The 55,397-nt window shown below is 37.6% G+C and overlaps 2 protein-coding genes, 1 non-coding gene and 1 pseudogene across 5 annotated transcripts in view; all 4 read right to left on the bottom strand.

The window, feature by feature from the left end:
- The window catches only part of LOC149835718 (TSL-kinase interacting protein 1-like), a 48,917-nt gene extending 37,373 nt beyond the window's left edge, over positions 1-11,544 (bottom strand). Inside the window, exons 1-4 of one of the 3 annotated variants that reach the window (XM_090008703.1) lie at positions 11,282-11,544; positions 10,177-10,415; positions 9,284-9,366; positions 9,158-9,205 (exon numbers count right to left, since the gene is read on the bottom strand). In XM_090008703.1, coding sequence (XP_089864829.1) covers positions 9,158-9,205; positions 9,284-9,366; positions 10,177-10,324 — 279 coding nt within the window. In that variant the 5' untranslated portion in view covers positions 10,325-10,415; positions 11,282-11,544. The remainder of the gene's footprint in view (positions 1-9,157; positions 9,206-9,283; positions 9,367-10,176; positions 10,416-11,281) is intronic. The other 2 variants (XM_090008702.1, XM_090008704.1) reach the window with 2 other exon arrangements.
- Positions 11,545-21,950: 10,406 nt separating this feature from the next.
- TRNAL-AAG (transfer RNA leucine (anticodon AAG)) lies at positions 21,951-22,031 on the bottom strand. Its single transcript has one exon. It is a non-coding gene; the product is annotated as a tRNA-Leu (tRNA).
- Positions 22,032-27,488: 5,457 nt separating this feature from the next.
- On the bottom strand, positions 27,489-44,055 carry LOC149835716 (Cwf18 pre-mRNA splicing factor). Its single transcript, XM_090010636.1, has 5 exons — positions 43,946-44,055; positions 28,799-28,973; positions 28,112-28,244; positions 27,885-27,999; positions 27,489-27,804 (listed from the first exon to the last, which is right to left on the bottom strand). Exons 2-5 carry the CDS (start codon positions 28,951-28,953, stop codon positions 27,734-27,736), a joined length of 474 nt encoding a protein of 157 aa, XP_089866762.1. The 5' UTR covers positions 28,954-28,973; positions 43,946-44,055; the 3' UTR covers positions 27,489-27,733.
- Positions 44,056-51,805: 7,750 nt separating this feature from the next.
- On the bottom strand, positions 51,806-52,849 carry LOC149835715 (NDR1/HIN1-like protein 6 pseudogene; annotated as a pseudogene).
- Between the last annotated feature and the right edge of the window lie 2,548 nt (positions 52,850-55,397).

Raw genomic sequence — 55,397 nt, 5'->3', positions numbered from 1 at the left:
ACTGGGCATATCAAACCTATATGCCCTAAATGGAAGAGACTTCTAGCCTTGGCCACCACCGGTATACCCCAAAAGGAGGAGGCAACTTCAAGTGGATATCTTTCACTAAATCAAATAGTGGAAGCTCTTCAACGGTTCAACCTCTCCTCAAGGAAGCTACCTCCGGTGCCGCCGTATCTACCTCTTTCCCTCTAGGTAAAGTTTTTTGGCTTTTGGATTTCGGTGCATCTTTTCATATGTCCCCAAACATATATTCTCTTTCCGATTATTCAAAAAATATTTCACCATCTTTTGTTTCCACTGCGGATGGAACCTCTCTTGAAATTAAAGGCATAGGAAATTTTGAAACTCAAGATTTTTTTATTCCAAGAATCAAATTTATACCTAAGCTAAACTTAAACCTTCTCTCTGTTTCTCAACTCTCGGACCATGGTTGCGATATTAAATTTTCTTTTGATAAATGTTCAATACAGGATCGTCGGTCCGGGAAATTGATTGGGGAAGGCTTTAAGAAGGGAGACTTATACTATATGGACTCTCTTCAAATTCCAAAAACTTTTTGTAATGTTGTCTGATACAAAGATGTAAATGTGTGGCACAAAAGACTTGGCCATCCTAACATCACCAAGTTGTCTTATTTACATTTTGCAAAAGATCTCTGTAAAAGTTCTTTTTCTTGTAATGATTGTATTCTTGGAAAAATGTGAAGTTTACCTTTTGAGCAAAGAACTATGTTCTCTTCTAAACCTTTCGAAATTGTTCATTCAGATGTTTGGGGACCTGCACCAGTTGTTTCAAAAGGAGATTTTTCTTACTATGTAATCTTTGTGGATGACTTTTCTAGATATTCATGGATTCATTTTCTCAAGTATAAGCATGACGTTTTTTCGTGCTTCAAATCCTTTCATGTAATGATCATGAATCAATTCAACAGCAACATAAAGACATTTAGAAGTGATTCCGGAGGAGAATATCTCTCCAATGAATTCAAAAATTATCTTGAGGATAGTGGCATTGTTCACCAAAGGCCTTGTCCCAAGACCCCTCAACAAAATGGGTTGGCCGAAAGGAAACATAGACACATCATTAAGACCACTAGAACCCTTCTTATATCCCAAAATATTCCTAAATCTTTTGGGCCGAGGCAGCCCTTGCTTCAGTATATCTCATAAATCGCTTACCTTCTAGTAATTTGAGAAAGATCTCTCCTTTTACCTGATTATAATAGGTTATGAGTCTTTGGGTGTAAGTGTTTTATACTTACTGATAAAAATGATAAACTCTCTCCCAAGGCCATTCCCTACGTCTTTCTTGGATATTCCGAAACTCAAAAAGGGTTTCGATGTTATGACTCTAGAAATGATAAGTTATATGTCTCAAGAAATGTGACTTTCTTAGAAAATGAGAGCGGATTTGAAAGAAATGTTTCCCCCCTAGAAAAATACTGATTATTCTTTCTTATTTGACTTATTGTCTAGTAATGATGATATGGTTAGTGATGATGAAGTATCATCAAATCATGATAGGAAAAATGGAATAGATATTGATGAACTTAACTCACCCAACATCCCTTCACTGGATCCAAATGGAGTAGGCAATAGGGTACAAACTATATGGGTTGGGTTGAATCCCCCGTGGACCCAAATGGATCCATTTAAGGATTTGCCCAAGTGGTGTCATTGTGAACCCACATCATCGAGGATCCAATGGGTCGAATGGGTTAATAATTTGTTATAGATCCGGATCCACGGTAAAATGGATCCGGCACTGTAGGTTATCGGGTTCGGACCTGGACCCGTTTTGATTTTTATTAAAACTCGAGTTTCAGAACCGTGCTTAGGGCAAGATTCTTACTCAAGAAGTGGAAATGGCAAATCGAGGGAGGGGAGGGGTTACAGGAGGTAACCGACTCTCCCAGTCCATCGGAGATGGGGGGGATCGCCACGATAAAAGGGGGGGAACGTAGAGGAGGTTGTGCCCTCGCGTTTCTCTCTTCTCAAATTCCTTCTCTCGCCTTTCATCCCTCTTCTCTTGACGATTTCAGAGTCGGCAGCAAGAAGCACAGTGTTGGGGGGGGGGGGGGGTACCTGAGCTCGGTCGCCAGCCTCGTCCTTCTTCGTCCGTCGCCGGAAAAGAAAAGGTGGGATTCTGCTCTGATATTGTAGGGTATCGATTGATTCGAGGTGAGGTCGGGTCGGCAAAGGGACACCTGATGGCTGTCCATATTTTAGGGTTTATTTTTACCCTGCTTGCCGGAAAAACCATCCCAAGGGCTGGAGATTTCCAGCAAGAGTCGTGATGGTCATGAGGAAAAAGGGGTTGGGATTCTGAGCGGATGATTTCTAAAATGATCCAACCCGGGGTCGGGCTGGCCAAGCCTTAAATCTTCAAATCTGAACGGTTTGGGGGTCATTTCTTTTCCTGATTTGATTCATTCTTTGGAACACATTGATTTTCTTGATCGTATATGCTTTTAATTAGATGGGTTTTCGGATTTGTTTCCTTCTCTTAAGCGTAATGGTTTTTTGATCATATATGTTGTTGTTCAGATTGATTATTCTTGGTTAGATTGATTTCTTTTAACCTATTGCGTTGGATTCTAAATAATATGTGAAGCAGGGTGTCTTGAATCTGTCGGGTGATGATTTTCATTCAATAAGGACAGCCTAACATAGATTCCTTTAATTTCTTTAACTTCTTGAATAAACCCGGGTTCTTAATGCCTGCGTCGGATTCCAGATTAACTAAAATCTGTATATGTTGTATCAGATTCCATTTTGTTTTATAAGCCCAGAATTTCGTGAGTTGTTGTAGATTGTGATTTTTCTTTTGAAAAAAATTGTATTATGAAAGGGAAACAGTAGTAAACATACTTTCATTGAGGGACCATATCTTGCTTGAACAGTCTTACGTATCTTATACTGGGTGATCCATACAGCATATCTCACATTATAAAGAACACGTTAAAACTGTATATCATTTCACACTACATACAAGGTTTAGGAGTAGTGGTTTTTGTTCATGTTTGATTTCCACTAGCGTTGTCAATGGTATATTGACTCTTTGTGCATCAATTGTCTTGTTTCTTTTAAACCATATTGATGCATTTTTCTGACTAACTGCAATCTATATTGGACGATTGTCTGCTAAAAATGGTTTAACACAAATTTCAGGATAGCTGATTTGTTATTTTTTTTTAAAAGATATCTAGTTGGGACAATTTGGTTAGAACAATATGTGAGAGTATGTGATACTTTTATTAACAGAGCAGCTGAGTTATATTTAACAGATAGATACCTATGATGGGTATTCATGTTTAGTATATGGTGAACAATGAACATAACATGTGACAAAGAAAAGTTTGGGACTCAATGTTTGAGTGTGTGTGTATTACTAAGAATGGGGTTTAATGTTATGGCAGTGATTAGAAGTTGTAGAAATGTTCTAAACTTCGGAAAAATAACTAAATTAATGAAACCCAATTACTCAGTTGAGACCTACCTTGGAGAGGGTGGGTGGTACAAGACTTCGAGGACTTGTGTTTGGTGTCGAGCGTGAAGCGGCTCGTGGTCCCCGTCCTCGAAGTTAGGGACCAGGACTACCTATGTGCCCTAGGTGGTAGTTTCACGTCTTCTGCAGAAGTTAGGGATGTATCATGTTTTGAGTTGAGCCCTTGGGAGATTCTTAAGCTATTAGTTGCTTCCTTGGGGATTCAGTCTCCGTTAGAATGTTCGGGTTAATAAAATACCTGGAATAATATACCCCTGAACGTTCTCTTCTGAGATGGTCACCTGTGCCCGTGTGTACCTACAGGATAAGATAATTAAACATCATTTACAAGAGTTAGGTGTTACAACCAGTGGAGACACTAGAGAGATATATGTAAGTTTTATTTTAGATGCTTTATATTATCAACTTGTAAATTAGTAAAATTCTTTAACTTTGTGGATACGAGGTAATTAAATTATTATCTGAAAGTGTACATGTTATTGCATTGACTGTGGCATACCTCACCTGCTTATTAATGTTGCATATTTTTTTATTGTTCAATAACTGCTCGCATGCGTATTAATGTGGCATAATTGTTATTGTTATATAATTGCTCACCTGCTCGTGTACATGAATTTAGATCTTTGTTACATAGTGTTTACCTGTCTTGATATACACTAAAGTTCAACCATGACACGCATACCACACACTCGATTCACGATATACTTGCACTATCATTACAGAATTTCTGCTTAGACATGATAGTCTAATTCCTATCCTTTTTAACATTCTTAGGTCATGAGTAGTCACCACAAGCCCCTGGCCGACTTGTAACTGATATGTCATCATGGATTCGTTCTTTGTAAATGTACTTTTGTAAAGTTTCATGAACCAAAGTGGAATAAAGGATGTGTGGATTGTTGAAGATCTTTTTACCTGTATCGCTCCATTCACTTAACCATGAGTTATAAAATGATTCTGTTGTATGTAAAAAAAAAAAAAAAATCCTTGTGTTTCCGGGTTAAGTTTGTGGGGCGTTACAAAAGCTGAGACATGGGAATTACAAACTTTACCTATTGGAAAGAAAACTATAGGTTGTCGTTGGGTATTTAAGGTTAAGACTAAGAGCGATGGATCTATGGAGAGATACAAAGCTCGCTTAGTCGCAAAAGGGTATGGCCAAGAATATGATATTGATTATGAAGAAACTTTCGCTCATGTAGCCCGAATGGTTACAGTTAGATGTCTTATTACTATTGTGTCTATCAAAAACTGGAACATTTTTCAAATGGATGTAAAAAAATACTTTTCTAAATGGCGACCTTAACGAAGAAGTTTATATGGATGTCGCACCAGGCATGAAGATTCCTAAAGATAAAGTTCTTCGCCTTCGAAAAACCCTCTATGGTTTGAAACAAGTTCCTAAAGCCTGGTATGATAGATTTAACAGTGTAATGCTAAAAAATGGATTTTCTTCTTGTTATACTGATACTGCATTATTTACTAGAAAATCTGATGTAGGGATTGTGATATTATTGCTCTATGTTGATGATATGTTAATTACAGGTGATGATGTTCAAGGAGTCAAGGGTATTAAGTTCATCTTGACTTCGAAGTTTGAGATGTCAGATTTAGGTTTTCTGACATACTTTTTTGGAATTGAGGTTGCTTATTATCAACGTGGTTATTTTTTATCTCAATCTAAACATGCCTGTGAGATTATTGACAGGTCAGGAATTTCCGATGACAAAGTTTGTGAAACTCCTGAAACTGTTGGCTCAAAAATGAAGATCGATGACGGGATCCCTCTAACTGATCCTACTCCTTACCGGCAACTGGTAGGCTCGTTGATGTGCCTTAGCATCACTCGACCTGATTTGTCTCATGCAATTGACATTGTCAGTCAGTTTCAGCATGCTCCCACAACCGTTCACATGAGTGTTGTACTTCGCATCATCAGATATTTAAAGGGAACTGTAAATAAGGGAGTATTCTTGTCTTCTTCTTCTGAATTAAAGCTAATTGCTTATACTGACTCAGATTGTGGAGGTGACCCTAATAATCATCACTCCACCACTGGTTTTTGTGTCTTCTTAGGTGAGTCTCTGATTTCTTGGCGATGTAAAAAGCAACATAAGGTCTCTCTGTCCTCCACCGAAGCAGAATATAGAGTCATGGCGTCAACCACCATGAAAATTGTATGGATTCGACGTCTTCTAGAAGATATGGGGGTTTTCATTAGAGAACCAACAAAGATATACTGCGACAACAAGAGTGAAATTTATATTGCCAAGAATCACACTTTTCATGAGCGAACAAAGCATATAGAAATGGAGTATCATTATGTCAGGGAAGAATACTTGAAGAACGTCATTGATCTCCCGTATGTGACGTCTGAGTATCAACTGGCGGACTTCTTCACTAAGGCTCTTTGCTCGCCCAGATTTCACTTCCTTCTTTGCAAACTTGCGTTTATCATACCGTAAGCTTGAGGGGGGGGGTTAAAATGTAATTGCAAAACAACATTGTAAGTATATATATTTATATATAGAGAGAGAGAGATACATATACATATATACTATGTATGTATGTATTCGTATCTCTATATATATATAGAGAGAGAGAGATTTATTTGTCCATAATACCCAGAAGGGTATTTCTGTAATTTCATCTTTTACGTATATTCCACTTGGAATAATGCTTGTAATTTCTTCATTTTTATTTTCTATTTCTTTTATTTTTTTCCTTTTTTTTATTCAAGTGTCATATCACATTGGGGGCCTCCCAATAGAGTCGTTGGGGGTCCCCAACGGTCACAATGCTTGATTTTAAAGGAATGGACTCTTGGATTGTTCGATTCTGACACAGGGGTAAGTTTTTATAAGGTTTGAAAATTAACAGTCTACAATTTCCATAAATATTCAAGCTTAAAATTTCATGTTTTTTCATTGAGAAAACATGAGCCAAATGTTGTTTTCTAGCAAGTCAACCATGTTGAATGCATCTGCAGAGTCAGATTTGTGAAAAACACCTCGAAAACCTCCACTCACTAGCAGTAGGCTCCTAGGTTTGGAGAGAGAGAGAGAGATGCATTTGGTATACTCTCTAGTACCATGCTATCTGGTAGAAAAGCATATATTCCAGCTCCATCTACTCAGTCAGACCCAAAAGATTGTGTTTAGCATAGTTCATACTTTAGATAGAGATTTTTCAATGTAAAAAGCAGTTTTTGAAGTCATGGAATTTTGGTGCCTGGGGCCATGGATTTTCTCGGTTCTTGAAAAACTTGTTTACATGTACGATCACAAGATCCAAAATATGTTCTTTTGCCAAACAAACCATGTAGATCATATAGGGTCAAATCCATGAGATATCTAATGGATCACAAGCAAGTCCTGTATGTATATCATGTCATCAATATCACAAATATCTTGAAAATATTGTAAAATTCATACCCTATTTAAAGGTAAAATATCATGATGTTATAAAAAATTTGATTTAAAACTATCATTATATTTTGGATAATTTTTTAATTTCTTATGTGATGTTTTTCTTAACCCTTATTTTTCAAATTCTTAAGTTGTTCTTTTCTTTACACTTTTGGAAAAATAATATTGCTAAAATCTAGTATTTGTCAAGACTAACATGTACATACGTATGTACATAGGTGCATGTACAGACGGATACACAGACACAAACACAAACAAGCACACGCATACACATACATAAATAAATACAAGTGTGTGTATGCCCAAGAAACATACAACTAGGGCTGGACAACGGGCCGGGCGGCCCGTGGCCCGTCCCGAACAGGCCAGGCCTGGGCCCAGTTTTGGAAGAAGGCTCGACCAGAGCCAGGCTTAAATCCGACCCGACAAGATATCAAGCCGGACCGGGGCTAGCCCATGGGCTTCTTATATATATAGCGCCAAGTATGTGTTTTGAAATTTGGACTTATCTTGAGTTTCATTTATTTTTTTGTATTTTTCAATTTTTTACTAAGAAAACCTATGCATTTAAGTAAATGAATGTGGAATATATGAATTTAAGATAACTTGTAACCCAACCTGAATTAAGCCCATGGGTCAAACGGGCGGGCCGTGGGCTTTGTATTAGACCCGGGCCCAACCCAAACCAGGCCTAGGCCTGACCTGGTTGGTTAATGGGTTGGGCTTGACCAGGCCCAGCCCGTCAAAAGCTCAGACAAGCCCATCCACTAACCAGGTCGAGCCAGCCTCCAGCCCTACATACAACAAACTTCATTAAGGTATGTCACCATTAATATGCAATTATGCACCTATCTTCACTAGGATATCTAATCATATGTTACCATAAAGAGACAAAACAATCTTTAATAAACACCATTTAAACCACCATTAAGATTTTAAATGAAATTCCAAATAAGGAAATAGTTTTTTCTTAATTGCCATGCACATCTTCATGTCCAAAACTTAATCCCACCCTATGTACTTAAAATCCTGATGGAGGCTACCTAGGCAAAAACCTAGCACCTAGGAGACAACCTCAATTTTCCTTCTCCTGTATGTAGCATCACATAATTTAATATGCATTAAAACTGTGAAATAAGGAAAAAGTCGTCTCTTAAATGGGGCTAAGCAGGAGTCGACTGTAGTAATAACAAGACAGAGAGAGTCCTCGCATTGACTGGCTCGACCCCTTCTTCCTTAAGTAGCAACAACGAGTGAGAGAGAGAGAGAGAGAGATCAGTAGGTCAAGCCCCTTCTACGTAAGAAAGGGCCTACCCACCAGTTCTCGTGGGGCTGGGAAAAAGAGGGTGAGGTTTTGTAAGTTCGACTTTTCCATATCTCCAGGTATGAAATCACAGAAGATAGAGTTTAAATAGAATAGACATGAAGTACCCATTGAAAATAAGATGAGAGAGAATCGTTTACGGTGGTTTGGACATATTCGGCGAAGGCCTAATGATGCTCCAGTTAGAAGGATGGAGAAATGGAAAAATATATTAGTTAAAAGAGGTCGAGGTAGGCCTAGGAAGACTTGGATGGAGATGATAGGAAAGGATATGAATGCTTTGAACCTCACCGAGGACATGGCATTGAATATAAATGATTGGAGGAGAAGGATTCATGTGGAAGACCCAGAATGATTTTCTTTGTTGGTTCATATCGCCGACCCCAATTGTTTTGGGATGAAGGCGTAGTAGTTGTTGTTGTTGTTGTAGACATGAAGTACCCAATACTGGACACTTCATGCCTAAGACACTCAAAAATGTCGAACACATGACACAAGGTGTTTTTTTTCTTTGGACACTTCTATGTTAAAAATAAAGCATCCATTTGGCCCTCTAGAAGTGTCAAGGTAACATTTTGTTATCACACTCCAACAATGCATTCTCTAAGAACAGATAAGGATAACACCACGGACTATCATGCTCTTATTACATATTTAAATTGGGCAAAATCATGGACTATCATGGCCCTCGTCTCATGCATAAAGTATGACCGTGCCATAGAGATGGTAGTTGGTAATAAATCCTATTGAGCATAAAATAATTGATAATTCCAAGCAGATAAAATTACTCGCATTTATCATGTCTGCATTGGAAAACAAATTCCCAGTGAAAATCCATTAGAGATGCCAATATGTTACGACAAAATGAAAAACAAAAGGTAACCAACTTAATTACTTGATCCTTATTTTTACTTTGGACGCGGCTAGTGATCTTCTCAAAATTCTGCAAAGCCATGCATCAAGAAGACAGTCAAAAGGTGAATTTATTGACAAGAAAAAAGTAAGCAATCAAGATTAATACCTTGCCGACTTGTCGCAAGGCATTGAAGAAACTCTCCTCCTCTTGGCGAGTCCATGCAGCCCACTGACGTGTTGGTTTTTTCACTGCCCAGAATAGCTACTAATTAGTATTGCATTTTAGCAGTAGCATGCACCAAATCACAACACCTTATGAGGAATATTAACATTCCATAAAATGTAGGATGGAACCTAGCATGCTGCAAACGGAAAGACATGAAAAGTAGAGAAGTTCTGAAAAATAGCAATTTTGTCTGCTAGACTTCCTATCAGGAATTGGGAGTTTTTCTGTGTCGATTATTAGGTTATGAAAGTCCATAGTATCATTATGCATATGCAGAAACAGCAAGGAGTCTCAATGTTGACAACTAGTAAATAGGGAACATGGAGAAAATCCATTCCAGCTTATCCTAATTGGTCTTCCTAATGATGTATAGAAGCATAGAGAACAAGTGGAAGCGACATTATGGATGCTAAACTTGGCAACATTAAATAGGGAGCACCTACGTGATTGCATGTGCAAGGATATAGCCGTTCCCTAGATAACAATTTGGCAGATTAAGCACCAATTTGTGCGATGCAATCTGTACAAAAGTTGTCAATGAGCCTTAGAAACTCAACAACAAAAAAGGAATCACTACTAATTATGAGTTATGCCCATAGATGTACAAACTTATGAATGGATCAAGCTTCAGCGAATACAAAAAAATAACAAACAATCAATGGGTTCAAATGTCATTCAAATCCAAAAGACATCATTCAAGAATACAACTCAAGCATAATGGGCATTTGGATAGATCCAATCCTTCTCTTATGAGGGATGATGATATCCAAATCAGTGTATTATGGAAGCAAGCGTAACCATAATGATAGAAATCAAAGAACATCGTTCACTACCAGGTATTTGAGAAGAAGGGGCGTCATTGGTAGCAGGCGGTGAACAAGGAGGATTTCCATTTGCCTCTCTGCGGGTCATCACATTCTCGTTTAGAGCGATAGATGAAGATGCTGCCGTCAACGAAGTCGTCTGCAACTCTGGATGCATGATGACGACATAACAAGCTCTAAATCCCTCTCTCCATGCCCGAGTTCAGTTTCCTATTCTGAACTCTGTCCTAGATGGCAAAATCCAAGACCTGCAGAAGCAAAAAGCAGGCATAGTTCTAGCAAAATTCTAAAGTGAAGAAAATGCAAATATTAGGAGTAGGAGAAGAAGAAAAGGAGGAAGCAGTAGAAGAAACAAGTATCGACATTAGAAGAAATCGATCGGTCAACAGATCAAAGAAAAAAAAGCATAATAGGAATCGGATAGAGCATAAGAGATCAGACTCGATGTCCGTTCTGCAATTAAAACAACACAAAAGAAGAAAAGAAGCCGATTGATAAAAAGGCAAAACATGCAACCAAACGGATTCTTCTGGCCTAGATGAGCTTCAAAAGTCTCCAGCGAGGGGGTTCCTACCGGAAGATTTTCCAAAAGAGAATAGAAAAAGGCCTCTTTTTTGCGGAACATTACAAATCAATAACAAAAATTTCTCGTAAAAATAAGCAAGAAGAAGAAACAGAAGTAGAAATCTGCTTCCGAAAATAACGACCAATAGATCATACAGAAAGTAACCAAAATCAATCAGGTCTCGTCAAAAAAACAAAAAAGTTACGAACCGCTGCTGTCTTCCACAGCTCGTAGAAGACAAATTTATCAAAAAAAAAAAGGAATTGCGATCCGAAAGAGAGCATAATTACACGCAACCAAACAGAAATTGTGCCCTAGACGAATTTCAAGAGCCTCCGGAAATTTAATGATAGATTTCCAATTAAAAAGAAAAAGAAAATCAAGTCAAGTTTTTCAGGAACCTACTTTGGAACTAATAAAAAAAACAAATCTAACCCCAAAAATAGAAAAAAAAATTCTTTTCTTCTAGATTTTGGTTTCGTAAAAAGAACGACAACCCAAAAAAAAGAAATGAAAGAGGGAAAGAAAAGGAAGTCAGGAAATACTGACCTAGACTTGTTCTCTCTTTTTTTCCCCGATTTCCTTCGAGAAGCACTGAAACGAAAACCCGACGAAGACGATGATTGGTGATCAGTGACGAATAATGGAAGAAAAGTCGGGTTTGAGGAAGGGGATGAATTTAATTTTCCGACGAACGGAAAAGTAAATCCAGGGAGTGGGGGGCAGCAGTTTTTATTTTCTTTTTCTTTTTCTTTTCCTTTTTTTTATTTTTTTTATTTTTAACAGGTGGAAGGAAATACGGAAATAGTTCAATGCATGCAGCACACCGGATACTGCCCAAGTAGGAAAATCATTTACTTTATTTTGTTTGTTTATTATTTATTTTGTTCGTTTACTAGGGCAGGACCCAAAGAAAAAAAAATGCGGGAAAAAGGGATGAAATTTGATAGCGAAAAAAAAGGAAGAAAAGGTTTCTGGTTTTCGGTTGACAGAAAACCGCCTGCCGAATGGGATCAGGCTGCCGGCGGAAATTCGGATACGTGTCAAGTACGCCCGATTTTTCAGTTTTTTCTGGACCCCACTCCTTGGGTCACGTTTTTTATGAAGGGTGGTTTCGTGAGCACTTAGCTCACGTAGTTTGTGTGAGCCCTCGGGACAGCCACTGGATTTTGAGGAACCGGCTGATTAGGAGATGTGGATAGGGGGTGTCAACGGGTAGGGTTTGGTTCGGACCCAGGTGGTAGGTTTTTGGGTATGATATCAGGTCTGGACCCGGGTCTAATTGAATCTACTATAAGAAAAATCGTACTCAAACCCGATAAGAACTACACGAATCAGACCTGGACCATACCCGGTAAAACCATATTTTTTATCATTTTTACATTGAAAATTAGTGGGTCTTAATCGGGCACTCAGGTCAGGATCGGGTCAGGGTCTGGATCCAGATCTGGTACAAAATTTCACATACTATACCTGGGTCCATGTATTAGTCGGACCTTCGGATCCGAACCCAGATCGTATTATTTATCACCATACCCGGACCTATAGGGTTTGGTTCAGGTCGAGTCCAGGTCAACCCAACCCGTTGATACCCCTAGATGTGGAGCGGCCCACTTTAGATTTTGAAGTAGGTGACCAATCAAACCTTTCTAAATATTGATCAAGGCTACCTGATGCCTACATCAGCCATATGTGGGCATAACATTCAAATAGATTTGGACTTTGTTTGGAAGAAGAAAGTGGAGGGAAGCATAACTGTGGTTGAGAGTTAACCAACTCCAAATACTAAAAAAAAATAAATTTCAACTCTAACAAAGATGAGTATTTACAATTCCTTAGTGATTCAAAATTTTTACCCCATTTACCTCAGTAAATCCAATCCTGTATTCACCTATTTTAACCCATTATTGGCTGCAATAATGGTGCAGTTAAGAGGCTTATAACTAGGGATGGGCAACGGGTCAGCCTAGGTTCGCTAATGGACCAGGCCAACCGGGCTATTGACCGGACCGGCTCGTCAATTGAGACCGGCTCACTGAAAAAACCTTGGCCCACTACCTGTCTGTTAGGCTCGTAGGCCTAATCGACCTAGGTTGGGTTTATTATATTATATATAATATATTTATTATATTATATATAATATATATTTTGTTATATATATGTGACCCATCCTGTGTCATCCCGTTTATAGCCAGGTGGAGCCAAAAGTCTGGTTCAAGCAGAGTTTGGGTTTGGCACTAATTTATAGGCCCAAGCCCGACGCATGGCGGGCTGGGCCGGGCCGGGCCGGCTCATTGCCCACCTCTACTTACAACTAAATTCACCTACAATCAAACATGGTGAGGAATCAATAGGAGTTGAAAGCCCAAATCCTTATGATTTGCTTATGCTTTCAAACAATAAAGAGAATCCACAACTCCTTTAAAATCAAATTTTTTTGAAGTCTGGTTTTTGTATTTCTTTGGATTCCTTGCAAATCTCTCCAACAATGGTTCCCAAACAAAACCTAAGTGATCTACCCAAATGTCACCACAATAGAATGGAATCAGGCCCAATGACGATTTAGCCCTATAGAGGTTGAAACGGGTTTTTTAATTTTTTTAAGGCTCTGTTTAAAGACCCGCGTTAGAGGGATTTGCAAGGAGTCAAGAGAAGTACAACTACTAAGGGAAATGGATTTCAAATGAGTTGTGAACTTCCTCTATTGTTTGGAAGCATAAATAACTCACTCCTTCAGATTCAAGCTTTCAACTGCTGATTCCTCACCATGTTTGGAATATGTAGCATGGCATTTGAGTAAGAAAGAATGTAGAGAAAAGTTAAATCATATTTAATTGCATCATTGACATTTAATTTTTTTTTTTACAAACAAGTAACATTTTAATTAAACTCACTCCAATCAATAAACAAGTCTATCAAGAAACAGTCTGCTCCCAATTTGTGGTATTTAGAATCATGAAACATGACCATCACCCCACTAAGGTCCTTGTGGGATGTTCAACTGATTATGAAATCTATAATATTGTTCTAGTTGGATGTATTATTTCTAGGGATGCCATCCAAAGTTACTACAAAAATGAATCAACATCAAGGTCATGTTTCAACCATGGAAAAGAATATAGGCCGCCAACACTGTTGCATTCCAGCAATATATAGTGGTGTGGTCATAATCAGTTGCAAGAAGCAAACAACTGGAGGATCTCCTTTAACTGAAATATAAATAGATTTATTACCAATAAACTTATATAAATCAACCTATATCTTTTTCTTCAAAAAATAGAAAAGCAACAAAAACAAAATAACAATGTTAACTCTTTCATGTTAAGATTGAGAATTCTAATGGAAGACAACGTTGAAGGGACTTTGTATGAGCAGCATAGAGGAGAGTCAAAATATATAGACCAAGGAGGTAGGAGGCATGATAAATAGGGCATTTACTCTAGTAAATGCTGTAGAAAAATTGAAACATCAAATTTTCAGGGGCATCGAAATCCTTGTGAATCAAGGAATCGTAAATACTTCCTCTTTCTAAGGGGAGTTGTGTAGTTTTCATGAGTTAGAGTTGGCTGATTCCAAGTCTAAATTATCGCCTCCCTCCACTCCCTTCTCCCAAACATAGGCCGAATCCTCATCCCTCTTGCCATGTCATATAACTGTCTCTGGTGCCCACCCAACTCCTCTGGTGCCCTGCTCCCAAATAGAGCCTAAAAGCTAGTCCCTGGGAATTTAACGGTGCATGACACATTTGTTTCATCATTAATTTTAAAAAATAAAAACATAAGACTAAAATTTTCAGTTATGAGGAACATTTGTTTCATTAATACTTAAAAAAAATAAAAAATGAGGCAGAATTTTCTGTCACAATCCTCATGGAACAAATATGTTCACATCTCTCTCTCTCTCTCTCTCTCTCTCTCTCTCTCTCTCTCTCTATATATATATATATATATATATATATATAGGGAAGGGCATATTGTTGAACGCCCTTCCCGTCCGATAATAGTAGACACAAGCGCAAAAAAAAATTGCTCAAAAAGGAGCTTTAGTGGTGGTAAAGAACGCTGCTAAAGCCATTTTAAGCACCAAAAACAACATGCACCCTTAATCGCATGTATGTGTCCAACATCACGTCGGACAGAAAGGACATCCCAGAGTTACCGGAAGCTTCTTAGATAAGTGGGAAGCTCGCTTCGGAAGCACGATACTCCACACTTCCGAAACTTGATGAGAACCTCAATTCTCCCACACTTCTCCTATGCTTTTCACATGTTCATCTATTCTTCTCATATGTTCTCCTCAACTTTTCATGTTTTTTTATGTGTTTTCTCTCACTCTTCTCACTCACTTTCATGTGTTTTCTCTAAATTGGTAGTCATCATTTTCAGATTTTGTTAAAATTTTAATTCTTACACTAAAAAAACCATGAAATTTAATATTAGTCACTTTATTTTAGTTTTTATTTGTGTTTCATTTTGATTTTCATTCATTTCTTATATATATTTTTTAATTTTCCTCGCTTCCCGCTTCCTATACATTTTAAAATACATCGCTTCTCGCTTCTGCTTCCCGTATTGTTTCGAGTTTCGCTTCCTAGACTGGCAACCTTGGGACATCCACTCTTACGTCCTTCCCTATATATATATATATATATATATATATATATATATATATATATATAGAGAGAGAGAGAGAGAGAGAGAGAGAGAGAGTAACGGGTAGGTGTCTGACGCTTTTTGTGCCTATCACAAGTGGATAGGGGTTTTGGGGTTGTTTTTCAAAAATCTGACCCTGCAGATGTGTTTTGCATGATCAATTTGGTAGGAAATCACACTTGGTTCATGTTTTTTTGAGAAAAAAAGATGTTTTTTAGCATTAAATATTTTTTAAAATTGTAAACCAATGATTTTCTAATCTTATAAAAACCTAACTTGGTGTTGGAATTGGACAATCCAAAAGTCGATTCCCATAAAATCAATCATGTAGATAAGAAGCAATAGGAAGTCATTAGACAAAGAAAAGAATATGCAATATCAAAACAGTATTATATCTTACACGCATTATTTGAAAAACTATTTTTTATTCTAGTTTCAAGACCAAACACTTATGTTCATTATACCAACAGACAGACAATATTATTTTTAAATATTTTCTAGTGGTTATAAAATCATACATTACTTGGCTAGGCAATTCCCGCAATGTCATGTGCTTCACAGGATCCTCATCTTGACCTTTATCTCTCTAGACAATAGCTGCAATGTCATCCCCTTTCCCAAGACTGTCCATGGGAGACAGACAACTTTCAACAATATTCAATATAGCTCCTGGTAACCATGTAACAACATCCTTTATTTTCTCCGTAGTATCCACAATACACTTTGGGCCATCATGAAAGATAATTGAGAGCTCTTTGAGTATAAGAGACCAGTATTACTAAAAAATGCTGACAAATATGAATCCCAGAGACAAAGATTTCATAACATTGGTATCTACTCTCAGACTTCTATCCATGATATACAAGATCTAAACTATTTTATCAGTTAATAGAGAAATTTTTCGACATGAAGTTTTGGTTATTGAATTGAATGGTATGGTGGAATCTTACCTGTGGATGCTGAACAGAGAAATGCTGGAATTCTCCAAAGCTTGTGACAGGATCTTTGTATGCATGACCAATCAATTTTGGACCATGAATCTCCATTATCCTTCCCAAATTTGATGGATCCAGTTCAAAAGACAGTCTGCCATTAAAGCTAAGCATTGGATTAGTTCCATTAAAGTTGAGCATGACAGACAGACATGGTTGAATCTAATGGCTATTTCTATCAGAATCTTCATCAATGTTCATATAAGGATGCAGCCTGGATGCCCTGGTTCAAACGAAGGATCAGTCATTGGCGAAAATTCAGTAAATATTGAAAGAATGTCTTCATTAGATCAATCTTAATAAGGCTGGACCAACTGAGAAATCACAAGGGCCATTACAAAAAAGGAAGGTTAGAGAACATAAACAGTTTATCAGAGTCAAGCATGATAGATCAAGCTTAAGCATAGTTAAGCCAACAGGAATCACCAGAAGTAGGCATTTTGAAAACACGATGGATAGGGCCCTAGAGGCTGCACATAACAGAAAAATTACCATACAACTGTAATGAGTGACCATTAGAAAAGGTCCATTAAACGAAGTAAATCAAAAGATGCCACCATAAACCCCATACAATCTAGGAAAACATTAATCATGAGAATCTCATACCCACACAACAAAGAAGGACTATAGCAAAAAAGTACTCAGATTATAGCATGTACAACCCAGTATATGTAAGAAAGTATGTCCACAATGCAAACAACTAATAACCTAATGCTTGTGACAAAACATTTAAATAGAAGCAATAGTCTTCTACAATGATCCAAAATTCTTGTTGCTGCACAACTATAACAAAAAAAGGACACTAATATCAATGTTTAAGCTCAACGGTGATCCACCATGTCCATGCCCTCCAAAACCTACAATAGCAACACATGAAAGATTAATTCTAAACTATATATAAGCCTTTTATCATTAAAGAATATAAAAACATTAGAAGTTTACCTTATTAGAAGGGTTTCCAAAAAAAATTTATAACACACTAGTACAAATTTCTTATAGCTGGTATCCAAATATTCTTTGCACAAGAGCCTATCATCTTTCCAATCTAACTGTGTGTCGATGAACCTTCCTTTTCCCATGTCCTTCTCTTCTTTTTCACATTTTGAAGCAATTGATTCCTCTTTATTCTTAGTATCTAGGACAATTACTTTGTTTTGGTCCTCAGTATCCAAGATAATTAATTCTTCTTTGTATTCAGAGTTTGCTATGTGCATGTCATCTTTCGACAATTGTGGTTCTTGTGTTGCCTGTGCCAGTGGACCATCATTATTTCCTCCTCCTCCTCCTCCTCCTCCTCCTCCTCCTCCTCCTCCTCCTCCTCCTCCTCCTCCTTCTTCTTCTTCTTCTTCTTCTTCTTCTTCTTCTTCTTCTTCTTCTTCTTCTTCTTCTCCTCCTCCTTCTTCTGTTCCTTCTTCCTCCTCCTCCTCCTTCTGCTCCTTCTTCTGCTTCTTCTTCTTCTTCTTCTTCTTCTTCTTCTTCTTCTCCTTCTTCTTCTTCTTCTTCTTCTTCTTCTTCTTCTTCTTCTTCTTCTTCTTCTTCTTCTTCTTCTTCTTCTTCTTCTTCTTCAAAATCTGGAATAATTAGTGTGCTAAGCACCTCATTAGCATAATCTCTAACATATGCTGGAAGGTGAGGTGAGGGACACTTCATTGTAAAGTGGTGTTTGAAAGGAATGGTGTCATCCATAAAGCAGACACCACAATAGTTGCACTTTAAAAATTTTACTTCGATATATGTGCAATATTTTCTCAATGGATTTTCATGTCCCCGCATCATTATATCTATTAACAGAATCAAGAAAACAATTAATAATAAAATAACAGTTCTGATAATTGCAAAATTATGTTTGTCCATGTGTTTGTAAGCTGAAACTGTAGAGGCAAAAGGAAAAAGAAAAAGATTTACCTCTATGTGTTTGTAAGCATATCATAGACAGTTCTCATATATGTGAAATCATGTTTGTCCAAAAGTAAATAATTCACCATCACAAAAATGACAATATGTAAGCATACAGGCAAGTAACTCTAGTGGGTTCTAGTATATATAGGTATTTTGTTGAATAATAAGCACAAAATGAAGTTTCACACTAGTGGGTTCAAATCCTGCCCTCTACAACCTTATTCTACTTGTTTTTTTAAATAAATCAATTCAGCTTGAGCTTGAACTCAAGTCGAGTTTATACACAAAACATTCAAGCTTGGCATCACCTACCCAATTGGTAACTGCTGGTCTTGATGACAGAAACAAATTTTACATCAATATGACCATTTATAAATCTATACTCAAGTTGAATATTAAATTGTTGGCATCTGACTTTAATTTTCTGCTTGTATTGATCTTTTTAGCCAGCTGAGGGCCGAAGCCTCATCGGCTTGATGCTCATGTAATGACTTCACTTAATTAATAAATTGATTTTACCTTCTCTCAAAAAGCAAAAACTTTAATTTGGATATTTCTTTTTTTTCTAAAAACTTTGTATTGTGCCCAAAAGATCTAGGATCATCTGGCTAGGGGTCTGCTCCTAAAGTCATGAGTTTGAAACTGATGGTTCATGTCCCTTACTGGAGCTGGGTGTACTCCTCCTAAGGTAAGGGCACTTGAGGTTTTATACTGACGGATTTCTTCTTCTTTTTTAATTGATGAAGAACCCTCATGAAACAAGAAAAACCCTGGGTTATTATAATTGATAAAGAATCCACAACTCACAACTACAACTAGTTCCAATGAGTTATTTGGCCCATAAAAAAAAATTCTTTATCATGCCATGTTACTAAATATACTAAAATGTGGAAGAGGACTGAATCTGTAATTGCATACATTTTAACAAACTAATGTTCTTTCACTTGTGACAAGGTTGCAAGGAAAACACAAGCCAAACATAAGCATATGGATATTTAGCATCAAGGTAACTTATGGTGGAAACATAAAGACTGGGATTGAATCAGACTGAGATTGCTATGAATTTTTTAATTCAGAAAGATCCCTCTTAAATTATATAGCCAACCACATAGGGGACTAAAAAAATCTTTTTCAGGCCTGAAGATGCTACAGACTACAAAAAATAAGTAATTACATGGCAAATAGCCCATACAAGAGGAATGCAATCCAGTGGATTTATTGATTAACATAGGAACATGCTGAGCTTGGATTTCTATTTTTTTCTTGTTGTCGTATAGTTGTTTAGATGCCAGTATGATCACATTTATAATGGTTTACTAAATGAGATAAACACCTGCTTCCAGGCACACTTGATGACGATGACCAAAGAACTCAGCTAGCTAGATGCTAACAACGACTACCGCAGAGAAAACCCTAATAAAAATGCACAATAACTCAAGATTTGAGACGCAGTACCTTCGCTGGGAACCACTTTTGTGGGAATGGCATCGACACCCAAGACGTCATCATCCTCGACCTTCTCCTCTGTGTTAATTACCCCACCGAAACCCAAAGCGCCGCCCTCAACGACCATGAAGAAGAAGAAGAAGAGGGCGATGTGATTGTAGAAGGCGTCGCCGCCACTGTTTGTGGTGGTTCCCTCGCCGTCCTCTGAAACGTAAACAGGGATTCATAAACGGAAAAAGGGGGGTTGGTGTTCTGCAAGCAGCAAACGAAAAAATGGGAGGGAAAAAGAGGGGGGTGCGAAGATATTTACGGGATTTATTGGCGCACTGAAGGACTGCGCCAAAAAACAAATTTTCACTGGCGCACTGCTTGAGTGCGCTAGAAAAAACGCTTACTATATATATATAAACCATTGTAGCAATATATAATTATATACAAGAGGGTCACAACAAGAAAAAACTCATGCTTGCTCTTTCTTTCTCATTTTATTTAATATCTCAAATCACATATTTATATAGGTTTTTATCCAAATAAATATATTTTATCTATAGCAAATATAAAAAACCAATAATGATAAGATAATGATGGCTTGAATCTCTTTTAATCCATCAAATATTGAAAAGGTTATAATGAAATTTTTCTTCCAAATTTATATAAAACCTTTCGTATCTTCATAAATTCCAACACATCCCTTCAAGTTGAATTCAAGTTGAAGGGTGAACAAAGAAGTCCCAATTTTAAACTTAAAAATGGATGCTAGAATTGATGCAAATGATTTAAGGCTCCAACAATGACCAAGCCATAGTGACAAAAGTTTTTATTGGCAATTTCTCATTTTTCAAAAACTCGTGAGAAATTTTAAAAAAATCCATAAATCTCACATTTTTTTTCGGCAAAAGCTTGGCAATAAAAAATTAATTAAAAAGTATAAAATTTGTTTTTTATAAGAAAATATTAATAAAATTATTTAAAAATATAAGATTTTTTCATGAAAAACAGCCATTTAAAACGTAAATATCTCGTTTAAATCACGGTATTTATGTTTTTTCGTAAATCTCACGAGAAATTACCGTTTTAAACTTTCAAGCGATTTCTCGTAATATTATTGCGACATTTTTCATAAATCTTGCGATATTTGTCACATTGCATCAAGCAAACTAACTATAATCTGAACCAAAGTCATCAGAAAATACACAACTTGAAACTTGAAGATTGTCATGCAAACTGGTTGATCAAATAAACTGCAGCCCTCAAGTTGGTAAATTTAGATTATATGCCACTCTGGTACCATGTGAAACAAATAAAAATCGACTGAATAAAGTAAATAACATAAACAAGAAAGAAAAAAATTAATAGCACATTTACATGATTAGACCAAAAGTCTACATCTACGAGAAAAAAACTCGTGCTCTCTCTTTCTTTCTCATTTTATTCAATCTCTCAAATCATATATTTTATGCAAATTTTTTTATCCAGATAAATATGTCTTTATCTATAACAAATATGAAAACTAATCAAGATAAGATAATAATGGTCTGAATCTTATCTAATTCATCAAATATTGGAAAAGCTATAACTAAACAATCTTTTCTTCAGACATAGATAAAAAATTTCACATCCTTGTAGATTCCAACTTCACCAGGTGCACCATTTGTAAAGACTTCTACTTTTCCTTATGGCTATTCCTTTCCTCCCAAACACACCACAACCGACATGAACCATCATTCTTCCAAAATCATCTTTCATTTACGAGATGACTTTGTGAACGATGGCCAGAAATCAACTACCGAAAACAAGCAGGAGGCATTACCTCCAATTGCATCTCACCCATGCCATCTTACAAATAACTTGAAAGCAAAAACCAAACCAAAATATATGGGCAGCCATATCCACATCGCATTCACACATAGCCCACCTCTGTTTGCGAGTTTCTTCAGGCAGCTAATAAGATTCATGCAGATAGCCGAGCTCTTGGAAATGGACCGGGACTCCAGATTGCATCCTTCAGGGCCCGGCCATTCCGTGCTCCAAACAAGCCAAGTAACAAGAAGCAACCGGAGACTTGCCGTCTCTTGAAAGGGACCACCAACCGATTGTATTAGAAATACCATCCTTGGCTGACAATATCAAAAGCTTTATCCATTCCCTTAACATTGACACTTGAATCAGCGTCACCAAATAAATTAAAAGTACCTACAGAAGGGCAAAAAAATAAAAAACGGACAATTTTGTTGAGAGTGGGATTTGAACCCACGCCCTTTCGGACCAGAACCTTAATCTGGCGCCTTAGACCAACTCGGCCATCTCAACGTTGTGTAAGGCAATGAAAAAAAAATTATAATTATATCTTGTAGTACTAGTTCTCGGGTTCAACTTAAGCATAACCAAGATTGACTAAAAACCGCACCGGATTGTCTCTGCTTAGTCTCACTTAATGGATTTAGTTGAAGTAAACCAGATCCGTAATTTGCTTTCCACTTGCTGAGATTTTGATGGGCTGGGTCTTCGAACATCTTGAGACAGGTTAAATGAAATACTGAACGAGGCTCGGGACGATTGGTCAATTGGTTGGACTAACTTGGGCAATGGGATTATTAGCCATTGACGAGATGCGTTGCTGAAGTGAAGCATCAGATCTCCGAGGCAAGAATGAAGGGATAAGGTCGATACTGCAACATTTATTACACGGATAAGTCGGTACTCGATCATACGCATATAAAATTCAAGAGGACAAAAAAAAAAGTTGAGCAGCACCGATTAATTTTATTTTATTTTTTATTTACACGGACAAACCGAAAAACAAACTCAATTTTTTTTCAGAATTCAGATTCATACTCAGAAAAGTTAATAATTCAAATGCATCTCATTTTTTATATTTGGTCATTCAAATGCTTACTTGTGGTAACTATCATCCTTCTAACTATGGCTAGTGATTAATAAATTCTAAAAATACCACTTTTACCCTCAGTCATCTCTATCCCTTTTTTTTTCATTTGCCACCTCTCTCTCTCTCTCTCTGTTTGGTCACACCGACCTAACGTGGCATTTGATGTTGAAGGGGTGGAACTAAGTTCAAATGCATCTTTGAGTAGGATCTAAACTGGTGCTTTGGATATGCTTAAGAATGAAAATGGATTAGAGTATTATCTTTGTTTACGAGCATGGGATTTGGGTATTATCATAACCAGATAGCATAATTGCGGAGGTAATTGGATCTAACCAGAGAGAGAGATGAAGGGAACATCAACATTACTAAGGCCGAGGATCAACAAAAAATTGAGCCCGCAAAAACAAAAAAACAACAGACCGAAAACAAAGGGCCGAAAGCACGAAGGCAAAACATAAAAATAGAAGAACACATGGATCAGCCAGGGTCTTGAGAAAGAGAAGGTGGCTGAAGCGGGTGGATAACATAGGAGGAGAGGCACAGAATTGCGTACACGTCAGCCAAGATGCAATGGATGAGCTTATTAAAAGCAACCAAAATTTGACGGAAGATTGCATTGTTGTGAGTCGTCCACACAACCCACCAAGAAGTAAGAAGCCAAGTTCTCTAGACCAGCAGTCACCGCTTGCAACTGCGAACCCGCGGCGGATCCCGACAGAAGGTCGAACGCGAAAGATTTTTGTCTCACGATTACTTCAGGTTGATTCCACGTACTTTTAAAGAGATCCATAAATATTGGGCAGGCCCAAAATAGATGATTAGTGGATTCTTCTGTCGCTTGGCAAATGACGCACCTACTCGGATACTGAAAACCCACATTCTTAAAGAAGTTGTTAGTATGTACCCTATCGTGTAAAATTAACCATGCTAAGAACCGAGAGCGGGGAGTTAACCCACTCACCCATAAAAGGCGCTCAGGAAGCCAGTCAGCCCCAGGAGGAAGAAAGGACCGATACAGAGTTATGGTGCACAAAATGCCGCTAGGCGCAATTGCCCATTACAAAAAACTGCGCGTCAGGACCGGGATCACCATCTTGCATAAGGATGAAAGACATGACCTTAAGCCACATGCGACACAAGTGCGAGATATGAAGCTTGCGGGGACGATGAATATAATGGATCGACTCAAGGGAACCGTACTTAGCATGGAGCAGAGGAGCACACGAATTGCCTAGACGGTGCGCCATCCAACATTGCTTCACTATGATAGCAATACTCCTTAGTCTGAGAGCGAAGATCCCCAGACCAACCCATCCCCAGAGAGAGAGAGAGAGACGAGTTGTGCATTCAAAATGCCTTATGGTTGTGAAAATATGGAGGTGCATGAAAATAAATGTGAGAAATGGAATGATGAGATTTTAAATAATGTTGTCAGAATAGGTATTGGTCCTGAATCGATTTTCAAAAGGATTTAGGGAATCAACCAATTCCGATTATGAGCTGAATCAAGCTCAATGAGCTAATTTTTAACCAACAGAGGACGTGTTAGTAAAATATTAAAAGAATATTAAAATTATTAAAATGTTTTTAACCATTTTAAAAAACTAAGCTGAATCAACTCTTCTTTTGTATCAATTTTGGGCCAATACAATATGAATTGGCCAACTAGCAATGATACTAACATTGATTTCAAAGAAATGAAAAAAAAGAACAATGGATATGAGTAAGGAAAGTATGGTTAACAGTAAAATTGACTATTTTTAATAACTATGTGGGCGCCAGAGGGTTTGGCTTAGTGTGATGGGGACAAGGCTGCTAAGCAGACCTTTTAAGTTCAAATTTCATGGGCATGTTGCACCCTCCTCAAGATCCGGTTGAATTGGTTTGGATCTTGGATCAGAAAAAAGCCTCAAACTAACAACAGACCGGTATTTTAGTAGGCTGATGAAAGCCAGAGAATTGTATATGTGGTTTTTAAACCTTTGCGATTAAGACAAATGTGTTGGGGGTACCGATCCTTGCTAAATGTGATAAGGTAGATGCGTAAGGGTAACCGTGATGTAGGGTTTAGGTAGTTCTGAGAAAAGATCTAAGAAAATAGATAATTAGGTATGCTAAAACCGACTCTGAAGGCTAATACAAAAAGAATTTAGGTTCAAATTTGTTATGGATTGAACCAAGGATTTGCTAGATACCTAGAGACATGTGTGAGGGTTAAGATGGGTTAGATTACAAAAATAAGTCGTGGTTGAGATGTTCAATCGATAAAACAACACGTTCTGCCGAATTGGCAAGATGCAGTTTTGGTATTTCAAGTCCCAGATGTGAGTAGGGTTCTAGCTAAGGTTAGGATCTGTTTTATAGATGGTGTAGCAGGTCTAGAGAGATCCTAAAGAGGTCTACACGTCAGGTATGGTCAAGGTATAAGCAGAAGATCAAAAAAAATAAAACAACTTGCAAAACGTTATGTTTCGGGTGTAGTCTTGGCCTAAATGACTTAGGCAGCTTTAAAGATGAGTGATGAGCAAAACTACTATTGACAGAACTCTAACGTTAACTTTTATAGATAAGGAGACATTTTGTTGCACTTTAGGGATACAAGAAGAGCTTGGGCCCTTAGCAGAGGTGGACGACCGGATTCACAAATCTGATCCACATACAAGCTCAGAGATAAGAGAGAAAAAGACATGAGAGAGGAGAGAGACATTAGTAAGAATGAGAGAATCATCCAGAGAGGGGGATGAGATTGAGAGAGACTTCAATATTATTTTATGCATAAAAGGGAAACCTCAGTCTTCTATTTATAGAGTGAAGGCAAGTCCAATTCAAAACTAATTGTCACTTCATAAATTTTTTTACTAAGAATAAAAAGCTTAATAAGAGAAAAGCTCCTAGAGGCTAATCTATATCAGGAGTCTTACATCAATTAAACTCTTAAACAATTAAGACTTTAGCTAATTAATAACTAATTAATTTGAAAATGGATCTAAGAAGCCTCTGGAAGTGGGGGACATCCCATGCTGATCTTCGGGTTCACTCCCCATATATGGGCTCTACTAGATGGCTCAGATTGGTTTTGAAGCAGGCATATTTCGGGCTCTCCTTTCTTATGGTATGTACCCATGTTTATTGACTTTTTCACATGTGAGAATGACACATCAATTGCCACATCACTCTCATGGGTACTACCTAGGCGTAAATGGCCCTCACTGCCCGCAAGAAAAGACGTGTGAATCCTGAAAGTCGAATCTACACCATATTCTAAAATTCAGGTCGTAACAAACATCATCCCTTCCCCGAAGTATGACGACTCTTTGGGGGCAAGGGGTAGGCCTACCGAGTTTTACACTATGAGGACAATGATCGTAAGTATGACAAGCAAGCGAGCACGAGTTTCTCCATGTAAATATTTAAAAAAAAAAAAAGAACTGTGAGGGTAAAATGAAGATATGTAAGTGAGAATATGAGTAGTCACTTTAGTAACTAACCTTAGGCATGTTTTTGATTAAGTATAGATTTAATGAAGTATGCATTTGAATTACTTATTTTTCTCAGTATGAATCTGAATTATGAAAAAAGTGGGCGTCTTTGTAAATAGCCCTTCTTTGGTTCTGTCAAGTCCAAATAACTGGCTCGTCAGGATGCATCGGTTTTAGGGCTGTCAATGGGCCAGATTTCTGTCAGATATCCAACCCAAACCAAGCCCATACTTTCTTTCCATTGCCATGAAACTACCATTTAACAAGATTCAATACCCAACACAACTAGTAGCAAGGCCAGTGTTTGTGCTCTCCTTTATTTTCCTTTTCTTGTTTCCTTTTTCAATCCATAACCCGAAGAAACTGCACATGAAGATCGGATCGTGTTGAAGCAACCTTCCATACCTACAGTCGTCATGCTGGCAGCATGTGATACTCAATTTGAAAGGAGACCAAGATAAACATCCTCTACTAGGCAAGGCAACCACGCCTTAAGCAAAGGGCACAAGGAGCACAACTGCACAAACCTTTCAAAGTTCCTAAAAAAGCATCTACCTCCCAACTCTCTGGCGATTTGACAAATTCAGAGCCAGTCCAGCTAGACACCTTCAATTCATCAAGATTCAAACCAACAATATGCGACAAGTGTCATCATTACCTAAAGGAAACAAGTCCAACACTAATCCAAACCTTCCAGTTTCAATCCAACTGAAACCAACAAAAGTATTGATTTTCACTGTTTTGTTGTTCCCCTGAAACTACATTTCCATCGGTTGTCAAGCTGAAACTCCAAAAGTGAATCCAGACAAAGTGCCTATGTAGGGTTGGTAAACCAGCCGAACAAACCCAACAGGGCATGTTTGGGCTCAGCTCGTTTACCAATAGATTGAGCTCATGGCTTGGCTCATGTTAGTGTTTAGCCGAGCTTGAGCTCAGCTCATCCCTGAATGAGATGAGCTGAACACAAGCTGGCTCGTGTAAAAACATTCCATATTATTTATACATGAATTATATATTTATATATTACACTTAATAATTCATATTTTATGTATATATTTTTCATTCATCCTTCGATTTTTATATACATTATACACACACATAAATATATATATTATCTCTAAAAGCTCGCCCGAGCCTAGCTGAACACAGGGTGTTTGGGCTTGACTCTTTCGTGGTTCGGCTCGCCAGCTATAAAAACCGAACCGAGTCACAAGCTGCTCGGTTCTTTTACCAGCCCTAACTGCATGCTCATATAGTACATAAACACACATGCGCTCACGCTCACACACACACACACATGCATGCACCCGTCAGGATGAGCTTAACCCAACCAGACACCAACTCTTCAGCACAACCTGTAAAGTGTAAACAAGTCGCCTGCTAGACGGATGAACATAAGATGCATAACAGTGCTATATCATAAAGCCAGGCTAAAAATTCGGACTTTCATTTACACATTTTATCTTGGCAAACTAGGTTGAACCAATGATTGTGCTTGAGTAGTCTGGTCATTCTGAACCAAACACAATTTGGTTATGCTCTCTCTCTCTCTCTCTCTCTCTCTCTCTCCAGCAAAAGCTGCCAAAGTTTGGATGATGCCAATGTCCCCACAGAGCAAATCTGGAAGGGAAAAAAACTGGAACTTCTCACTCCTGAGCTTCCATAGATTCTTCACCATTCTCTCCAGCAGAAGCCAGATTCTGCTGCTCTTGCTCTCCTAAATACATACGTTGTGTATCATTAATGTAACATTTCTTGCAATTATAGAAGAAAAAAGGACTTAGAGAAACTACATACGCATGATCTCATATAGAGCCTTTTGAGTTCGCCTTTCCAGCTTGTCCAGCTTCTTTTGGATATCTCTTCGCAGATCCCAATTTGGTTTCTTTGGAGCTATGTTTATGAAAGGATCCTGCATATCCTAATAATTAGAAGCAACATCAAATAGAAAAAGCCAACGGACATGACGAAAACAGTGACAACGGCATTTAGATGATGTTAAGATGATATTAATCAAATAATACCGCAGTTGTATCTTGTGGCACAGGTGCAGCAGCAACCGGGTCTTCAAATTTTGGTAAGACAGGAGGAGCTAATTTGTTCTCTTGAAGTTGCTTATCATGTGGAAGGTAGTTCCTAAACTTCACACTCATATTCCTGTTGAAATTGAGCAGCAATAGATGTTTGGGCATATCAGTTTCTACTCAAGGAAGCACCATAGCAACCAGTTCAACCCGACTCTTGCAACTCCTTATGAAACAACTACAAAACAGATTCAGACAACAGGAGATGGAGACTCGACTGAGCCTGCACCAATTCTATACAGTTCCAGGTTCAGCATAGCTATGAGCCTTCTAGATGGAATCAACTAATGTCTTCAGACACTAACAAATCAGTTGCTTTCTCAACCACTGAGATCATTTGGGGAAAAAAAACATGTTGCTGATCAAAGAATCAACATGAGGTACCGGTTTCTCCAATCAAAAAAATTTATTTACCAGTTTTCACAAGTAAATCAATCTATCCCATGTAGCCAATTTTGGACTCACACCAAGGACCAGCAATCCATTGCATTTCAACTTTTCAAGGCCTTCACTTGAAAACATAAAATAAGTTGTTCAATTGAAAAAACTTGAACAAGAACAATAAGCTAATGACAAATTTTCTGCTCAAGGTGCCCTTCAACAGAATTAAAAGACATCAAATCTTACATCTCTTCCTCAGCATCTGGATCTTCAGACTTGGTTTCCTCTTGTGGTGGATTATCATCAGATTTGCTGAGAAGCTCATTCGCTGCCTTCAACGCTTTTAACCTCTCACGGCGAGCAATAGCAGATTGTTCACTTGACTCTTCCTCTACAGTCATGGTTTTTTCAGCAAATATTTCTTTGGGTTTCATAAAAAGAAAATATGTCAGTCAACATTCAATGAAGAAATACGTTCTTAATACCAAGAGCATCCTAAAACAAACTCAACATTTAACTGCATATGAAAATTAATAGCAACTTCATCAAAGAAAGGTTAAAAGCCATAAAGGGATTCACAAATATCAAGACACTTTAATGATTAACAAGAAATTCATTTTTGGATACCTCTAACCTGTGAAATAGAGAAGACACAATGGGACAAAAGGAGGGAAGAGAACAAATCAAGATCGGATTGGCAATACTCTACTGCCAATTTTGAGAAAGTAGATGCTAGCAGTATTCCTGTGTGTGTGTCTGTTTTAACTCTTTAGTATGGATGTGCATATGAAATTTTGTATCAATACTTAGAATCTCACAAATGCAGTTTTCAACTAGATCTGACCACAATTGAATTTAGCATGGCTCATTTACCATGAAATATGCTTCGGATAAACAGATTTAAATATTAGAATATATTTTAAATAAGGTCAAAGATGGATGGTTCAGATTATACCAAAATACAACTATTAAAAACAAAATGTTTCACATCCAAATTGCTAGAAGTGAGAAGTTATTTCTGCTAAATAAACCACAATAAATTTATCCATATGGGGAGTTCTACTTGAAAATAAAAAAGTAGATGGCATTGTGCTCATTGATATAGTGCTCACAAGTAGGTGGTCATCTTTTTAACATTCAGAAAAGGTTATAGATATTAATGACACCTCACACACACACACATGCACAATTTTGCAAGATTGGTTGCGAGTAAAGTGACAAACAACAAACACCCAAATCTAAATCCAAAACTAATTAGACATACTTTGTAGATATGGATTCTACCCAACTCCGGCCATAGGGCTGGTTCAAGTTGATAAAATGTGTTTTGACATCATCGGATCTGGATCGGATCCAGATCCGTGCATCTTATCATTCTTAGACAGATTTCTTTATGTAATGGCATTTCTGTTATTTGCATGTATTTTAAACCTATTGTATTATTTGATTCATGATAAAGGATTAGGGCATGCCATCTCCAAACTGGCTGCCGTTTTTTAGCATCTCCCTCTCTCTCTTTTTTGCTCTCTCTCCTCCTTCAGCTGAATGCAAACTGTGGTATTTTCTTATATGGTATCAGAGCGGGACTTCGGTTTTCTTCCAAAAGGTGCCCATTTAGATCGAATCTTGGTTTCTTCCGGTCTGAATCTTCCCTTTTCTTCTTTTTCCTTCTCCTCTTTTCTTCTACTATTAGTTGTGTTGTTTTTTTACTGACAGCTGATTCTTCTTTGGTTTTATTCACCATTTTCGTGTCTTTCAATTTTTGACGTCAATTTCTAAAAAAAAAAGGGTGAAATATATTTGACGTCATGATGCATTGAGAGAACCACAACCTTGGCTTTGATGAGTACCGACGTGAGGGGCGTTGGTGCAGTGAAGGAATCAGTGTCGTCTCGTTAACAGGCTGTCGTTGGCTGCTCCTTTCAATGCACAGTCGTGCAGCATATAATAACGCAGAAACAACGTGAAGCAAAGAAAGGCTCGGTTTCACGTAATGGGCACCGGTGTTGACGCACTTTCGGTGCAGCGAAAGGGGTCGGCGTTGAGACACTAATGGGGCTGACGTTGATGCTACTCGGTCAGCACACAACCCACGTTAATGGGTGCCGACGTGATGCAGTGAGGAGATCGGATTGCACGTGACGCAACGAAGGTTGCTGGTAACGATGGACGTTGGTGCTGCAGAGATGAGATTCACGACTGCTGCAGTCGTGCAGTATGCTGCGAATGCTAACAAGAAAACCACTGTTGGCTGAACCGTGGTTGGCTTTATTTCAATAACAGTTCAATATAACATGAAAAGGAAACACTGCCTAACAGAGATTAAGCAGAATGACTGAAAAGGGATAAAGAAATAAACAAGCAATAAAGACTGCTGCAAAACTGACGTGACAGAGAAGAAATCAAAAATAAAAAATAAAAAAACTGCAGGAAGGCAATAGTAAACGACGTGCAATAGTAAATGACGTATTCTGAAACTTCAAAGTTGCCGCACGCAACCCTAGGAGAGGGTTTTTATAGCTGCTGGTGGATCCAGGTCTCGGGTCCAGTCTGGGACCCAGATCATCTTCATACTGTTGTTGGGTCTGTGACGTCTAGGACGTTCCGGACCTGCTCTACATCATTCTCCTCTGGTTGGGAAGAAGTCGGCTCTGACGACTTGTTGTCTCCTATATAAATCAGACACATTGAAGATAGGCAACATGTATCGATATTCCTGGACGTCTCCAAATCAAAGCCTATAGATTGGTTTTGAAGCTGACCATCTGCTATTGCACCCCATGGAAGCACAAGCTGAATTTTTGTCCCTCCAGCACGCGGTATTAGGGGTCGGGCTAGAATACCAACGATACAAGCATGCTTACCAAAAACTGGACCACCTTCATACTGTTGTTGGGTCTGTGACGTCTGGGACGTTCCGGACCTGCTCTACATCACGTCAAATAGTGATTGTTTTGCTTCTATTATCTTAGTCTGAATATTACTGGTTTTAATATATCCCAATCTAAAAAAATATTTGTTTTCGATGTTTGTCCAGATTTCATTTTCTGGAATCTTGATTGATTGTCGTAAATCTTAATATTTTGGTTTCGATATTTCTCCATTATTTTGCATATTTTCAGCCGGCATATACATATTGGCAGCATCCTATTGTGATTAATAGGTCTGGTGTAGGAATCGGACTGAGTCTGAAATAGTGCCATTATTTTAAAAAAAAGGCACGTTTTATATTATATCTTATTTCCTGCATTTTGCCTAATATGTTTTGTTGTTGTATATTTGCTCTTGGCTGATTTTTTTTTCTATTCTTCCATTTATCCTCTTCTTTATCTTTTCATCTATTTTTAATGGATTCCTCTACCTATGTTGGCTTCTTTTCGAACTTTTTTAGTAAGCTTGTTTCAGAAAAGCTTAATCATTCTAATTTTTTGACCTAGAAGAGACAAATTGTTCCTTTTATAAAGAGCCAAAATCTGTTTGGGCATCTAGATTGATCAATTCCAGTCCCACCACACTTCATTCCTCAGGAATCAAAGGATGATAAAGGAGACACTTCGGTTAACTTTATTTCAAATCCTGAATTCACTGCATGGATGAAGTGCGATCAGGCATTAGTTGCATATATTACTTCCACTCTATCTCAAGAAGTATTGATATCTATACCTTATGAATGTACTGTTGGTCAATTATGGAAAAGACTTGCACAAACCTATTCTCAGATTTCAGAAGCAAGGGTTTTATTTCTAAAAAGGGAGTTTCAAACCCTTAAAAATGGCTCAATGTCAGTCATGGAATTTTTAAACAAGGTGAAATCAGTTACAGATAAGCTTGCTATTGTTGAAAGTGTTGTCTCTGACAAAGAAAAAGTACAACAAACTCTCAATGAACTGAGTCCAGAATATCATGTTTTTTCCACTTCTTTATCGGTTCTACCAGTATTACCTAGCTTTGAGGATTTTCAAGCTAAACTTCTTCAGTATGAAATGAGCATAAAACAACTGACGGAAGGTAGTGAACAGATACACATAATGTCTTGGCATCAGATATATCTCATGGTTTTGGACATGGAAGTAACAGTCTTCAAAGTGGTAGAGGTCGAGGTCGCTTTGTTCAAGGAGGTCATGGTATTCTTCTTAATCCAAGCACGCCAGGATTTTTCAATGCAGGGAATCAGAAAAGAGTGCCTACATGTTTTCAGTGTAATAAGAAAGGACATGTGAAAGTTGATTGTTGGTTTAATCCTCAAAACAAAGAAAAAAACAATAAATTAGGAAACAAAAGAGAATCTGATGGACAAAGATCTTCTAGAGATATGCAACAACTTTTGCTTACAGCTTTATCACAGATGAGTATTAAGCAAAATAAACAAGGAGAATGGCATGTGGATTCTGGAGCGACCACCCATGTTAGAAAATTCTGGTAAGCTCTCGAATTTATCTCCTTATTTCGAAAAAGGTAGTATAGTCACTAGAGATGGAACACATCATTACATTTCTTATGTTGAAAGTGCACAAATTCCTTTGTCTAGTCCTTCTCTTAACTCGTCCAATGTTCTTTTTGCTTCCAATTGTAAGAAGACGAGTTCTTGAATTATCACCAAAAGAAGCTTCAAATGGCTTCAACAAAAATATTGAAAAATAGAACACACATAAGAATCACAAGGGTTCATATACAATAATACCCAAAAAGGAGGTATTCAATAAAGAGAGAAAAATAATTTATTGAATGGGTAAAACACCCTTACAAAAGTCATCATATACAAGGGGGCATTACCCCATATTTATAATACATAAGAAGGAAGCCAAGAGGGAGTCATTGGGGGTCCAACGACTCTCAAGTACAAATTGCTTTTTGACTTGGTCAAAAAGCAACAGGTCTAAGAATGTCCAAAAACAAAAATAAGAAACTAACCTAATTACAATCTAACTAGAATACACAACTAGACTAAATGAATTACAAATAATATTACATTTTTAACACTCTCTCTCAAACTTATGGTTAAATAATCGAAAGTTTGTTCAAGAGAAAATGGAATCGAGGAGCCGCAAGAGATTTGGTAAAGAAATCTGTCATTTGATATTCTGAGGAAACATAGAGAAGATCAATGGTGCCATGTAGAAATTCTTCTCGCACGTAGTGACAATCCATCTCAATATGCTTGGTGCGTTCGTGGAATGTCTGATTGTTGGCAATATCAATAGAACTTTTCTTGTCGCAATATAGTTTTGATGCTCCTGTACTTTCAACACCCGTGTCATGAAGCAAGCACTTTAGCCAGACTACTTCCATAGTGGTTGTAGTCATTGTCATGTACTCGGCTTCAGTTGACGATAGAGAGACTTTTTGTGGATTATTGCACCTCCATGAAATCAATAATTCACCTAAAAACACACAAAAATCAATAGTTGAGTATCGATTATTGGGATCTCCTCCCCAATCTACATCAGTATATGCAGTTAACTCTAAGGAGGAATAAGTAGACAATTTTTTTTTATAAAAATAGAAGTTTTGATATATCTAATAATGTGTAAAACAGCTTCCATATGAACAGTGGTAGGAGCATGCTGAAATTGACTTGTTGTGTGGACGACATGCAGAATGTCGGGTCTTGTAATAGAGAGATAAGACAGTGCCTTGACAAGTTGTCTGTAAGATGTTGGATTTTCAAGTGGCTCTCCATCATTAATCTTCATTTTGATGTTCACTACTTTAGGAGTGTCATGTTGTTTTTCATCTGAGATATCAGACCTATCAACAATATCCAAGGCAAATTTAGACTGAGTTAGCAAATAGCCTTTAAAGGAGCACGCAACTTCTATGTCAAGAAAGAATTTTAAAAAACCCAAATCACGCATTTCAAAATGAGTTTTGAGGAACTTTTTAATATTGTTAACTCCCTGTTTATCAACATAGAGGATAAGAATAATAATACCCGCATAAGAATTCTTAACAAACAAAGTTGTGTCAGTAAGACAAGATTGAAAACCAAAATTAAGCATAACTTGACTAAACTTATCATACCAGGTTTTTGGAGTTTGCTTAAGTCCATACAAAGCCTTATTTAAACGAAGAGTTTTTCCTTTAGGAATATTGATACCAGGTGGTGGGTCCATGTATACTTCCTCAGCTAGGCTATTAGGATCCATTTGATAAATATGTCATTTTTTTACAGAAGCAAGAGCTATTAGGATCCTAACTGTGGTCATCCTAACGACCGAGGCAAAAGTTTTTTTATTGAGAATAGCCTTTGGCAACTAATCGGGCTTTAAATCTCTCAAGAGTGCCATCACTCTTGGTTTTAACTTTGTACACCCATCGGTACCCAATAAATTTTTTGTCAGATGAAATGTCTTGAATAGTTCAGGTATTTGCCTTTTCTAAGGCTTCTAATTCTGATGTCATAGTTTTAACCCTTTCGGGTTGTTCTTTAGTTGTAGCATAGTTAGAAGGCTCTTTGTAGGAGTATATTAAGACAATGTAGGCAAGATACTTTGGTGAAAACGACTCATAGGACAATTTTTTCAGGAACTTTTGAGACTCTAGATGACTTTCTAGTTGATATTTGGTCATGTTCTTTAATATGTTTTTCAAAAGCACATGGTTTTTCTAAATTTTCCCGCATAAAATATTGAATACAATCTTGATTACCACCAACTGATTTTGTACTTGTTATATCATTTTGATCATCTTGACTTTCATCAATGTCACCTTCATTCATTTTTGGAACTAAGTCCAACAAAAAAGAATACTCATCTATTTCCGTAGGACTCTCACTTTCAAAAGAACTTTCCTTTTCTAAGAATGATACAATTCTCGATACGTATAGTTTTTTAGTTTTAAGATCAAAACACTTGTAGCTTTTTTTATGACTCGCATACCCTAAGAAGGCACAGGGAATAGCTCGTGGAGAGAGTTTATCATTTTTATCTATAAAAACAAAACATTTACACCCAAAAAACCTCAACCTAGAATAATCTGGAATTTGCTTAAAAAGTTTTTCAATAGGAGAAATATTGTTTAGTGAGAAAGATGCATCTTGTTAATAAGGTAAATTGCAGTTAAAGTGGCTTCGGCCCAAAAAGTTTTTGGTACTTGATGCGTAATGAGTAAAGTTCTTGTTGTTTTTATAATATGCCTATGTTTCCTTTGTGCTAAACCATTTTGTTAAGGAGTATAGGGGCATGACTTTTTATATGTAATACCATATAAGTTCAAATAATCTTTGAATTCTTTTGATAAAAACTCTCCCTCCGAATCAGTGTGAAATATTGAAATATCATTCTTAAATTGATTTTTAACTAGATTGTGAAATATTTGAAAATGTGAGAAAACTTCAGATTTATGTTTAAGAAAATATATTCAAGTATGTCATGTAAAGTCATCTACGAAAATTACATAATACATTAAACCACCTTTTGATACAATAGGTGCGGGTCCTCAAACATCCGAATGTACTATCTCAAGTGGTCGAGAAGAAACAAAGGTTCTTTCTTGAAAAGGTAGTCTTTTCATTTTTTTCAAGAATGCATTTTTCACATGTAAAGGCTTCAAAATTACAAAACTTTTCCATGTTTGGAAAAAAATGAATCTTGGATATATTAGGATGACCAAGTTTCTTATGCCATAGATTCAAGTATATTTTCTGAACATTACAACATAATGTATTCTTGGGTATTTCTAAAAAATCCATATAGTACAAGCCTCCTTCTCTATGTCCTTCCCCAATCAGCTTCCCTGACCGGTGATCCTGCACTCGACAATCACGAGAGGCGAAGGAAACATTATACCCATAGTCAGTTAATTGAGAGACAAATACAAGATTTAGGTTGAATTTAGGAATATATCTAATTTGTGGAATACAAAATTCTTTTGATTTTTTGGAAATATTTTCAAAATTTTATATTCCTTTGATTTCAAGAGATATTCTATATGCGGTAAAAACATTCGACCCACTTGAGTTATGACATTTGGATAGCATATTTATGTTTGGTGTCATATGAAAAGAAAAATCTGATTCAAGGAGTCAAAGAGATTTACCAGAATCGAAAATGCCAATAGAAGAAACAACGGTTCTGGTGGATGAGGATGCTCCTTTGAAAAGTGGTTGAAGTGCCTCCACCAATTGTACTAGAGACATGCTTCCAATAGATGACTCACTTGATTCTTGCGGAGATTCGACTGTAGCGACTTTCTTTTCATAGGATTTCTTCAATTTTGGCCAATAAGTCTTTACATGTCCGGTTTTCGGCAATAGTAACAAATGACTTTTCTTTTTTCAAATTCATTTCTTTGTTTTTCATCATTTGTCCTCCCAAAGTGTGGAGGTTTGTATGTACGAACATGATTTCCCGGTCTAGATATAGCTACGACCGAGTCATCATCACTCTTAGAGATTCTTTTTTTGAGCCTATTATCTTCCATACTTAACTCTTCTATGGAAGAAACCTTTCCTCAATGAAGAAGAACGGATTTGGTTGATTCAAACTTCGATCTTATCCCATTAATAAATTGAAAGAAGTGTTCTGTATTCATTTGATTTTGGCGAAGTTCTATATCTTGTGAACTATGTCACTTTGGTTCAAGGAGAGCCAATTCTTCCCATAACTCGGACAAACTATTATAATATTCTCTAATACTCTTGTCCTATTGAACCATATTTCGAACTTTGTCATGAAGGTTGCACACATGTGCAATGTCTTTAAGAGAATAAATTCTCTTAAGGCAATCCCAAGCATCATTATCATGTTCAAACTTCGCAAGGCTTGAACATTTTTTGATGTCAACACTACTTATGAGCCAAGACATAATCTTGGCATGTCGCATCCTCCATTCTTTTCACTTCTTTTCGTAAGTGGTAATGGCTTTGTTTTTCTCAACCTCCGTAAGAAGTATTTCTTTCTCTCCTTCTACTTTTGTAAGAATTAGTTTAGGTTTCAAATTGGTTCCATCAACTAATCCCCACAACTCCTTTCCCCATATCAGGTGTTTCATTATTGAAGCCCATGTAACATAGTTGGAATCATTAAACTTGATGAGTTTAATGGTGACATTATCATTGTCATCCATTTTACAAGGTTTTTGGGAAAGAAAAGAGTAAAAAGAGAATAAAGATAGAGAAAGAGAAAAAGAGAGGATAATAAGTACTCCACCACCGATAGTGAGTACAAGTTCTCCTCCAAGCTCTTTACACAATCACGAAAAGAACTTCACCCATTTTTCGAAAATTTGAGTGGCACATTTTCCGATGCACCAAAACAAACTTAGCTTGATCACCAAGCTCTAAATAAGAAGGCGAGTTTTTGAATTATCACCAAAAGAAGCTTCAAATGGCTTCAACCAAAATACCGAAAAATAGAACACACATAAGAACCACAAGGGTTCATACAATAATACCCAAAAATGAGGTATTCAATAAAAAGAGAAATAATTTATTGAATGGGTAAAACACCCTTACAAAAGTCATCATATACAAGGGGGTATTACCCCATATTTATAATACATAAGAAGGAAGCCAAGAGGGAGCCGTTAGACTCACAACGACTCTAAATAGAGTCGTTGGGGGTCCAACGACTCTCAAGTACAAATTGCTTTTTGACTTGATAAAAAAGCAATAGGTCTAAGAATGTTGCTTTTTGACTTGGTAAAAAAGCAATAGGTCTAAGAATGACCAAAAATAAAAATAAAAAACTAACCTAATTACAATCTAACTAGAATACACAACTAGACTAAAAGACTAAATGAATTACAAATAATATTACATTTTTAACACCAATATTAAAAAAAATATTGTTTTTGTATCTAAACTCATTGATGATACAAACTTTTCTGTTGAATTTAATCCATCTTCTGTGTATGTTAAGGATTTTCAAACGAAGAAGACGTTCGCTGAGGGGAAGCAACGAGGAAACGTGTATATCTTCAAGGAGGATCCAACTTCTCATTATTCTTCTACCTTGAAGTCACCTTTTTTGGAGCCGACATCTCAGAGTCTCAAGTCTTGTCATATAGATGTCATTAGTCTTTCCCAATGTAATAAGCCAAATTTGTGGCACAATCGGTTGGGTCATTGTAGTCATGGTTTCATTAAGAAACTTATGTCAGAAAATTTGATTCCAGAGTCCTTTTCACATTCTGTCTTAGATGTTAAAAAATGTTCAAGTTGTCAGTTATGTAAGAGTCATGTTCTTCTTTTTAATCTTGTTAATGAAAAAGTCTCAAAAGCTTTTGAAATTGCGTATTCTGATGTATGGGGGTCAGCTCCTGTATGTTCTTCATCTGGAAGTCAATATTATGTCTTATTCATAGACAGATATTCTCGTTTCACCTGGATATATTTCATGAAACACAAGTCCGAAGTTTTTAGATTGTTTCAAGATTTTTGTGCTCTTTTAAGAATCGTTTCTCTTCCAATGTTGTGCATTTTCAATGTGATGGTGGAGGTGAATATTCTTCAAATGACTTTCTTGATTTTCTTCAAAATAATGAGATAAGTAGGCGTATGTCCTGTCCACATACTCCTCAACAGAATGAAGTGGCTGAACAGAAACGCCGATATATTGTTGAAAGTGCCATAAGTATGCTTCATGATAGTAATATTTCTATTAATCTTTGAACAAAAGCCTTTCATATCGCAGTAAATGTGATTAATTGTCTTCCCATGGGAATTTTATAAGACAAGTCCCCATATTTTACCCTTCTTTAAAAACATCCTGATTATAATAACTTGCGCACCTTTGGTTGTGTTTGTTATATTGATATTGACAAATCTCTGAGAAATAAATTTCAAGATAAAGTTTTGAAGTGCAAATTTGTTGGATATGCGGATGATTATAAGGGATACAGATGTTATGATCCGGTAACCAAGCGGATCAAGATTTCCAGAAATATTGTTTTTGACGAACAAAATTTTGAGAGCATGTCATTATTTCAAGAGCAAAACTCATCTCGAAATGTTGAAGTTTATGATCCCTGGTTAAGTGTTGAATTGTTTGAGAGTGAAAAGAGATTTTGTCAGCCATTTTGTGAAGAATTGAATTCAAATGAACAATATCTTGAACCTCCACATTCTTCAGAAAATGAAATGCCTAGAGAATTTCAGAGATTTTCTGGTCAAGTTTATGTGAGAAGGGCAAGAGATCATGTCACGGACAATGTTGAGCAGGATATGAGTCAACCTTCTTTGAGAAGATCGGAAAGGATACGTCATCCTATTTAAAGATGGGTTAGTTGTGATAACTTTTCCATGGATTTTCAGTTATTCATGTCTCAAGTAGAGAAGCATGATAAACCTGTTAACTTTCATCAAGCCATTAAATCACATAAATGGATAGAGGCTATGAATGAGAAAATGAAAGCTCTTCATGAATGCCAAACCTGGGAAATTGTTCCTAGACCTGAGAAGAAAATTGTTGTTAGGTGCAAATGGGTTTATAAGATTAAGTATAAACCTGATGGATTTATTGAAAGATATAAAGCAAGACTTGTGGCACGTAGTTTCACACAAGAATATGGGCAAGACTATGATGAAACTTTCAGTCTTGTTGTTAAGATGAGAACAATACGGGTTGTTATATCTTGGGTTGTTGATTATGGTTAGCAGTTAAGCCAGCTTGATATAAAAAATGCCTTCTTATATGGAGATTTAAAGGAGGAAGTTTTCATTGAGCAACCTTCTGAATATGATGAAGGAGAACCCAGCGATTATGTCTGTAAACTGAAAAGAGCTCTTTATGAATTGAAGCAAGCCTCTCGTTCTTGGTTTGAGAGTTTTTCTCTCAAAATTCAAAACTATGGTTTTCGCAGAGGCTCTCTTGATCATTCTCTCTTCATTTTCAAAGATAAGGATGTTACTATGTTATTACTTATATATGTTGATGACATAATTCTTACAAGCAATTCTAACAGCCATATACAAATTGTGAAGGAATTATTGATGCAAAATTTCAAGATGAAAGATCTTGGTGACTTAAGGTATTTTATCGGGGTTGATATGGATAGAAGAGATGATGTTTTAACTCTTACTCAACATAAATATACTCTTGATCTTTTGAGCAGGGCAGGGATGTCAGATTGTAAGGCCCTAAGCACACCTTGTATTCTGCATCAAAAAACTGAGCTCTAATGATGAAGATTTATATAGTGATCCGACCAAATATCAGAGTATTGTTGGAAGGATTCAGTATCTCACTTTTACCAGGCTAGACATCGTATATTCCGTTAATCAGGTTTCCCAATTCATGCATGAACCAAGAACTGGTCATGTTGAAGTCGTAAAAAGAATTTTATGATTTTTGAAAGGAACTATTGGTGACGGTCATCTTTATCAAAGAAATTGGATTGACAATAAGGGACATGAGATCATCATTTACACAAATGCGGCTTGGGCTGGGGATATGGATCAAAGGCAATCTATTTCTAGGTATTGTATATTCATTGGAAAAAATTTGGTGTCATGGAGCAGAAGAAAATAAAGAGTCATTGCTAGGTCCAGTACTGAAGCTGAATATAGGCCTATGGCAGCTGGGGCAGCTGAAGCTACATGGGTCAGACATCTTCTTGCAGATTTCGGAGAAAGAATCTCACAATCATTTATATTGTGTGATAATCATAGTGATATTAACATTGCTTATAATCTTATACAACATGGTTGCACAAAGCATATTAAGATAGATCAACATTTCATCAGACAGAAGGTTGAAGACAAGGAGATTGGGCCTCGTCACATTCGTACAAAAAGCCAAGTTGCAGATTTGTTCACCAAAGGCCTAACAAAGCATCAATTTTGGTTCTTAAAGAACAAGTTGTCCATGGTCCACGACCATGCACAAATTGAGGGAAGGTGATAAAATGTGTTTTGACGTCATCGGATCCTTATCCGTGCATCTTATCATTCTTAGACAGATTTCTTTATGTAATGGCATTTCTGTTATTTGCATGTATTTTAAACTCATTGTATTATTTGATTCATAATAAAGGATTAGGGCATGCCATCTCCAAAATGGCTGCCATTTTTTAGCATCTCCCTCTCTCTCGTCCTTCAGCTGAATGCAAACTGTGGTATTTTCTTACACAGGTCTTGTGTGGTTGACCTCCAATCTCCGGTTGGATGGAAGTTTTTGTCAGCCCTAATGGTTGGAGACATGAACATAATGATTTTGCCTTTGCCAAGATTCATGAGCCATAAGTTTTACCAATTGTATGTGTTTGGTGCCTTTCCAGCATGAAACTCAATTAACTTTTTGTCTTGTTTGCTAGATGTGATGATCTTAAAGTGATTAAGCATCAATTTGTATGTGTACTAAAACAAAAATAAACTTGAGTTTGCCGATTTGGGAAAATGATTTAACTTATGAAGATTGTGGGACTACACTTAAAGACAGTATGGTCATCGTCATACATGTTACCAATCAAATAGCATTTAAACTTTAGTTACCAAATGAATCACAAATCTTTGGCTACACATTACAGTATGTTGTAAACTGCATCAATCGATACATGCACAACCCAAGAAAAGAGCACACAGACACCATGAGAAGAATACCTAAATGTACAAAAAGTTTATGCACCCTACATTAGAAAAAGATCCAAAACATATGAATTATTCGGTTCTATTCAGTTATCATGATGCTGATTGGGCTGGGGAATTTTATAAGATCAATAACTGGTTATTGCATATACATTGGCAAAAATAGGGTTTCATGGTGTCGCAAAAACCAAAAAAGTTGGCATAGTCTGCTCCAGAAGTGGTGACTACATTATTTTCCACTAACAGTAATAAATGGATCAGAAGTATCCAAAGCATGTTAAGGCCAACACTTTGCAGAAGCATGAAATATTTGCTCTAGGCAGATTGCTCCTGCAATTTCTTTGAATCCATTTTCATATGGAAGAAGAAAATTTATTCAGATTGGCCTCCATTTCACAGAGCAAGATTGTCAAATTTGTTATTATGGGATACATATAAATATGCAAAGTGGACCCCATGTAGAGTGGGTATGTTGGGTGGGTGGGAATTATGACAAAAACTGGTTTGGCCCATGAAAAAAATGGGAGCACCAGGTCTTGCAAAACGACTCGGAACCTAGTATTGACTTTAACCAGGTTCATTACAAACCTTTGTTGCATTTTTCCAAACCATGTTTTTGGTTAAAACCCCAGGAGAAAGTTGGTTTAGCAAGTACCTTAAGGACCATCTAAGATAACTGGACCCATTCATCTTCCTCGTCTCAATCCAGTTACATCAATGTTACCAGACTAGGAAGCGGAAGCAGGAAACGAAACAAGAAACAGAAGCGAGAAGCGGGAAGCAAGGTATTTTAAAATTTATAAGAAGTGTGAAGCAAGGAATAGATTTAAAAACGAAATAGGAATAATAAATGAAGTAATACGGGATTGAATGGGAAGTGAAATGCTAAATGAATGGGAAGGAAATAAAAACTATAATAAAAATTACTATTCTTAAATTTCATGATTTTGTAGTGCAAGAAAGAAATTCTTTTCAAAATATAAAAATGATGCTATCAATTTAGAGAAAGTAAATGGGAAGTGAGTGAGAAACGTGAAAGGAAGCACATGGAAAATGTGAAAGAGGTGTGAGAGAAGCACATAGGAAGCAGGAAAGAAACGTGTGAGAAGCATAGGAGAAGCGCAGGAGAATCGAGATTTTCCATCAAATTTCAGAAGGAGAAGTATTGCTCTTCCAAGCAAGTTTCTGGGACGTGCGCAATGAAGCTTCCTGTAACTCCGAATTTTATTACCTTCCCATTTTTTTCTTGTTCCAAGTCATTCATTCTCGTTTGGATGACAGGCTGAAAAACCTATTTTCTGAAAGACCCTGAAAACCTGATTTTGTTGTTTGGATAACAGTTGTTCATCTGTAGGTAACAAGGTTATTTGAAATTTGCCGTTTGGATGACAATAAACTTGATTTTATGAGCATTTTAATGTTCAACTCCATCATAATATCCAAATTACTTAATATATTCATAAAAAAAAGAGACCATCGTTCAGACTTAATCACAATAAATTGCATATAAAAACAATATCATGACTTGTAATGAAAACAATGTAGACATCATCCAATAGATTTGATCAAAGTAACCGTGAAATCCCCTCTTCATACCTATCCCATGTATTCCACAGCAGATAAAAATGAAGAAGCACTTTAGTATAAAACTCCCAACCAGATAAAAATGAGAGACATGGATGATAAATCTCAAAAGCATGGCCCTTGTTTTAACATAAAAATTGACAGCTATTTTGTTGCTTACAGGGACTCTTCAGAGAAGCTGAGAGGGCCGGCCGGAAAAGGGCGAGCATGGGGCCCTTTTCCGGAGGCTAAGGGCTCAGACGACAGGCTTTCCGACCAGAGGCCAAGAGAGAGAGAGAGAGAACCTGACGGTGCTGGTCGGACGATGTCGGCGGTCGGAGATCTGCGATTCTGCAACAAGCGCGGAGGAAGGAGGGTGGGAAAGAAGGCAGGGAGAGGACTGGGTTCGAAGAGGGTCCTGGTAAACCGGGTTCGTTGTGGATTAAAAACTCACCGTAACCCGGGTCTCAAAAACTAGGTTGCGACCCAGTTTCCCCTCACACCCGGTTAATGTGTTATTGGGGTGTCAACGGATCAGGTATGAGATCCCGACCCGTACTGGATTCTATAGGGTCAAGGTTTGGTTACAAAGAAGGGGTCCGATTAACTATCCAGGTCGGACCCATGAGGTCCGATTATTAAATGTGTCAGGTAGGGGTGGCAATTTCTGACATGACCCGCCAACCCGCCTCTTAGGCGGGTTCGGGTTGGGCTTAAGCCAACCCGTTTAATAAACGGGTCGACCCGTGTAACCCGTTTATTAAACAGGTCGGGTTCGGGTTGGGGGTATGCCAACCCGCCAACCCGACTGACCCGTTTAATAAACGGGTTAGGCGGGTGGGTCAACCCGCCGACCCGCCAACCCGTCTGCCCGACCCGTCAACCCGCCGACCCGCCAACCCGTCTGCCCGACCCGTCAACCTGTCAACCCGACCCGCCAACCTGCCTACCTGACAACCCGATCCGTCAACCCGCCAACCTGACCCGCGAACCTGAAAACCCGTTTACCCGACCCAACCCATTTATTAAATGGGTTGGCGGGTCGTGTCGGGCTACCCGTTTATTAAACGGGTCGGGTTCGTGTTTGCCACAACCGACCCGTTTAAAAAACGGGTCGGGTTCGGGTTGAGGTATGCTGACACGCCAACCCGACCCGCCAACCCAACCCGATTGCCACCCCTAGTGTCAGGCATGGTTTATGAGATTTTATACCAAACCCGAGTCTGACCCAAGTTCCGATTAACATCTGCAAATTTTCAATTTTAAAAGCTTAAAAAATATTGTTTTACCCGGTATAGACCGGGTCTGTGTTATCGTCGCAAAATTTTTCCCGTCTTCCCTTCCTTGCGAAAGAGAGAGGGAAATGCTTTCGCGATTCAAACTTGACCGGATTTTGGAAAATGTTTTGAAATACTCGCCTCCGTTTTGAAAATTACGGGAAAATCCATGGGATGGGGCTCGACCTGTCGGTACGAGGTTCGATCGTTTCTGCCGCCTTTAACAGGGGTAATCGAACCAAGGACCAAAATTGTGCTTGACTTAGTTAAATCATCAAAATTGTATTCTATCATATATGCACAAAGAATTCAGGCATGTGCTATGAGATTTTGGGAAATGTAAGTTGGGAAAACATGATGTATGCTTGGAAAATATTTGGAGTTGAAAAATATTTCTCAAGAAAAAGGTCAATTTCTCAGGAAACTCAAAAGAAAGGGGTTTTGAAATCACGAGAAAGTTCATAAAGTTGTGGGAAAATCATGAATGGTTGAAAATCCTGGGAAAATAGAAGTGATTCTTGAGAAAAGGTGAACATTTGAAAAGGGAAACACTTCTCAGGAAAACCCGGACTTTGAGAACTTTCTTAGGAAAATGATGAAAGATTTATAGGAAAACTCATTGGAGAAGGAAATTCAAAACTTGGGAAATTGAAATCTTGGGAATCTTACCCTTGAAAATTGATTTTTTATTCTTGAGAAAGATTGGGAAACTCCTTTTAAAATCTTAAGAGAATAACCTTTCCCAAGGAAAATCGAGGGAAACTTTGATCTTGGAAATCCAACTTAGAAGTTTCTTGAGAGACTAGTTTCCATGGAAAACTGATTTTGGAAAATACTCAGAGTTTCTTGAGAAATCGATTTCTTGAGAATGAAGTTTTCTTAAGAAAATCATGGGAAAACCAAGGATTTCATGATGCAAATGATATGGATGTATGAATGCACTTTGAAAGATTTTCTAAAAAATTTGTTGGAAAAATGTGTATTAAGTCAAAATAAATCCTTCACATATCCTGACTGTGGCCATGAATATGTTCAGAGTTTAATTGATTTAATGCACAATACTTTGAAAATATTAGAAATATGATGTGCATTTTAAGATAGCCTAAGAGTGTAGGCTCAATGTGACTAGTAGAAAGATGATGGATCTGGGTCTCGTCCATATTCTGACTAGGGCTGTAAATATGGATTTCACTGAGTCCATCAACTCCCTAAGAGTTGGTGCACGTGACATTCGTGAACATCCATAGTGCTTTTGAAATAAAATGCATGAATCATAGAAACAGGATATTGCATGAATTTAAACTATATGATATGCATCCTAGTCTAAGCAGAAAATTAAATCTCTTATTCCAAGGTTTACATTATTACATCACTAAATAAATGAAATAAAGGGAAATTGCAGACTTTAGCTCCTTCTTTTGAATGTCCCTGCCAAACTTGAAATAGGGTTAGCTCAAATATGTGGATTTTCCCAAGATTTTCCAATAATATTCTGAAATTATTGGATTTAATTGGATATAAACCCTATTATCATGCTTATTTGATATTTGAAATGATGAAAATGCAAGAAATTTAGTAGAAAATAGTTTGAAATTCGGAAATGGGGTCAAAATGACCAAAATACCCCTAATATTAAAGATATACCTTTAAAATCAGGGTTTTTTGAAGGAAAACTTGGTAAAATTGAGATTTCGAAATTCAAATTGAATCAAATGATGATGAAATGCATGATGAGGCATGATGACATGCTGCTAAACACATTAGGACTGTAAAATCAGAATCTGACATTTTGCAATTTATCCAAAATAACGAATTTCGCTTGTTTTCACTTGGATCTGGGTCCCGCGGGGCCCTATTTTGATGATATGGCTAAACCAAACCTCAAATGGATTTCAAATTACACCAAATTCGGTATGAGGCATCTACCTACTCTGATAAACAACCTAGAATGCTAAAAATCATGAAATGATATGATTTGAATGCTAAAATTTAAAGAAAGTCCTAAAAAGGGTGGATTTTGCCTATGGACCCGAACCAAATGCAATGCTTAATATGATAATGCAAAATTCACACCATGAAAACTTCTGATATTTTGCAGAATGCTAAAGGACCCGGAATGGAACATTTTTGGTTTTTACAGCCTCGGGATTTGAGCCATGGTGAGTTCGGTAACAAGGATTTGATTCTCATGGAGGCAAAATCGACCTAATTTAATATAAAATGCTAAAAGAATACAAAACAGCCATGGAAATTTCTGATATTTAACATAGTAACTCACGACACATATATGAACAACTTTCATGTTTATGACTTTGGCATTTGATCAACATAAACACAGATAAAAATATAACTTTTCATTCCTAAATTGACAGAACAGACAAATGTAGCAAAACAGAAGACTGACGAAAAAAATCCGAACGAGGTATCACAGCTGTTCTAAAAATCACAAGCTTACAGATGCAAACAGAGTACGTCTCAGACATAGCATTCACTTTTTACAGTTTTGGATTTGGAGCAACACACAAAGAGAACCAATCGACCTAAGTCGATCCAAAGTCTCAGAGGCCCAAATCAGGATCTGACACATGTCCCGAACTCTCGGATTTTTTTAGACACCAAAAAAAAATCAGAAAAATCTAAGAAAATCAGGTTAAAAACTAGACATTCTCTCGAGTTCCGAACATATTTTAGATAGAAAATTGGATCTTCCATGAGGGAGATCTCGATTTTACAAGTCAAAAATAAAAATTTTAAATGCATCCCGGGTAATAAAACACGACTCACCTTTTTGAACGTTTACTGCAGTAAACGAATTCAAATGCTTCCGAATTTTTTGCACATTTTTAGGGACATTTAAAGACGCATTTCATGATTTTTTTAGATTTTTTAATGAAAAATAAATGCATGAAATGACGTATGTACGGTCTGACAAAAACAGAGAACTACTGAAATTGGGCAGAATTAAAATAAATGCTAAATTAATCCTTATTAACTCATGAAACATGCTGAATTAACAAAATAAAATGCAAATTAAATCTAGCTAAATGCATGAATGCTAAAAATCATCAAGGAAGCATAATCATGTATTTTTATATTTGTCATTTTATGAGAATAAATCAATCCATCCCTCGGATGAGCTTTTTCTTCAAACGACTCCCAAATCAAATCGTGATATGAAATCAAGAGGAAAAGAGGTGCACCTTGCTTCGTTATGCAGCGTTGAAGCTCTTGAAAGGGACGGCTACCACGGGATTTGTTCGTCCTTTGCTCCGGGCTTCGGATGATTCACCAAGATCGACCCACTGCACCTTCTTCACTGAGCCCAAAGGGGGCGTGAATTCCAAGGTTCAAAAATCGGGTTCTGAAGAAAGTCTAGGTCGAATTTCAAAGTCCAAAAGAAGCTCCTTTAGGCTGGGCGTGGAGCCTTGTATTTGTATACTTTTTTGAAAATTTTGAATTTCAAACAGGCTCAATCTGAGCCCTCCATGTGGCGCCATCTCAGGGGGTGCTATTTTGATTTTTGAGAAAATAAAATGGGAAAATTTGTGGGTGAGACACCTTAGCAGAATTTGAAAATTTTCAAAATTTGGGTCTGCTTGATTTTCTCTGCAGGAGTCTCCCAAATGGCGCCACCTCAGAGGGTGCTACCTGGGGTTTGAAATTCAAAATTTGTCTTTTGTAGGGAGCCCTCAGGTGGCGCCACCTCATGGAGCTATTTTTATTTTGAATAAAATAAAAAGTGAAAATTGAAGTCAAGTGGGGCTCTCGAATGGTGCCACCTCAAAAGGGGGTTTGAGGTTTGAATCTAGAAGCAGTAGGAGCAGGCCATGTGGCACCCTTTTTTAGGAGTCTGAACTCTACTTTTTCTGATGAAAGGAGATCTGGACATGTGGCAGTCTAGGATGGTTCCATACCTGACAAGTGTCAGCTTGCTGGAGTAGGTTCTTCAGATGGTGCCACCTCATAGAGAGTTTGAAATTTAAATTTGAGCTTTTTCTAGAGGAAAGAAGAGTCTGACATGTGGCGCCATCTCAGGGTGGCTCCTACAATGACATGTGGCAAGAGGGAGGAAAATGAGGGAAAGGGACACGTGGCACCATCTCAAAAAATGAATTTAGGAAGGAGACTTCAGGATTTGCGCCACCTCAGCCTGGAGTTTGAATATTTGAATTGTTGTTTTTTCTGAAGGAGGCAGAAAGTGACATGTGTCACTTGTTTTTTCCCAAGAAAGTAGAGAGTGACATGTATCACTTGCTTTTTCTTAGAAAAGCAGGGAGTGACATGTGTCACTTGCTTTTTCTGAGAAGAGCAGAGGCTGACATGTGTTCTCTACTTTTTCTGAAGGAAGCTAGAAATGACATGTGTCACTTGCTTTTCTGAGAAAAGCAGAAGGTGACATGTCTCAGTCTGCTTTTCATGAAGAAATGAGAGAGTGACATGTGTCACTTGCAGGAGACATAATTCAAATGGCGCCACCTCAGGGAAGACAAGCTCTACTTTTTCTAAACAGGACAACACATGACACGTGGCATCTCATGGTGACCTTGGAATGACACATGGCACAGGGTGAAGATGGTGAACATTGACACGTGGCATAAAATGAAGAGGATGTCTAATGACATGTGGCGGCATCTTAAGGTGGCCCCACACTGACACGTGTCGGAGGATGGAAGGAGATAGAAAATGACATGTGGCGCCACCTCTAGGTGAACCCCACGCTGACACTTGGCAGATAAATGGGAGGAGAGAGAAAAAGACAAGTGGCACCAATCCAGGGGACAAGGCTCCTATATTTTTGGGTTTTTTCAAAATTCAGTTTTTTCAAAAGAAAAGCCTATGTGACACCACCTCAATGTGGGCCCCACATTGCTTCTTTATTGAAATAAGGACAAGACAATAAATCCTTTTTTGGAATTTTCATAAAATCTAGACTAATTGGCAAAACAGAAATTTTGGAAAGAGTTAGCCCCTGTAGGGCGATTTTGTAAAAGAAAGATAATTGAAATAGCTGACAAAATGGCAAAATCTGAGGTGAAGTGGCTGAAATCCATATTGAAAACTATCCAGATCATTTTCCTGAGGAAATATTTTGAAATTCAGAGTCCTGGGGGTAAAATTGGAAGAATTGATAATTTTGAAGACCCAGGGTTTTGAAATCAATTTTGAAAAGAGTTGAAATTCTAATATGGATTGAAAATTTTGAAATCAAGAGTTCTGGACCTCGAAATGACATGTTGTGCAGTGCAGTGCTATGAGGTGCTCATGCAATGATATGCAATGCCATGTCTTATGCAATATAATCTTGAACCAAGACTTGGAGATTCCTGTCTTCTGTCAGGAATAAAATTTTGAACATTTGATCTAAAACAGAGAAATTTTGAGAGTTCTAGATGAAATTTAGACTTTTGCAAGGTCTGGGCTCAGAAAATGACCATTTTGCCTTTTGGCGATTTCAAAGGCTGGATGATGATGCTTGGTGAAAATGTCGGGGAGGTGAGTGAAAATTTGGGGTGTTTACAGTATGGTTTATGTAATTCTTATAGAATGTGGGCCTGATACGTTCTTATTGACCCCAGAACACTGAGAAATTTGAGAAGGCTTCACCCGAAAGTTTTCATGAAATTCTCAATATTTTTTGTTCTGAATCTTTTTTTTTTTATAGGCAAGCTGGGGTTAGCCCGGGTCTCAAAAACTAAGTTGCAACCCAGTTTCCCCTCACACCCGGTTAATGTGTTAATTATTGGGGTGTCAACGGATCAGGTATGAGATCCCGACCCGTACTGGATTCTATAGGGTCAAGGTTTGGTTACAAAGAAGGGGTCCGATTAACTATCCAGGTCGGACCCATGAGGTCCCATTATTAAATGTGTCAGGCTTGGTTTATGAAATTTTATACCAAACCCGAGTCCGACCCAAGTTCCGTTTAACATCTGCAAATTTTCAATTTTAAAAGCTTAAAAAATATTGTTTTACCCGGTATAGACAGGGTCTGGTTTATGTAATTCTTATAGAATGTGGGCCTGATATGTTCTTATTGACCCCAGAACACTGAGAAATTTGAGAAGGCTTCACCCGAAAGTTTTCATGAAATTCTCAATAATTTTTGTTCTGAATCTTTATTTTTTTATAGGCAAGCTGGGGTTAGCCCGACCCCACCAGTTATACAATGTACCATTGAGTCTTGACCTTGCAAAGTCCCAATACAAGGTGACGTGCACTAACAGCTCCTACCAAACAAGCGGAGGAGCACCTGTTGGTGTTGGTTCTGAATCCTGATATTGAATTTGTAGTGGAGTTTCTATCTTGAAGAAATTAAAGAGAGCAGAAGGAGAGAGCTTCTTTAAATCAGAGTTAAAAAAGAAAAGGATTGAAGGGCTAAAATGTCTTCTTATCATGATTAACTGTACGTAGTTTAATTACTAACGTTAACCTAACAGGGGTGAGCCAAGAGGTTGCTTTTATTTCATAGCTCAGTCGGGTAAACGTAGTTTCCCCAATGTTAGTTGTGTCTTTGTAAATACTCAAAAAACTTTGAGCATATTTTTCTAAATTGTTCTGCAAGTAAACGATCTTATCACTATAATTTGGTGCACCTGCTGCTTGTAAAGCAAAATAGAATATTGCAAGATCAGCTTTCCATAACTCTATTCAAAGTCAAAATTAGAATACGTTTTTCTTTTTTCCTTTTGAATATGTAATCTCCATCCCCACTTCTAGAATTTGAGAGAATTTTCTTTCTGTGTTTGTGAACAGTGGAAGATCGCTACACGCATATTGATTTTCTGTCTTTGTGTTTTACGCAGAAAATCGCTGTACACGTTAATCGTTTTCTGTATTTTTTGTGCGTTGCCTTTCATGGAAATCAATCTGGGGGACTAGAAAGAAAACTTTGCTTTTGGGAATCCTTTTATTGAAAAGTAGTAATACTAAATGCAGACTCCACTTATTAATGACTGTGGAAGGCATACGTGCCTCAGCATCGATCTCACAAAAGATGAAAAATAAGAGAATAAACAAAAAACAAAAGGCAATACAACTGACAAATTAAAAAAAAGAAAAAGAAAAAATCAAGATCATGAAATAATTCACGTATGCTTTCGGTTTATAGCTTAAATCGAAAACGGCAGTTATCGGATTTTATACTGATCTGTCCATCAACTGTAAGGCTATCAACAATCAAGCTGCAGCGAACCAGGAACTTCACTCTTCTCAGCTTCAAGCTCCCGAGCTTGACCTTCACCGGAACATCCGCGTGAAAGTCCAACGGGATCTGCCCCGTCTGCTGCTGCTCCTTCAATGCGGCCTGCAACTCGTTCCCCACCTCGTTCTGCCCTGTCAAAACCACGTTAAGAACCGTGGTGTTCTGGTGTCCCTGATAGAACACCGGCAGCTGTCCCGTACACAGGTTCACGTTCGTGTACCACACGCTCAGTTTGCTACCTCCCCCGTAGTAAATCCCAATCTTCTTGTTCGGGTTCTTGGCCGTTACCGTGACCACAAACTGCGAGTAGAGGGTCATAGGGACGCCCGAGCTCAGCCGGAAATCCGTTATTCTCAAGCGGTCGACGGAATATTCCGGCAGCTTCGGCCGGAAGATGAGGTAAAGAGCGCCGACGGCGATGGCTATGGTGACGATGATGGCGAAGATGATGCAGAGGGTGCAACAGATGCAGCGGCAGCAATAGTTTCTTCGACGCCTTGGCGGCGGCGGCAGCGGCTTCGATGGCAGATTCTCACGGTATGGCTGGAAATTGGGCGTCTGCGGATCGCCTTTCTCGGAGACCAGCTCGCTGCGCGGAGCTAGTGGTGCGGTCTGCCGACCCTCAATGTCGTACGGATGAACTCTCTGCTGATCTGCCATGGCTGCTGCTTCTTGGCAAGGTGATGAAGAAGAAAGAACAGAAGGTCTGAATGGTTTACTTTACCGTCTGAGGGGGGGGGGGGGGGGGGGGCTAAGGTTTATTGACGTTGTTTCAAGCCTGTTAAGTATTACATGATATAGACCAACCAAACCAAAATTCATTATTGGTACTAAAATGGTAGGGGTCCAAATCTCGAGGGTGGTGGGCTAAATTTTCAATGCTTGACTTTTCTTGAGGGGGGGAAATTTTTTTTAGTGGTTGGTGAATTGCTAAAGTCTAACCTTCCCCACCAAATAACACGCTTACCGTGTGATGTCATATGTCATGATAGAAGCTTCTACGAATGAGGGAATTTTGATTCCTACTTTAGCTGCTTGTTTCCTGGTAAGATGCCCTCAAATTTTTGCATAGGATAAGAATTTGCTATTTTGAAAATGGGTCACATGATCCGGAGATGCATGCATATCATCCCAAGCACATTAGCATGACACATTCCTCCTGTTAACCAACTTAATTACTAATTAAGGCCAAAACTTTGGCTTCTATGAGCCAACCTAGCCTACGGGTCGGCATGCTTGCATGCATGCATGTGTGTGTACACGCGTCCTCAACAGTTATTCAGATGCGATGGTCAGGGATAGGTCATTCATGGCTTGGCTTGTGTTTGGCTCACAAAGGACTTCATTCGGACTCAAATAGGTTAGCCAAACCAAAGGCCAACAAAAAGTGTTCAGCTCGGCTTGATTTGTATAAGCTCGTTAACTTTTATATATATATATATATATATATATATATATATATATATATATATATATATATACAATACAATATAGTGAAATGCGTAGCTGCTTGAGCACCTACGACCATCCATCATGCGTGTGATGAACGGTCATGCAAAAAAATGCTGAGCGTTCACCGTGTGTGCGATGGATGCTTATCAACATCAAGTAGATGCTTAATTAAGCACCTATTGCAGCTACACATCACTTTATATATATCATAGAGTGTAGAGGGTTGAAGAGTTTGGCTTGCCACCAATAGTTTAGAGTTAAAATCTTATGGGTTTCAACATTGAAACAAGTTTCAATGTATTAAAATGAACTAGTTTAAGTTTGGCTCACAGAGTTAAAATGCTAAAATTTATTATTTATTATTTTTATTTTTGTAAACGAGATAGGTCAAGTTTGGCTCCTTTAACTTGGGCTTGCCATAAACTTGAGCTCGGCTGAGCTTGCCACAAAAAAAGAGCTGAGCTTGAACATCCTCTGTTTGGTTTGTTAATCTCTTTTACAAGCCCTATCTAGGGGTACGCCAATAGGTCGTGTTTGCTTTGGATCCAGACGCAAACCAGATTTGAGATGATAGTACTGGGTCTGGACCTGAGTCTAATCAGACCCACCATAAGTGAAACCATACCCGGTAAAATAATAATTTTTATTATTTTTATATTAAAAAATTGTGGATCTTAATCGGAACTCAGATCGGGCTCTGTCTGATATAAAATTTCACAAACCATATCCTGCGCCATGTATTAATCGGACCCTTTGGGTCCAGCCCGGATTCTAATCGGGTCTTCTTATTTATGGTAAAACTATGAACCTATAGGGTTTGATATGGGTCGGGTCCGGGTCAAACCTGCCCGTTGACACCCCTAGCCCTATCCATCGTGGCATTTGATTTAATCATGTGGTTTTACACTGCCCTGGAACAAGGAAATCATCCTTCTCGGTCTCAAACTGATGCAAAGTACAGGCACGATATTTCAAGTATTGCTAGGGCGGAAAAAGGAACTTGAGATGCCTTTCATCGTACACACGCGCATGTGAACACATGTGAACCATGTTATACTCTTTAATAATCTGCACGATTGCATGTGTGGGCTACTAATCAAAAAAAGAAAATTATAAAAACACCCTCAACGTTTGAATTATTTATAAATATAACCTAACATTTGAAAATTTACATTTACAAACTCTTATTTTGCCACTTTATGACAAATAAGCACTTATCTTCTAGTAACTCTTCTTTCTTCACCTGGTTTTCATCTTCGGCATTTCTGGGAGAGAGAGAGAGAGCAATGGTTTTTTGGGCATGTTGTCTGCTCTCAACTTACGTGATTTAGAATCTCATGAGAAACAAAATCATTTGATTTGGAGTCTCATGAGATTTCATTTCTCATGTTGGTTTGGCTTGAGGAAAAGAATCTCATACAAATGAGATTCATTTTCTTTTGTTCGGTTACCGTGACATGGATTCATTTTTTCATGTTTTAAAAATTTGGATTATGGATTAGATCAATGGTTTTTTTGGATTTCATGACCATGGATTAGATCATGGAATGAAACTAATGGATCATGGCTTGGTTTGATGGATTTTTGGATTTATAATGGATCATGGTGTGTGTTTATCATATTTGGATCCAGTTAAGATTAAACTTGGATCTAATAAAGTGGTTTTAAACAAATGATGATACCGGGTCTGGACCTAGGTTTAATCGGATCCACCATAAGAGAAACCATACCCAGATCCTATAAGGATTACATGAACCAGACCTGGACCATACTTGGTAAAATAATAAATTTTTTATCATTTTTACAATGAAAATTTGTGGATCCTAA

The sequence above is a fragment of the Nuphar pumila genome, chromosome 6 (assembly GCF_984573655.1).
Source record: "Nuphar pumila chromosome 6, dmNupPumi1.hap1.1, whole genome shotgun sequence".
NCBI classification, from domain to species: domain Eukaryota; kingdom Viridiplantae; phylum Streptophyta; class Magnoliopsida; order Nymphaeales; family Nymphaeaceae; genus Nuphar; species Nuphar pumila.
Note: the sequence above shows the minus strand (reverse complement) of the source record. Positions and strands in the feature narration are given on the sequence as shown.

Excerpts from the sequence above, each read along its gene's own strand:
- LOC149835716 (XM_090010636.1), bottom strand. The coding sequence starts at position 28,953 with ATGACTGTAGAGGAAGAGTCAAGTGAACAATCTGCTATTGCTCGCCGT. Across the intron at positions 28,245-28,798 it reads CCAGATGCTGAGGAAGAGAT|GAATATGAGTGTGAAGTTTA; the intron begins GTAAGATTTGAT and ends CAATTTCAACAG. Across the intron at positions 28,000-28,111 it reads TGCCACAAGATACAACTGCG|GATCCTTTCATAAACATAGC; the intron begins GTATTATTTGAT and ends TAGGATATGCAG.